General features: G+C 43.1%; 4 protein-coding genes across 9 annotated transcripts; 2 read left to right on the plus strand and 2 right to left on the minus strand.

Annotated features, from left to right (window-relative positions):
• Nucleotides 1-2,920: 2,920 nt before the first annotated feature.
• socs6a (suppressor of cytokine signaling 6a) lies at nt 2,921-8,863 on the minus strand. 2 transcript variants are annotated; one of them, XM_088363990.1, is made up of 4 exons: nt 8,696-8,863; nt 8,534-8,601; nt 7,846-7,920; nt 2,921-6,978 (listed from the first exon to the last, which is right to left on the minus strand). In XM_088363990.1, the coding sequence occupies exon 4, from the start codon at nt 6,849-6,851 to the stop codon at nt 5,241-5,243; it is 1,611 nt and encodes a 536-aa protein (XP_088220116.1). In that variant the 5' UTR covers nt 6,852-6,978; nt 7,846-7,920; nt 8,534-8,601; nt 8,696-8,863; the 3' UTR covers nt 2,921-5,240. The 2 variants fall into 2 exon arrangements, with proteins under 2 accessions (XP_088220116.1, XP_088220115.1); XM_088363989.1 differs by having other exon boundaries at nt 8,534-8,863.
• A 2,056-nt stretch (nt 8,864-10,919) lies between these two features.
• Nucleotides 10,920-30,058, plus strand: rttn (rotatin). Of its 2 annotated transcripts, none has more exons than XM_088363427.1 (48): nt 10,920-11,132; nt 11,445-11,632; nt 11,713-11,902; nt 11,985-12,075; nt 12,152-12,266; nt 12,562-12,724; nt 12,860-13,004; nt 13,090-13,271; nt 13,346-13,461; nt 14,156-14,311; nt 14,377-14,589; nt 17,049-17,161; nt 17,236-17,362; nt 17,441-17,566; nt 18,229-18,345; nt 19,071-19,201; nt 19,737-19,908; nt 19,993-20,092; nt 20,562-20,647; nt 20,758-20,875; nt 20,954-21,050; nt 21,139-21,204; nt 21,265-21,453; nt 21,636-21,878; nt 21,962-22,115; nt 22,197-22,363; nt 22,433-22,652; nt 23,015-23,143; nt 23,325-23,435; nt 23,783-23,941; nt 24,108-24,185; nt 24,567-24,768; nt 24,898-24,998; nt 25,082-25,169; nt 25,253-25,454; nt 25,518-25,608; nt 25,685-25,835; nt 25,904-26,041; nt 26,117-26,328; nt 26,414-26,519; nt 26,603-26,700; nt 26,770-26,847; nt 27,048-27,174; nt 28,710-28,894; nt 28,965-29,238; nt 29,335-29,438; nt 29,684-29,753; nt 29,838-30,058. In XM_088363427.1, exons 1-48 carry the CDS (start codon nt 11,102-11,104, stop codon nt 29,915-29,917), a joined length of 6,600 nt encoding a protein of 2,199 aa, XP_088219553.1. In that variant the 5' UTR covers nt 10,920-11,101; the 3' UTR covers nt 29,918-30,058. The 2 variants fall into 2 exon arrangements, with proteins under 2 accessions (XP_088219553.1, XP_088219554.1); XM_088363428.1 differs by having other exon boundaries at nt 26,117-26,316.
• A 95-nt stretch (nt 30,059-30,153) lies between these two features.
• Nucleotides 30,154-32,364, plus strand: cd226 (CD226 molecule). Of its 3 annotated transcripts, none has more exons than XM_088363432.1 (7): nt 30,154-30,297; nt 30,658-30,996; nt 31,079-31,453; nt 31,520-31,622; nt 31,691-31,745; nt 31,824-31,847; nt 32,082-32,364. In XM_088363432.1, exons 1-7 carry the CDS (start codon nt 30,234-30,236, stop codon nt 32,127-32,129), a joined length of 1,008 nt encoding a protein of 335 aa, XP_088219558.1. In that variant the 5' UTR covers nt 30,154-30,233; the 3' UTR covers nt 32,130-32,364. The 3 variants fall into 3 exon arrangements, with proteins under 3 accessions (XP_088219558.1, XP_088219559.1, XP_088219560.1); XM_088363434.1 differs by having other exon boundaries at nt 30,159-30,297; nt 30,714-30,996; XM_088363433.1 differs by lacking the exon at nt 31,824-31,847.
• On the minus strand, nt 32,234-54,346 carry dok6 (docking protein 6). 2 transcript variants are annotated; one of them, XM_088363430.1, is made up of 9 exons: nt 54,249-54,344; nt 54,077-54,117; nt 40,281-40,388; nt 38,740-38,854; nt 37,377-37,496; nt 35,928-36,117; nt 35,537-35,675; nt 35,353-35,458; nt 32,234-33,288 (listed from the first exon to the last, which is right to left on the minus strand). In XM_088363430.1, exons 1-9 carry the CDS (start codon nt 54,295-54,297, stop codon nt 33,110-33,112), a joined length of 1,047 nt encoding a protein of 348 aa, XP_088219556.1. In that variant the 5' UTR covers nt 54,298-54,344; the 3' UTR covers nt 32,234-33,109. The 2 variants fall into 2 exon arrangements, with proteins under 2 accessions (XP_088219556.1, XP_088219557.1); XM_088363431.1 differs by having other exon boundaries at nt 54,077-54,346.
• Nucleotides 54,347-70,275: the final 15,929 nt, after the last annotated feature.

The raw sequence follows: 70,275 nt of genomic DNA on the forward strand, positions 1-70,275 counted from the left end.
TTATAGAATAAGTTGTAACAAATGATTAGGACAGATTTAGGACAGGAATTCTTTTGATTTGTTATAGGTGGACGTTGGACAAAATACAAGAAGATCTCAAAGGCTAGGAGTGAAGGATTTCAAGAAGCGCCCATGGCTGCAGTGAACTCAAAGAAGAAGGGACAGGCTTGACAGATGGATCATGGACTCCACAAATGGCCGTCTGGAGACCATGTCAGTCAGATTAACTGATTCAAACAGTGAGGGGATCCACTTTGCCCCAAAGCACGCAGATCAGCCCTTTTATTTTGCTATTGGATTTTATGTATCGGATATTATGGATGCATGGCGAAACAGCTAAAATGTGAGTCAGGCGCTAAACACAATGATTTGTGCTTCCCTCCATATTTATTTATTTTTTAGCTGCAACACACACATTGATGCATTAGTTATCCACAGGAAACAACCAAGCTCTAAATATTTATTTGTCTTGTGATCAGTCAGCAGCATAATTAGCATACATCTCAGCCATTGGATCAAATGCCACCACCCCTCAAGCTGCAACCAAGGGGATGAGATCCACATGCCCCTGTCATATCAAGTGAACATGAAAATGGAGGCATCCCCTACTTCAGATGCGTAAAGAAAAATGACAACTCTGGATTAATTGTCTGGTAAATGTTATCTAATAAAAGGACAACTAGCAGTAAACAATAGGCAGCTGCCACTCGGTGTAAGATAAAGAGCTTGTCTCTGCAGTTTGAATGTGGCAGATGTGAGATGAAGACAACAGTGTAGAAAATAAAATTACAAAATCACTATTACATTGAAAATATGTATTATGGAGGAAGAAGAAAATAGCTTCTACTAAACCATCCAATGTATACTGTCGCTACTCACTCCTGACAGAGCGAGGAAGGAGAACGAGAGCTACTATCAGCGGGGTAGGAATCACAATTTCAAAGACTGGCTCGTCTTGTTCTGGTGTCTGATGTAAAGAGTCCATTGGTAGTTCAGCCGCAAACTGCCACCTGCTCGCTACTTCATCTCACTTCAGCCTCATGAACCCCCCGGCCCTTCCCCCTCAGTATCTACACGGAGAAAAGGAGGCTACTCTCCAAAATCAAAATAATCCCCTGTCCGTTTCCTGATGACCGCCACCTGTTCGACTGAAGTGAAGGATGGACGGACACACCACTGAAGCATGCTGCCTCATTGTCACTGTCACGTTATTATTTTTAGACCCCAGCCCCAAAGGTCCACTTACACATTTTGGTGTGTTTCTTAATCGTGACTAAGTGAAAAAAAAAAGCATATTTTCAAGGATGTAAATATGTTATAATTAAACAGAGCCTAATATCTCATAATAGCCATCAATTTATTTTCTCCCCCTAAATATTTAATATGATCAATTTTATGGGTTGGTATATTTACATCCATATTTCCCCAAGGTAATTTTTCTATCCTCGTTCAAGTATCCTTTGCCTGATTATACTTTATCATGAAAATGAAAGAGGGTTTTATTGCATTGCAGGCTTTCTAGCGCGACTTTGCAAATTTACATCCAAACAAATTATTTGAGTTTAAGATCAAAATTGGATTATGTAAACCTGATGTCCTTCTAAATTACTGACCTTGCTCGACTCAAGAACTGACTTGACAGGTTAGCAATCCATTTTGGGGTAATTACACACGTGGTAATTGCTCTTACTCACCAGTCAATTATCTGGTCTGGCGCATATTTAAAGGGGGGGATTCAGTGCCCCCTGCGGCCTCCCCACCTCTAGCTCCGCCCCTGCTTAGCTGAGCTAAAATCTAGCCAATACATTAAGTTAGTTAAAACAGAAATAAACATATGCTCATATTAAAACCAAGGTGCTACTATCATTGAAACTCCTAATGTCATTACATTTTTGGAGCTGTAAAGTGTGAACCATGTTTGAAATGAAACCATTACCTGTGTTGAGGGAAAAGCGCGTAGCCTACTATAAATTCGATGCACCCCATAGGGATACAATAATCACCAAGATTCTGGGCTGTTCCAGTAGAGAGCTGATCTAACAAGGCTAATTGGGCTTTAGAGGCTCCTAATGCATGACAAATAGAGAAGGAGAGCGTCTAAGCACTGCTTGTGTGAGCAGCTCAAGGATTAATAAAGCCACACCTTTCAAAGACATCTGTTGCCAGCAGGCAATGCTGCCTCCATCATTACGGGCCGAGCCCTCCCGTGTTTGCCTGGCATGACCATTTAAAGCAATACGTATATATGTTTCCCGGCTAATTCAAGCTGTCGACATCATCCCGGTTTGGAGGTGAAAAATGGGCGCGCCACGCGGCGCACCAGATGGCGGAGTCGGATCATTAATCTCAGCCGGCAGACATGCGATGGATGGATTCCCGAGTGTGAACTGTTTCAAAAGTGAGAAGCATCCCCAGGGATGGGAATTTGCTCACAAATTACTCATTTTGTGTCTACTAATAGTTGTGAAACCAAAGTCATGTTTGTCTTTACCAAAGACTTGGAATTGAACTTGGCTGTACCATGACACGAAGACAACTTGAGAAACCCTCGCCCGTGCTTTTGTTTTAAATTTGAAAATTAAAAACGCCAAGAAGGGTGTTTTCATAGAAGGGAGGGGCGACGGCATCTCCATATGACATACGACTACCAGTGCGCAATGAATAAATCATTGCGAGGCAGGCAGAGGGAGAGTAAACAGTTGTGTATCTTCACCTCAGATGCCTAGAGAGGCCTGTCAGACACTGCAGTTAACAAAGGCTGCCGCCTCATCGCCATGCAGATGGTATTCGCCGTCGCAGAAACCTGACATGATCTGGGGGGCGCTACCCCGTGAACCCCAGAGTTTGTTCAAGATGGCCTCCATTTTGTCTGCAGACAAAAAATGGGGTAGGAAAAAAGTACTGGAAACCAAAACAATCCTTTTTAGAATATATATATTTTTTATTTATAATTTATAATTGGCAGATACAAAAACTCTTACTGTATCCAAAATGTGCAATAAATCACTGCTGATTAACAAAAGATATTACAAAAGTCTGTCTACTCTTCAAAGTTGACAACCAATGTAAACTGGTTTGAACTAGTAATCTAGAGAGTGTTTACTAATGACTAGTGAACTACAGTTTTTAACAAATTGCAAATCGCCTATGCTCTCCCAAGTACGTTGATATCGGGCCCCCCCAACCCCCCCACCCCCGTTATTAAATACAAGAAAGGCAATCATTTTCCGTAAGCAGCACAAAATGTGTAGAACACATGACAAAGTCTTGTACCAATATATTTGAGAAACAGGGGACGGCGTTAAAAAAAAATGTAAACGATTACCTTCATCAACAATCTGTGACACTCAACATGCGTTGCCATAATCATACAAAATGTGTCATTTCTTAATCAAGTACAAGTATTTGGGAGGGGGGGGGAGCGGAGCAGCAACACTTCCCGCTAGTCAATAAATTGTAAATCAAAAACAGAAACAAACACTGTATCAAAAGCATCTGTCGTTCACATTTCAATTAAAAAAAATACATCCACAGTCATGATCAGCCTATCTGGACAGAATGTCGTTGCTTTCATGTTCCGCACATGATACCAAACTAAAAACTGAATCTAGTGAAGCAAACGCATACGGACGATTCTTGGCAGGCTGTAACAAAAAAAAAATATCCAAGTGCAAAAGAATTCTTCAATGTACTAGTTTGTTCTCTTAATTTTACTCCAAACGAGCACACATTCCTTTTCGTGTAGCATAATGCCCCCAAGATGGCAAAAATAAAACTACAAAACAACAGCCGACTCATGTTTGATAGAAAGCAAACATCCCTGGTCCGACTCCAACCTTTAACATGCAACACCATTACACCGAGGTCCTAATTTCTCCGACATTGAACGTTTCCAGCTACATAAAAACCAAGGCCGTATTATCGTCGAGCAATAACGTCAAAAGTCACATAATCAGAATTCCCTCTCTGGGAATCCGTCTCAAAGCACTTGCGTAATGAAGTCTGTGCTTTTCCCTTTTTCTGTATTTGAGCCGAGACATCACGTACAGATTCGGGGCAAGTGACGACAGGTCTGCTTTTAGGGTTCTAGAGGACAATTTATAAACCGCAGCAAGGTTTTATTGGCATCTTTTTTTCGTTGAGGTCAACCGTTGAAGCCTTTGCGACATGCAAATAACCAAAGAGCAGCAACGTTCTTCACTCGAGTTGCTGTCTACTATTTCTGACACAAAAAGAATATTTTAAAAAAGGGACCTACTATGCTCAACTCAATTTTTAACAACCAAAATGGTCAAGAAAAGTAAGAATAGAAACACAAATTTAGCATACATGTAGTGGTGTGAAAATGAATCGGTTAATCGGCAACAAACCGATAAATTGCATCGTATTTTAAGAATCTAGTCATCGTTTAAAGACATTAAGGATTGTCCAAATATTCTGATTCCTTTACTCACTAAATAATCCCAAATAAACACAAATAATTGGTAAATAAACAGTAATCGGGGGGGAAAGAAAATTAATACATTAATGCAAATAAAATTGTATCCGATTATTTGATGGAATATCGATTCTAAAAATATTCGAAGGTGATATCCCTTCATATTGTTACAAACATTGTATCTCAAATCATTAATAAGTATAATAGGTCCATCTTATTTGTAGAGCACAAGATTAACACAATGCTGCACAACAAACGGCATAACATAAAAAAAAAAAAAGATCCAGCATCATCAGTACCGTGAGATTTGCATAACATCGGATGGCTCTACATAGCCAGAGGTTCATTTAAAGCTCCATGCTCATGACCAAACTATTCCGAATGTCGCAATTTTGGGCAGCCGTAAATCGTGGCTACTTGCACGTCATGCACAAAATTTTATACATATAAAAATTATGATTTCATATTCACATGGCATTTGTTTTTGCAATTAATTGTCGAATCACTTGAGTCTAGTCTTGATTCGCTTTGTGCTTTCTCAGGTTCCACCAAACGTGTACTGCGATGAACTCAGCCTTAAGAGGATTTGCAGGGTTTTTTTGAAGGCCCAAAAATGGTCATTGTGAAGTTCATTTGATAGCAATGTACTGGTAGCCTTTCATTTAGAATTTTGGGTTTGATTGCGCAAGTGGGATAACTGCTTTGTGTGTGGTTGACCTCCAGCGCTCATCTGGATGGATTAGCGTAGACCTTGACTGAACATAAAAAGTGCAAAAGAGTCCCGTGTGTGTGTGTGTGTGTGTCAGTAGTGCTTCTCCTGTAGGTAATCTTTCATCTTGTTAGGTAAGGGCAGTTTCTGGATGAGGTCTATCCTGGTGTATTGTCGAATGACAAAGCGACAAAGGTACTGCAGGGAGCGCACTTGCATAAAGCGAGAAACGGGGTTGGTGAGTCTGACCGGGTAGGTGGCAGAGCCCGGTAAGCGGGACCTGGAATAACAAAAAGCGCCATTCTCAGAGTCTTTGATGGAGTGCTCGATGAGGTCCACGATGGACGTGTGTCCTTCCACGTCGGGCTGCTCATAAAAGCTGAAGCGCCCGTTGGAGTGTTCGATGCGGGTGTGGAGAGTTTTGCTCTGCGACCTGAAGCTCAGGCTAAGCAGGTACCTGTCATCCGAGCTGTCTCGGACCAAAAAGGAGCCGTCGGCCAGGTTGACCAGTTTCTCCTCCGCCTCCCAGCGTGTGATGGGGCCCCAGTACCAGCCCTGCCTAGCCAGCTTCTTCAGCTCCTCCGTCAGGCTGGTCACCACTATGGGCCCGCTGCTTTGGACCGAGTCGTACACCCGACCCACTCCAGGAGCCGAATTGGGATCGAAGTTAAGGTGATGCCGGACTCGATCGGCGACCTGGCTGTCTGAGGAGCCAAAGCTGGAGAACGTCCTGGGAAAGTGAGCGTTGCTGCTCATGGGAGGCAGGAGAGGAGAGAGGGGAGGTGGGCCCTCGCCTCTGGAACTTTGGAGCATGACGCCGGCGGAAGCCATCAGAAGACTATTCATGGAAGTGTCCATGAAGAGATCCGGAGGCAAGCCGCCAACCATTTGGTGCTCCTCCTGTCCCGGATCCATCAGCGGGGACCCGTTGTCCGCCTCTGCTGCCACCTCCATGGGAGACGCACTGTCCAGGCAGAAGGAGTGGGACCCTTCGGGGTACATTCCCTCATCTAAAGGCATCGTGTACTGAATGTAGTCTTGGGGCGTCAACCCCAGCACCACAGGCACGTCACTATCGTCAATATTTAAATGCAGCTCGCCGTTTTGCGGCTGCTGGAGGTTTTTGAAGGATTCAGGTTGGTCCTGAAAGAGCCCACTCATCTGAAAATCGCTGAATTCCTTTCGGATGCCATTCAAGTTGGGGCTGGGGCCGGGAGAGTGGACCATGGCTTTCACTTTGACCTCCATCTTAATGCAAGCGTCATCTGAGTTGACCGGCCGCAGGGGCCAAGGCGAGGGGCTGTAGTGGTGACTCCGGAGCGACGCGGACCTTAAAGGTCGCTGGGCCTTAACCTCGTTGAAGCCGATGGGCGCCGAAGAGGAGGAGAAGGTGTCCTCGTCGTCCGTCGAACCGATGGCGGAGGACCCCGCTTTGCTCTTCGCCTTTTGCTTGGCCGACAGCCTTCTCTTAAGTGATCCCATCAGGCCTTCGCTCTTTGACCGGCTCTTATTCTGCCCACCTTTGTCTTCCTCGCCACCCAGGTCGCACACGGAAAGGTCTTTGGTGTAGCAGCCTCCGAAAAGTGATTCGTCCTTGGAGAAGTCTGCGGCCACTGGGGCCTGCTGGAGCATGACAAAGTCGCCGTCCTCTTTGCCCTTTATGCTCAGCGACTTCCGAATGGTCTTAAGGCTGATCTTCTTCATTCTGACTGGCCCTCCGCCAAGGTGGGGGGCATGAGATGTCTCTCCTCGTATCCTGATGAAAGAACTAGCCACAGTATCCTCCCATCAGGTTGCACATCGGTCATGCATACAGCAGAGCCCACAAACTCTTCAAAAGGGGGTGGAGGGGTGGGGAGGAAACACACAATGTTCTTAGAAACAATCATATCCATCTTTATTTACCTCATACATTCATCCATGTAGACGGATTAGTTTGGGCATCTGGCGTAATATTTATTTTACAGATCATTTGCTGACTCAAGTTTTGGAAACTTCTGTGGCACTGCTGAAACGGGTTTATGACAGGGTGTGGATATTAATGACGGTTGTTTCCATTTATACTCTCTACAACAATGGCATTGAGTGCTGACATGTTTAAAGACTCAGATTGAAATATTTTGACTTGCATTAAGTAAAAGCTGCAAGTATTTAGCAATTCAACATTATCTAAATGCCCTCGCTTAACTGATGAGTCAATTAACGATGCCACTAAATCACAGGTGTCGAACTCAAGGCCCGGGGGCCAGATACGGCCCGCCACATCATTTTATGTGGCCCGCGAAGACAAATTGTGCATCAAATTGGTGTGTCATTACTCGAATTGTCTTTACTTTTAAAAATATCTCTTTTTTTATGTATTTGACCAGTTTTTACTCGTCTGATTTGAAAATGAGTTATTTGTCAGTTTGTTTTGTAGCTTTTACTGTATATAATATGAGGTGCTCATACATTTATTTGGGTTGACAGTCACAATGGCCCTCGGAAATAAGCTATGACTACAATGCGGCCCGCGAAAAAAATGGGTTTGACACCCCTGCACTAGACTCACACGGCATAAGTAAGGTTAAAAACGCAGCAAATTGACATTAAAATACATTGCTAGCATTTTTTGTGTGCATTCATGGTGGTGATAGATTAAATTAAAGCACACACATGCACCCACAAGATAAAAACAAACCCAAGATCGCTTACTCACCATTATGCGCAGAGAAAATGTGACTCGACTTGATTGAATGGGTCAAGTTCCACATCCAGCACCTTTCATTTGATGCTGTGAAAAAAAGAAAGCTTGTTATCATATTTCAAACACTTTCCATGTTCGCTAGCATGTTATTACCATCGTAATAAATAACTAGTAGTTTATTTAAGCTGCTACTTGTCAGATCTTATTAAAGAAATAGAATCAAGGTTTTGTCCTGACTTAGCCTAGCACGGCCTACACATTTAAAGGCATTCTTTAGCTTAGCCTCGAAAGTTACCATTTTATAATGTCCCAGTGTAAAATAACAATATCAAACATTAGAAAAAGCTTCAATACGCACTCGACAACAGTTGACGATTGTTTCTTGAACATCGAGTGTCAATAAAACAGCTATAAACAGCCAGATATGTTACTACGACGAGCGATAGTGTTAGTTAGCACATTCGCTCTTCACAGTGGAAATAAATCTTAACCGATCGCATTTTAAAATCATCCCCGTGTTGAATAAACCTTCATCTCGTCACTTGCGCTCAAGAGAACAACAAATAAATCCCGATTTTAAATAAAAGCTCGCTCTTCCACCTTTGTTAGCTATCTTGGCTAACGTTAGCATACGACCAACCTAAGCCAATCAGCTTGTTTCCTGAACGCTTGTTGTCGAAAACATACGAGATAACATTACCTTGCAGTTATTCTGCTTGCCAATCCGCAGCAAAAGATCAGCGTTTACATGTCCAGGGCTTGGTGCATCTAAGGAAAAAAATGTGCGATGATATAATCTGGAATACGACACAATAAAGTGACACCTTTCTTTCTGACTGACTGACTGACTAGGTTAGCTTACTTGAGGAGCTCCCGGCCTCTTCCTTTGTTGCTTGTTAAGTTGAGTTAAGGCAGCTCGGCAAGCAGACTTGGATGGATGGATGGATGGATGGATGGATGGATGGATGGATGGATGGATGGATGGATGGATGGATGGATGGATGGATGGATGGATGGATGGATGGATGGATGGATGGATGGATGGATAGAGCGAGCACACAGTTTGACAAATAATTATAACGTTCTACTTCTGAAATGAAAAAAAAAATGCAGACATTCCACTGTATTAAACATACCGAGTCTTGAGTGATAAATTTAATTGCTGTATAACTGAACCAAAACAAACTTAATAGCCTGGCTGACTCATGCACTGTATAATATTGTGCACATTTTGACAAGTTATTATTATTATTATTATCATTATTATTATCATTATTATTATTATTATTATTATTATTATTATTATTATTATTATTATTATTATTATTATTATTATTATTATTATTATTATTATTATTATTATTCCCACTGTGCAATAGAAAATGTCTGTTTTTCCTACTTTAATTATATCTATAAGTATGACGGTAGTATTGATAGGAAGATGGATGGATGATTTATATTTTATTTGTAATTTATAAAGTATGTAGAATGAGGACATATATTTATGTTATTTTTTTATGCTGCATATCCTCTGTTACATGTAATAAACACTAAAGGATCAATTATTGATCCTATAGCTACTGTTAATCTGTAATCATTTCTGTTTGGCAAAGGTTATTTATGGTAAATGTATGTCTTCTGTGTCATTTATCAACAACGTTATACTTTTCTAATTTGAGTTTCGAGCTGGAAAAGTTTGGGGAAACGTATGTACCAAAGACTGCAAGTCATTTCTTGTTCAAACAAACGTTGACCACAGTGGTTTAGCGCTGATCACATCATGACAGGACAGTGTATCAGTGTAGCAAGCTGTCTGAGCAAAATAATTGCTCTAAAATATCCAATGTCGAAATATTCACTAATGAGTAAACTTTCTTATTTGCGGTTTATGAGGCTGATCCAATGTGGTGACTTGTGGTTACAGGTCTTATTAATTTGTATTTTGAAGAAGATCAAATTGACTCTCCAAACTACAAGTTGATAGAGCAAACTAAATGTTGGTTGCCTAATTAGCGTCAGTATTGTTTTTAAAGGGGATAATATTTACCACTGCCAGACTAATTTGGTTTCTGCAGAACATCACATTGTTGTTTTTCTTTTTTCACACTGTCAAGTGTATGGCAGTCCAGCCCCACCCTGCTTGAAGCTGCTATAGGCAGACAGGCCCTCTGCGAGCACTCTAATTACTGGGCCTTATTAGGCTTCATCAGGCTACCTTTTCTTGATATGCTGGCACACGAGGGAAAGTGGTGGTGGAGCAAGGCGAGAAGAAGGATGACAGCTGATGCACCGAGGACACCATAACACGAGTCTGTTTTTACAAGCCAAATTAGACCTGACAAACAAAGTTCACTCCACTTGATATCGGAAGGCAAACAATAAAAATGAATGCAGGCACAATTTGACACATTACTGTACCTCGAAAAACAGAATTCAACGCAATGTAGCTTCTCAAGTTAAATGTTAATGTTGATTGACATCCTCGTTGCTCTTTTTCAAAACAAATTTTCAACTTGCTGTGGTTTGACTCTTTTCACCAGCTGTCACGTTTTTTTCCCCTTAGAGGCTGCTCTTACCCTTGGCAATGTAGTGGAGGACAGTAACAGAAGAAATGTCAACACTGTGGGTCCGTGACAGGACCACTGGGACTCCTTTTCCACCAGGAGGTCTGTGGAATGACAACACCTAAGCCTTATCTTATGTCAAATTCAACCATTCATTATTCATAATCAGCTGTTTTAATGTGACTGTATGCAGTTTAAAAAATGTTTGACAACACATAATCTTTAATGTTAAAAGAAAGTATCATGCATTTTGAATCCCCACTAAAAAATTCAAGTTGACCATCAAACTTAATACTGCTGAAATTGTTAATTATCACCATGCCAAATTCTAAAATACACATCTCATCATCATCAACATCATTAAAATAGGCCTAACGCGTCTGTAGCGTCTGTGGAGCAGCTTTTTTTTCTCTCGAATTGGATCTCATTTGATCCTCCAGTTGAACCTAAAACCATACATAGAAAAGGAGGTCTGAGAGGATGAAAACGTCTTTTTGTCCTACGCATATGAAGGCTTTGAACGCATCTCTGCTCGATCCCGGAAGTGGAGTGGAGCTGGCGCGGATGTTGAAAACAAATCGAGATCGTTGGCTTTTATGTGACCCTAGCAGAAGCGATCGACCCACTAAACTGACACATTTGGACCTAATCTGGTTTTGAATACCATTCGAGTGAAACAAGTAGGAAAGCAGTGTCACCGGAATATGGAATTATCTGCCATTATCAAGAAAATAGGTAAGCCAAGTGTTAGCTGGAGAAAGGGTGCACAGTGGACTGTTTTTTTTCTGCAAAACTGAATGATCATTGACTTCTATGCATTCTACCGAAATATAATAATGATATTTTCTCTTGATTCATAGCGGCTCTCATGTTAAATATTACGTCGCACTTGTCTGTGTACTTAAACGCTTTTGTTAAGCTAATCCAGCAATCAAAGTCACTAAAATTCGTCAATGCAGAACTTTTATCTGCTACTGAGATCAGAATTCTACGACGAGAGCTTGATGTTTCTTTTCAAATGGAACGTTTCCTTTCTGTGACCAACAGGCCACTCTTTGGTCGAGATACGAGTTCGAGCGTTAAAGAGCATCCTGTGTAAACTGAAGCACTCCCTGATTTCCATCCCTGACATTGTTCAAGAAAAGATGCTCTTTGTGTACCTCTTGGAATGGTTCAATCTCCCAGAGGTGCCCATGCAAGAGGAAGTTTTGGATTTACTCTTGACTTTATCTAAGGTAGATGAAATAAATTCACAACCTCTATGATGTCATTCCGTCATTATTTCTTTCATTATTTTGCCAATTATTTATTTAAGCATCCAAGTGCAGCCCAGATGCTGAGAGATGTCGAGGCGGAGGATTTCCTCTCCCAACTGTCTGCTAACGTGGAACCGAGACTTCGAGCTGTCATTGACGCAACCCTGGACCAGCTGTTTCAGCTACCTCAGCTAATCCCCTGTCGCAACGCCGTCGACACGCATGAACTCCACAATACACCTCCAACAGGTGCTGCAAGCTGAGACAAATAGTTTAGGAAATCTTAAAATGAATAAAAATTGTTTCTCATTCATCTTGTATTTTTTTACAGTGCATGAAGATGTGAAATGCTTGAAATTTTCTGTGTTTCCGTGGCTGACATTGACAAACGCTGACAGACACATTCTATCTTCCAAAGAAAGGTGAGGAGAGGCTTTAGTTAAACATTTTGGATGGATGATTTGACTTTTTTTCTTTTTTAAATCACTTCTGTAACAGTTCTTTAAGAAGCAGCAACCCCAATTTGGTGCGGACCACGTGTGAGCTATTATGTGACGTCATCATGCAGGACTTCCCTGCTGAGATCTTCCTGCAGAGGCCCAATATCACAAAGGTGTGCACTCTTAAACTATAATTTTAGATTTATTTTTAAAGCAGTACCCATACAAGTGAACTTTCATGTTCAAGTGTAATCATTGAAAGGACGGTTTATATACTAACTAACTAACTAACTAACTAACTAACTAACTAACTAACTAACTAACTAACTAACTAACTAACTAACTAACTAACTAACTAACTAACTAACTAACTAACTAACTAGCTTTATTGGACTAAATTGCATCATCAATAATGTCTCATGTCGTTATTTATTGCCTTTCTCTGACAAAGTCTTTTCCCGTCTTCAGACTCTTCTGTCCCTTCTGAGGCCAGGGTCGGGTAAAGGTGAGACATGTTACCTCCACTTGCAGGCGTTCTCCTGCCTGAGGCAGCTTTGCGTGGGGCTAAGGCAGAGGCTGCGCTTTCATCGAGATCCGGGCTTCCACTCTGCCAAGCAAAGAGGTTCTGCCTGTGAGTTCACGTCACAGCGTCTTTTGCATAAATCCACTTCAAATCTACAACTTGAAAAAATATGCTGACTCAGCGTTCACTTCATCAAATTACAAAGTGCATTCAAATGGTTTCCTCTTTGTTTTGGTGATTTAGATACAGTGTCCCTGAACTCCTCCTACTCCCAAGCTTCACAGGTTTTTTCCCCAGCAGCAGAGTGCTCTCCTCGGCCGTCTGTAGTCGGGGGAACGGCTCAGAGAGTCCGAGGTGATGGGCAAGATGGAGACGCGGGTTCCCCCAGGTATGCGTATTGATATTCAATTATGTTCTGGCTTTCATCATCTCCAAACATTGAGTGGCTCATGTTTTTCTTTCCTATCTGGTAGCAGCTCAAACAGAAGTGCAGTGGCATCCCAGACAGCCAGACAGACACCTCCAGCAGATGTGGGCCGCTTGGCGCTGCCCGACCAAGGTCTGGAAGATGAGCCAGAGATGGTGTTGGAGCAGCTCACGTTAGCCCAGTTCACCGTTGCCACCCTGGAGCATGTCATACCGCTGCTGAAGACAGGTAAGGTCATTTGAGCTTAGCATTTCATTCCCATGTTCTACAAATGCTACCCTCCATCTTTTTGTATTCCTCAGATGCTTCACATGTGTTCTGTTGTGTTCTGGAGCTGCTGTTCGACACCGTCCTCCTGCTCGGGGACAGCGTTTCCGAACGGGTCTGGGATGATGGCAGCCTGATGGGGATGGAGCTGGCAAGTCAAAACACAGCATGTGACAGCTTCCTATGCAGATGAATGAATGCGCCGTACTTGCATTGGGGAGGGGCCGAGCCGCCGCACTGAGTTTTTCCTCCGGGCGATTTGCCACAAATATGTAGGCATACGCTACGGGTATACGTACATCAGGTAAAATGGGAGTTATCCCAAGTGTCAGCAAAAAAAAAAAAAAAGCAAGAAAAGTCATATGCACGTTTTTTTTTTTTTGTACCTCAGAAGACATTTTCATACTCCATTTAACATTATACGCCTCTGCTATTGGGCTCATACTGTACACTTGTCAAGGAGGGCCCGAGGGCTCTTTGCTTTTAATACATGCTATTCAACGTCTCATGGCCTGTTTTGTCATATTTATGTGAGGAGTTTTGTGTGGGAGACTTTTTTTTTTTTTTCCTTCGATTGGAATGCGCTTGTCTGACTGCGTTAACCAGCCAAACAATAAACAAGACACTTACTGCCCTCTAGTGGTAGTAATCAATCACTATTGCTAACTGAACAAAGTGTCAGAGAATAGACTGTTCCAGTTTCTTCTTTGTGAGATGGATTCAAGTGTATTTTGTCCAAAAATAACACTCAAATCCCTTGGCCATCAGCCGCTTTCTCTCTGTGTATTCTGTGTGAAGTCAACATTGATGTGATGGAACGACATTCTTGTCTCTCTGCGTTATAGAAGGAGAAGCTGCAAACATGCATGGACCTACTCGCAGATGTTCTGAGTTACCATCAGGACTATAGCGGCAGTTCTAAAGTTCACCACACAGTTACATACACAGGCTCGGCAGTCTTTCTCATTAAATTCCTGCAGACCATACTCCCACTTGAAAAAGTATGTGTGCTCATCTTATCATGTAATTGATTTTTCGAATGATAATAAAACACTTTTTCTCACAGGCGGGCGGGAATGTTCCGGAGAATACGGTAACAGCTATTTTTCATCTGTGCCTGGACAAGTCATTTGGGATGGCGCTCCCCAGCATGCAAGAAACCGCAGTGGCCTACTTGGAGCAGTTAAACTCGGGCAGCCATGAGCTCTACGGGAGGGTGACCCAGGCCGCTTTGTGGATGGAATCCACTTGCGGCTTCCTCAAGAAGGTACAGGCCGAGGTAAGATATGCATGTCACACACCTGAAATCAGTTCCTTTTAATAGACGTTAAATACATATATAATAGTAAAATACAGTAAGAGTATGTACTCGTATGTTGATGACTGGAAGGTGTTTGAAGCATAACACTGCCACCTAGTGGCTCAACTTGGAAACACAAATAAGATTACCGTAATTTCCGGACTATAAATCGCGTTTTTTTTTCATAGTTTGGGTGGGGGGGCGATTTATACTCAGGAGCGACTTATATATATGTTTTTTTTTCACAAATTTTTACTTGATCATTAAGACATCACTTACAAGTATAGTTGACCACTTCCCATGTTATTTTTAGTATAGTTGATCACTTCACATGCTTTTATATCTTTACCTTGAACATATTCAAAACATAAAAAAATAGAGAAAACATCAAATAAAGCAATTAACACTTTAAAGCACCATATCCAAGTTCACTGTCTGCTGTATGTACTGCTGTTGCTCCATTTTTGCTTCTATTATATTTATTATTATTATTATTATTTTTTATTTATCATTTATTCAACACTCTTATTTATTCATTGTTTGTGCCTTCTTGGGTTTTTTTTGTGTTGCTTGTATGCATATGTGTACTATCTCACCAAGGGATAGTGGAAACATAATTTCAATCTCTTTGTGTGTCTTAATATATAAAAAAAAAATCAACGATAAAGCAGACTTTGACTTTGATAAAACAACCAAAAAAATATATATTTTCAGACCAAACTGGATGAGGGCGCTCTAAATTTCACCGTTGGCCGTGACTCATCAACTGGGTGGGCTTAAGAAAAATGGCACCAAAAAGAAACTCATATTTTGCAGGTTACAAACTTCAAGTTGTAAAATATGCAGCTGAAAACAGTAATCGAGCAGCAGAAAGAAAGTTTGGAGAACCGTGATGTACCAATGGATTACTATTTCAAGTGACGTCAGTAGCGCGGCGCGGCGGTTGTTTACATACAAACGTGCCCACATAAGGACTACCGGCATCATTAGCGGTGATCATTTCTAAGTGACACGGAGGACAAAGAGTTTGAAGGAATTAAGGATTTGGAGTGACATAGAAGGTTTGAAAAACAATTATGGCTTTTACGCACGCCCGGTCCTACTCTACTGAGTCGGGGGCCGGCGCTCGGCCGAGTGGTTGTCCGCGAACGGTGCGCGGGGCTCGGACATGGCCATTACGCACGCCCGGTCTGACAGGAAGTCCACGCCGCCACACGCTTGGAAGTTTGTTTTGTTAATAAAGAGCCGTTTACCAAACCCACGTCTATCCTTGTACTTTGTTAACGCTACAATATAGTTATATAGTAGATCTGTGGAATAAAGACGAGGCTGACGTCAGGGCGCACGTGCGGCGATGTTGACAAAGGACGAGGAATTTGATCGATGGATTTAATGGAATTAAAGTGCACGGATGGTTTGATAATATTATTGGCTTGTATTATAGTTATTTGAAATATAGTTTATCTATCGTTATATGAGCCTGTGAAATATTTTGAAGTGCAAGCGCCCTCAGCCGTACGCACCCATTGTTGACAAAGAACGATCGATGGATTTAATGAATTGGAGTGACACCGATGGTTTTATAAACATGTTATTCATGTAATAGTTGTCCTTAATCACTCTATATGTTACGTCAGGCCCGTTCTCATGTCTTTGTTTGTGTTTGTCACGTTAGCATACCTATCGTTTAGCCTGTTGTTGCTATTTAATGAATTGGAGTGACACCGATGGTTTTATAAACATGTCATTCATGTAATAGTTGTCCTTAATCACTCTATATGTTACGTCAGGCCCGTTCTCAGCTCTTTGTTTGAGTTTGTCACGTTAGCATACCTATCGTTTAGCCTGTTGTTGCTATTTAATGAATTGGAGTGACACCGATGGTTTTATAAACATGTTATTCATGTAATAGTTGTCCTTAATCACTCTATATGTTACGTCAGGCCCGTTCTCAGCTCTTTGTTTGAGTTTGTCACGTTAGCATACCTATCGTTTAGCCTGTTGTTGCTATTTAATGAATTGGAGTGACACTGATGGTTTTATAAACATGTTATTCATGTAATAGTTGTCCTTAATCACTCTATATGTTACGTCAGGCCCGTTCTCAGCTCTTTGTTTGGGTTTGTCACGTTAGCATACCTATCGTTTAGCCTGTTGTTGCTATCGTTTAGCCTGTTGTTGCTCGTTCATGACTGTTTTTGGTGTGGGATTTTGTCGAATAAATTGCCCCCAAAATGCGACTTATACTCCGGAGCGACTTATATATGTTTTTTTTCACTTTTTGGGGCATTTTATGGCTGGTGCGACTTATACTCCGGAGCAATTTATAGTCCGGAAAATACGGTAATAATAGATTATCCTTTTTATCCAGATTTTTTTTGGGCCATTTATAGAGTATAAGTGAAGTCACTTTGGATTCACATTGTTTCTTCATTAAGGGAGAGAAGAACTGGCCGGAGCTCCTGGAAGTGGCGGAGCAGGCGATAGAAGGCCTTCCCTTTCATCAACACGTGCCTGTCGTCAAGGAATGCGTTCAATTCTGTTCCTATTTGTGAGTTAAAGATTATTATGTTAATGATCCCATGTGTTTCATGGCTTTATTGTCTTACTGTGGTTTGCCATCAGGTGGAAGTTTGATCAGTCCAGTCCACTCCTCCAGATGGAGAGTCAGAAGCTGCTCCTTAAGTTGCTGTCGCATCCATTGCAGCCTATCAGGATAGAAACGTACACGTGCGCGTTGAGTGTCGTCAAGGTCAGAGCGTGGTACTCGGTGTTTCAATGACAGTTAATTTCTAGAGTGATTTGAAATTTTATATCTGCTTACCTACAGGAGTGCCTTGGCATCCACAATACGTCCCGACAAGAATTGGGACTCTGCAGCAGAGTCAACTTCCTCCTCCACCACAAGGTGTTGTATGAAATAAGCACCTTTGGCCTCCAGGATTCTGCAGAGAAGGTGAGAAAATATTTCTGGCTGTCTTTTAAAGGGGTTCAGTGGCTAGAGTCAGTTTTTCAAACTCATTCACAATTTCACAGAAGCACAGGAAAATGATTTACATTTCATAATTCTTTCGATTAATCGAATAATCTGCTAACAATTTATTTTGCGTTTGTTTCAAATTTCCTTTGTTTTTTCTTCTAAATTTCTGTTTAAATTACATCGCAGGCGTTTTAATTCAAGACGCTCCATGCATTTTATTCGAAGGGCATGCGAGTCAACGATAGCTGCTATTAAATTGTGGGAGTGACCTTGAAGATGACTTAACTCTGTCGAATTATCTGCCATACCACCCCACTGTGTCCTCTTAAAATGTTAATTCCATCCATTTTAAGCATCCTGGGGCAAGGTCGTCGACGCAAACGGACTCGGGCCGGCCATCGGTTTTTAGCAATGTTAGTTTAGGTCCTGGTTGTGAGCAGAGCTAGCAATTAAACAAAAGGCCCACGTCGCCGTTATATGCATCACGGGCCCACTAAAGCTCTCCAACATTTTATTAAGGCCGTTAAAGTGCCAGCGTCACGTCGCGTTAGACATTGTAAAAGTCTGTCACTTGCATTACCTGCTGTCTTTACCCACGGTGCTAAATGTCACTTGGCCACTTAACCTGTGATCTATAGGTGAATGTCGCCGCCAAGGATATCCTGCTATTCCTGCTCAAAGGACGATTGATGATGACAACATCAACCTGGGACAGATTCATAGCAGCGCTTTCCCGGGTCATCGCCATATTACAGGTTTTGTGCTCTTGGTGGAGAATTGCGTTTGTACTGCACAGCTCACAAAGCATTGTAATGCTCATGATTTATCATCTGATATTTATTAGGAGAGGGGAGGGGGCGGAGGTGTTGGATGTTAGCTCATAATCAAAATAACTGTGATCAAAAGTGCAAATGTAGCATTTGTGAACCAACAAAGGCTGTTTATTGGGCTGCCAGAGAGTAATATTTAGTTATTGTCTCATTTACATAGTCCTGTTTTATTGTTTCTTTTTTGGGTGGTGGTGGAAGGGGTCGAGCGCATGGGAGGGCGGCAAGCTTTTATTAATTGTTCCATTTCAGGCAGCAGAAAGCCTGAAAATCCCTCATAAATATGCATGCAGTTGTGACGAGGCTGTCGAGCATGATTTCATTTCAAGGGGGCCATTCACAATTGTGCCCATCCTGCCAACGAGTGACAAAATGAAAACCGCATGTAATCAAAGTGATGCATATTTTACTTACTCTTGTGCTGCTTAGCGGGAATTCCCCATCGTTCATTGTCTGCCAAGACTGTTTGGAAAAGTGTGTGTGTGTGTGTGTGTGTGTGTGTGTGTGTGTGTGTGTGTGTGTGTGTGTGTGTGTGTGTGTGTGTGTGTGTGTGTGTGTGTGTGTGTGTGTGTGTGTGTGTGTGTGCGTGCGTGCGTGCGTGCGTGTGTGCGTGCGTGCGTGCATGTGTGTGCGTGCGTGTGTGTGTGATGCAGGGTTATGCCAGCACCGAGGAGCCACTGGGAAGCTGCATCCTGCTGCTAAGTGACACGTCGGGAGGAGACGGCTTTCTGAGCACGACCAAGTTAAAAGCAGCTCTCAGACTTCTTTTCACCAGACAGCCCACGTGAGTCAACATTTCAAATCACGTCTGCCCGTGTGTGTCCTGCCCGCAATGTGTTTGTGGTTACTAATGGTACGGTTCTTCTGTTCCTCAATTTAGATAAAATGATTAGTTGGCTCTCAGCATCTTTTTTTTTTTTTTTTTTTTGCTAAGCAGACAAGCTCTTGAGACTTTTTGCGACGGATATATTATCACAGTCTGTTGCCATCGGCTCATCAAGTAATCTAAATGCTTTGCGAGGTCTGTTTAAAACAGCTACTCGGTCCCAGTCTATGAATATTGATGAAAATGGAAATTCACAGCCGGCCAGTCGATGAGCTTGGGTAGATTTTGGAGCCCCGTAACAGATTTGTCGGCGCCGTTTGACGCTTTTGTTAGTGATTACGCCAGGAGTATTTTGCCATAATGAAGATCCAAAGCCTTTTCCTTGACAACACTAAAGTTGATTTATACGCTCATGCCGAGAGAAGATGATTATTTTCTTGGGTGGGCTTTTTTAGAATAAGTGGTTTTTTTTTTGGTTTTTGTTTGTCAACAGAGTGAGAATAGCAGCGGTTCCGCACATCCTGGCCCATCTAACCGGAGCAGACAATGCGAAAATAAGCAGGCCGCAGCTGGACCGGGTGGTGACCTCCTCACTTCCCGATCTCTATTGCATCCTATACCCGCTGGATGTCACGCTTGACACCAGCCACAAGACTGTACTGAAGGTATAAATAGACATGGACATTTTAGTTTTGTACTCACAAATCCAACAGTTTCAGCATGTTTACAATGAGACGTTTGCTAATAAGGTGGAGGCGGTGGAGAAGCTCTTCCACATGCTGTCTTCCGACACTCTCGATGTGGCTCTGAGAAGATCTGCAGCTGAGCAGCTGTCCGTGGTTCTGCAGGGTGATAAAAAAAAAACTCTTCAGAAATTCTCATCAACTCTTTTAGTTTACATCGGCGTTTCCTCCCTCATGTCGGAACGCTGTCAAACCGGAGGAGTCGTTTATGTTTCTCCGGGAAAAACCGCTGACTGCTAACTTTTACTTCTCTGCTTTCTAAATTGGTTTCACAACACATTCTGTCCCGTTCTCATCACGGCGTTAAAGTTTTCGAAAGGACCGCAATACCGCTCTGACTTTCCGCAATTTCTTTGAACTGATGTTTGTTTTATTGTATGAAATCTTAAAGCCCTGACAAATGAACCATCTATTTGTAAAAAGCCGTTTTAAGTATGCGTAGCCAGTCGTGCTCTCAAATATTAGCATGGCATCGCCAACTGACTGTTATGTAAAGCCCCGCCCACAAAGGACTCAATAACCAAATTTCCAATTGTGTGGGATTGACTGTTGATTTTGTTTTTCCTTCTCCGTAGCGACAACAATGCATCCGGTCCTGAAGAAGCTCGGAATAACTGACAGAGTTATTTCTTTCCTCACTGACAGTGTCAACGGTAATAAGGTAAAGCCAAACCCGCTCTAACAAAACAATAAAGCATCACTGCAGTGATTCGAGACATGGAAATAGCCCTGGTTGCTCATTTTGTAAATATTTGTTGTCCTTCTGTGCAGAGCTTGGACTGCATACTGGAGCCTTGCATATCTATCCTGAGGAAACTGACGTACGCTGATCCAGCTTTGCGGAACAGCCTGGCGCAACGCAACCTGCTGCTCATCACTCTGCTCCGAGGTGCGTTGATTAAAAAAAAAAAAAAAAAAAAAAAACAGCACATAGAAAATTGGTTTGCATGCTCTGTGTTGTGCATAGCATCTCTAATCATGAAGGCAAACAAAAACAACGGGGGCGAGGCTGCCGTTCTAATGAGTTTGCTGCTCTTTGATGAAATAAGCAGCATGGCAATATGGTGAGTTTGATTTCTCACTATCATATGCAGAATGTTGGCTATACCTGTCACGTTTTTTTCTGTTTGTTTTTTGCTGGGGGCTTATTAGGTCGGACAAATCAGCCACCGATGGCCCTCTCCCGACATTCTCTCTCCCGGTGTCAGTAGTTCGCAGGTAAACTTTAAGATGGCTGTATTAATTTGATCGCTGTCTAACTCAACTTTCTCTTTTAAGATACAAGATGCCTTTCCAGGCCGTGATCCATCACGGCGTCAGCCCGTATCGTTGCGTCCTGATGCCCACCTCAGATATTCTGCCCTTAGCGCCTGCCTGTCAAACCTTGCAGTTAACGTGGAATGTCGCATGGCACTGCAGCGTCGACAAGCTGCTTGAGGAATTCCACGGCTTGACCGGCAACGCTGAGTAATTCGCTTTGCTGTTTCTGTCATCATACTGACTTTACTAATGTATTTAATTTAATATGTGGATCCTTTCTTGGGAAAAAAAAAAAAAAAATTTAAGCTGCTGCACCGAGAAGTTGAAGTTCTCTGGCGCCCCCTAGAGGTGGCTCTTAGTTTTACGATCACACATTGTTCATTCCTCAGATTCCATGGTGACCTGAAGCTTTCGGAGGCCCAGGTGGCGTGTCTGCGGGCAACCCACCTCCCCAGCGCCCTTCAGGACTGCATCCAGGCCGTGGTCACCGCGGCGGGACACAATTCGGTGATCGCTGCCCTCTCCAGGCTCAACATCTACTTGTTGATCGAAAGAATGGCCGTCCCTTACGCGGCCAGCTACAGGTGTAGAGAAACGCTACAGTCGCTCAGCTGGCAGGCCGCCGTCACCAGGTACAAACACACATCGCAACCAAGTCAAGACAATCTCTTAAATGTCATCAACTGTCAGCCACGTTGCTCTTTCTGCCCCGCAGGTTTCTCCAGGTGCGTCCGGCGTCTGTGGAAGACGAGAGGCTGCTGGCATATGTTGTTGCATTTCTGAACGCATACTTCAAAGATGCGCGCGTGCGCTGCACCAGTCCCGAGGACAAGGACCTGCGCTGGATGTTGGAGCTGCTTCTCAATGAGGTCGACAGCAGATTTGATTTTTTAGAAAAGCCCAGTAAAGAAGCACTATGCGCATCTCTGTTAACCTCTTCACCCCTCTAGGAAAGCGTTTCCCTCCTTAATTTGCTGCCCGGTGCGGAGCCAGGCACCCCAGATCAAGACTCAGAAGAACCAGAGGACGTGAAGAACTACGTTAGCCAGAAATTACAGCGAGAGCTCACCGGTCTCTTTAAAAACGTGCTCAGCCAGCTGACGTGCACGTCAGACAGGTAAGATAAAGTTGAGGCCATCCATCACGTTGAGGCATTTTCCATTGCCTGTCCTCTCTGCGGTTGCAGGCTATGTTTGGCACGAGCCGGTCCGTTCAAGAGCCAGCTGGCACTCGGCTTGCTTCAGAGCTTGCGGCTGTCTGATGCCCCGCACTACTATGGCCTCCCCAGCCTGGAGAGAACTCTGCAGGGTATCGTCAGCCTGACAGCCCAGTCTGGCTGGAGTTTGCACTGCCTTGACTTTTCGCCCGCCACCCTCTGCGCCAAGTTTCTCAGCGGCCTGCTCGAGGTCTGCGCCTCTAACATGATTTCATATATTTATCATCGAGCTCAGTTCACAGAGCTGAATGTCTAAGGATCAGCGTGCTTTACAAGGAATTTTATTTAATTAATCACAAGTAAAGCATGTTAATATGTCGTGTACCTTTTTGTGCATGTTCCTCGTGGCTCTGAAGGGCCCTAAAGCTCCGCCGGCTACCTGAGCTATCCGCCCTTCATCTGCTCTCCTATTCTGATGGCACATCAAAACAGCTTAATTAGTCTCGGCTGTATTAAACCTGATGAGCATATGTTAGCTTCCAACTGAGTGTGTTCTTTCTTGTATCATGTCACATTGGGGCTCACCTTAGGACCTCTCTCTTTTCTTCACAGGTGATCTCGTCTTTTTACGTGAAGTGGGGTGGCAACTCCATGTCATTCATGGGCAAAGGCGTGACCAAGAATGCCGTCGTCTGCTTGCTTCACTTGTCTCACGAGATGATCGCCGAGAGCGAGGACAAGGTGAGCTGCAACGTTTTATTTCTAATGTCTAGTTACCTTAAATATTTATGTGGAAAAGTTTTAAAAATAATCTTGAAGTTGACCTTGCGCTGTCTGTTATTGCCATTCTGCAAGCACCCGTCTGCACATTATTAAAACATTTACTTCAAGCAAGCCAATGTTTTCCTTATGTCTGGAGCAGGACATCATTTCTATGTGGTCTTTGGGGAATGAGAGCAGCGCCGAGGAACCAAACGACTCTCAAATGGGTTTGGCCTGGCTGGTTCCTCTCTGGGTGGATAGGGATCAGGAGGTACGGCTGTCCCGTGGCTCTCGTCACCTCGGAGGCATTTTATGAAAACATACAGGCAAGCCGGGGCTTTTTAGTATTCAGCTTGTTCACCATCGGTCCCAGCTCTGTCACAAAGTGATCATTTGTAGATTCTCGGCTTTCGGGGACAAGCTGAAAACCCCAAAAGAACATCACAAGAAGTTAGACTTTAAAGATAAAGGAGTGCGTGACAGCGACGTCACGTCACTCGCTACCAAAAATAAGTTCCCACACATCATGGGTTCAGTCTCGATGGGTTACCAACACATAAAGATTTTTTTCTGTGTGATTCCATCTAATTAGAATTTCTCTCGACATTTTTCCCGAAGGTGAGATTTGCCAGTTTGGGTTTAGGCGCCGCTCTGTCGTCGGTGGAGAGCGGGTGCCAGGCTCTGTGCGCCAGCTGCCAGAACATCAGCGAAGGCCTGTGGGGCACCTTGCTCAACATCCTCCTTGATCAGCATGAGAGCAGCATGGTCCGCAGAGAGGTAGATGAATAACAAAAAAAAAAACAAAAAAAAACCATTATTGTGAATGTTGGGCTGAGAAGTATAAACATGTACTAGCAGCACACGGCCGGCAGAGGACGCTGCTCTGGAGACATTCCAACTTCAAAGTAAGTTTTTTGTTTTCTCGCTGTGGTTGTGTGTCCAGGCTGCGTTTATTCTGGAGAACCTGCTAGTGATGCCCATGCCTGCCAATGCAGAAGAGGCCAAGTACTCCCACTGGCAGGTCAGCAGCTCTGCCAGCGTCCCCCCTCCCCTCTCTTCTTTGTCCCCTCAAAGCTTTTTATTCTTAACTTCCATTTGGTTTCTTGTTGAGCCCCACAGGGTTCAGAGCAAGGGGGTAGTTGCTTGAATTGAAGCACAACCGGGTTCTCAGGCCCTCCAGCACTCTCACTCAAGTTCGAAGATCTATAGGAACATCAAAAGCATCTTTTTGGGACACTTCTCTTAGAAGGAAACTAATAAATGAATAAAGCATGACCAGTGAAAACATTGAAAATTGATCTGACTCACAAATTCCAAAGTCCAGGGATCAAATCACTTTGCATATTTCTCCCCATGCCCAAATAACATCCTGTGCTTATCTTTGTGTTTGTCACTCCGCCAGCATCCTTGCGTCCCCAATGAGGTGTCTGGTGTGTCTTTGGTGGGTCTTCCCGCGCTCCAGGCTCTGCTTTACCACTCTCAGTATTTCCAGCACGTCGCGCTGTCTGCCTCTGCCTGTTACAAAGGCAGGTACACTTTTCACCTCCAAAAACCTGTCGCTGGGCCTGCAAGTCAACTCGGACCACGGGACAGTGCTTCATTTGGTAGGTTTCATGATGTGACATGTTAGACTTGGCACTTTTTCCACGCAGCTCCTTAAGAAAAAAAAAGAACTGAACAACTGCGCATTTAAAAGTTTAAAATATGCATATGACTCTTTTGCGCACGTCCAGTTTCGGACGATTCTCTGCTGTTTTGGAAAAGTGCCGCGGCAGCAGCACAGGCTGCCAACTCCAGCAGACCTCCCAGCTCCTTGTCCACGTCCAGTACCTCGGTTGGCTTAATTATTTTTTATAACCCACTGCCCACTGACACACAAATGAACATTGAAATTTAAATGTGTGTCTTTTATTCCAGGTAAGGGGTTCAGAGTCTGAGACCTCCGGTGCTGCGTCCCCCACCAGCTTCACGGCAGATGTTCCTGCTAACAGGCTAATGGCGCGAGGTAACCCACTCTTGAAATTCCTTAAAATGCTTTTACCAATTTTAACTCTTTCCCAATTTTTGCGGATTTATGACATCTCTTAGGCCAAAGTGACATCGACACAAGGGACTCAGTTGCTTTGCAAGACCTCCAACGGCGCCAGTCCTCGTCTATGCAGCCGGTCATCATGGTTACCCCTGACCTCCTGGCGGCCCACTGTGGCCTGCTGACAAATTTACTGGCCATCATGCCAGATTATACCCTGATGGCGATTCGACAGAAGCGACTCCTGCGCGTTTTGGCGGGGTAAGACGCTAAATTAATAATAAATTCAATTCTTTGAGCACATTTTAATGTATTTTCTCTTAGCTTGGTGGCCGTGGAGCCAATTGAGAAATGTCTGAGTGAAATGAAGGCACCCAACGTTCTTCCTGGAGAAAGAGAAGACATCAAGAGTCAGGTGACAGTCAAGAAATGTTTTCTTTAGCTCAAACTGTTTGGGGATTTAATTGTCTCTTATTCTTGTCTATGATCAGCTTGTTACGCTTCTTCACTTCCTGTCTGGCTTTTCCAAGCTGCTGCAATCGTGCGTCTCGCTCAGCCAAGACTTGATCAGCCAGTGGGACTTTGTGAAACCATTGTTGTCCAACCTCGCGGCAGCGCTCACGCTCAGTGCGGAAGGATTAGGTATGACCTTTTGGATCATCGCAAACGTTATTATCAGTCCTTTTATTGGCGACATGTTTAAAACCCAGATGCGGACGCGCGGGACGCCGTCCTGGCGTGCTGGGCGGATGTGTTTACGCTCATGGCTACTCTGGTGAAGAGGGACAGTTTTACCGTGTATCCATCTGTTTCCGCCGCGTTGGGGAGACACTGGCGGATGTTCACAGGTATTGTTTGTGATATTGATGAATGAGGAATAGCAGGAATCATCAATCACGACCTCTACTTTTTATTCATCTCAGGAACGCTCTCAGTGTGTGTGCACCAGAAGTTTGTGGACTCTCACCTGCACGGAGCGGCTTTGCATTTTCTTTGCACGATTTTGGCGCAGGAGACCAAAAGGCGAGGAGTCGTCAGGCCTTTGAGTTCAGACCAAGGCGTCACTTTGGTTGACGTGCTTGGCGGTCCGTCAGCGGGCCAGCTTTGTGATGTGCTGCTGCAGGTGAGGACAGAGGTGTGTGGTCATCCTTGAAAAAAAATATATATATATCCACCTATCTTTGTGGGTTTTTTTTTTTTTTATTTATTTATTTTTTTAGAGCTTTGAAAGGAGGTGCCTTCATGATCCACTTAAAAAGTTGACGGCCAAAGCCCTGATGGCTCTACTGGCCAGCAGCGTCGCTGCCCAGAACCACGCCGCTACAGGTAGCTTAACATTTTCACAAAAGCACACTATTTTATTAGTGCTATGTGAAATTCCTTCGTATGCGGCTGTGCTTGTGCTCCAGCTGGAATAATTGACAGCTGCGTGGATCAGATGAAGCAGACTCACTTTCAGCTCAATCTGGAGTCATACCGAGGCGACAAGACTTCTCACCGCAAAAAGGTGAGGGGGGCGGAGAATGTGACCACTGCAAATGCTTGCGTAATTTGACTTGTCTTTTTTTCTCATCAGGAAGAAGGCTACTTGAAGGAGGTTAAGCTGACTGTGGAGATCCTGCGGAGTGCTCTCTACTGCAACCGGGAATGCAAAGTGAGCCTCTGTGTCTTGCCTTTTAATTCCATGCTGCTAATTGGTTTGAAATGGGTCATCTGAGTACCCAACGCTGTGCTTGTAAATGAGGCTCTCCCCCTCCTAAAATGTGGATGGAATGCCTTAACATCGATCTCAACTTCATGCTGGTTGTGGCTTTAACATCATTTTGTGAACATTTGTCTTTTCCATTTGTGTAGGAGTTAGCCAGAGATACAAGCCTCACAGCAGTGTTGCATGCCCTTTGGCCTTGGCTCCTATTGGACAACTCCATCATGGAGGCGGTGCTGGAGCTCCTCTGTGTTTACACGGCCGATTGCACCGCAGGTTTTTATACATCTCACTTGTTTTCTGTGCCTCGCTCCATGTTTATCCATTGTCCGCCGCTGTCACCGCCGAGCATTGTGTGTCCCGGCGCTCCACAATGGCCGCAGTGTGACGAGGAAAAGGCCGTCTAGCGACAGCAGCTTTCACGACACAGGGAGATGATTTTCAGAGCCTTGCCGTTTCTACCTTCAGTAATTAGTATTCTAGTTTAATTGGAAGTCTGAACGCCGAGAGGCTCGTAGCAAATAAAAGGAGTTTTTCAAGGCGAGATTCACAGGGAAGAAACTGGGAAGTGTTACTTTGATAAATAGCTGGTGGTGGCTTTGATGCGCACGCGCCAAGCACACGGCTTTTCTGGCAGTGTTTGGTGTCTGGATTTCCATTTGATTGGCATGTGCTTTCTCAGCGGGGCCCGGCACTGTATAAGCACAGAGCTCAGAGGTGTCACGAAGCAATGAAGTCAGCCACTGGTATTTCCCTACGGGAAAAGCCAACAGCAGGTCGTGTTGAGGCTGCGCACGCTTCGGCTTAATGTTACACCAGCCGCCCTCCGGCTATCATTTTGTCTCCAGAGACAAAAAGTGAATGTTTCATCTCAAGCCTTTCATCTAAGGCCCTTGTTTGCAGTCAGTTGGTTTTAATCTGTGCATACTTTGACACATTATTTTAGGCAAGTAATTTCAAAGATGAGAATCCATACCAAAATGTGTGAAGGGAAAAAAAAATCATCCTTGTTGTGTGGCTGCAAATTATTTATCTGACCACGGGAAATAGATTCATAATAAGGAAGATCTTCCTCGACTAGTGTTCAGAGTGCCCGAGGCTAACATTAGCATACATATGTTACTCTGCCAGAATTAACATCAAGACACCAATCAGCAGCATCATTCAACAAGTGTTTAAAAATTATTTTAAGTTGCGCTATTTTTTTTTCTCATGTTACTTTTGCAAAAAAAAAAAAAACTGTTGGAATTACAAGCACTATTACAAGCTCTCTAACGACAACAATCAACTAACATGTATGACCTACATAATTGCCTCCAAACTCCCTGGCGTTATGTTTTTAATGAGCTTCACTCAGGGTCTTTGACTTCCCCGAAAAGGCTGAATAAATGTTTTGTCTTCTCTTCTTTTTTATTTATGACACACGTTCAGACGCCGTGCAGCCATGCAAAGATGTTTTGTTGTGGCGGGTAGACAATCGTGCAGCCTTCGACATTATTCGGCCACTCCGGTGCTGCTGGATAGCGCTAAGATAAATAGCACGCAAATGCTAGCAAAGAGAGTAATACTTCCAAGCCCTGTTCTTCACTTTGGTTGTAATGACAACAAAGTAGCTTTTCAATGAGACAGGGCCTTGCACAAGCACAAAAAAAAATGGAAAAAAAATGTTCATCAAAATTTATTTTAGCATTGAGAGAGATTATCCTACCACTTTCAAAAGAGATGTAAAAAAATGGATGAATTAATTTCTCCCTTTATTTGAACTCCCTTCCTGAAAAGACTTCTTTTTTTTTTTTTTTTTAATGTCCCAGCATGCAGTTCTGTGTGTAGCGGGGGGCCGCCAGGCCCAAAAAGCACAACGAGTGGCTCGCTAATGCACTCCATCATGAGGTTGGCCTCGGGCATCGCCCCCGACAACAGCGTTACCCAGAAGCTTGCCTTTTCCTTGCTGGCTAACTTGGTTATGTCCCGTGACTGCCGTGGCGTCTTGCAAAAGGTGAGCTTCGGTACCAGTAGTGACAAAAATTCTCATCTCTCTGTGCTTCTAATTGAGTTTTCTCGCCCAGAACAACTTCCTGCAAGCCTTCACCTCAATGGTGAAGCCCAAGGTTGGCGGCTCCCGGGCCGCTGCCGTCGGTAGCGGCTCGGCTCGCCTGATTGGTCTGTGGCTCAGGCTGCTGGTCAACCTGTCCTTCTCAGACGACGGCCAACAGAGTATCCTCAGGGTGACTCGAGCGCTGGAAGTGCTGGTGGATTTGGCGCCGCATCGGCGCGCCGCGTTGCTCACCCTTCACAACCTTTGCTTTTGTCCCGCCAACAAGCCTCAGGTCATCGCCAACGGTATTGAAAGGAGTCTAAAATCCTACTTGCTTGCTTCTGGTTCTTTGTCCATTTTGTATCTTTTTACCCCTTTTGCTATTTTGTCCCTCCGTCCAGACAAAGCTATAACAGTCCTCTTCTGCTGTCTGGAAAGTAAAGAGATGGAGATGTGCTGCATGGGAGCGTCTGCGCTTTGGGCATTGCTTCATAATAACCAACGGGTACACACACACACTCCTACACACAAATTTGTGCGTGCACTGGATGAGTTTGGGCTTTATCTGCAAGTGTAAATAAAAGCCGGAGCTGCATCTGTTGACCTCTGTCCCTGTAAGTCAGATACATTTGGGTAAGGCTTTATAATTCAGCTGACCAGCTTTTTTTAGTATATCTGCGTTATCAAGCCTTCATTATAGAAACTCTTCGCGTCTTGGACTTAGCACAAAATGTCTTAATCCCCTCCAAGGCCAAGATTACCCTGAAGTGCCCTGCGGTTCGATTGAGGATCGAGGAAGCCCACCGCATGTCCAAGAAAGGTATGCGTTGGCTTTGAATATTTTTATGAATCATTTAACCCCCTTTTTTTTAAATATATATTTTATTTTATTTGTGCAACACAGATGCTGCGAACAAAGAGGAGCCTTTACGTGCCTACTTGTTGAAGTGCCTCGAAAGTCTCTCCCAGCTGCTGAACACATGATTTCCATTTTGTTTATTAATTCTTAGAAAATATTTTCTTACTGAAATGCCAATGGGCAATGATTTCGTCTTAAATATGATGAGGAATTTTTTGTTCATAGTGCAAATTTGAATTCCTAATAAAGTTTTAATTTAAAAAGAAGTTGCAATCACCCAGCAGGCCTCATTGTGCCCACCGCTTCTTTCTACCCTGCAAGATAAGTTTGTGTGTGTGCGCAGTGTGTCTCCGCCACCCCGAGGGAGCAGGAAGTTGCAGCTCGGGTGCCGTTGCCTTTCGTCTCATCAATGCAGCTTTCATTCTCTTCAGCCGGGCCAAGATGGAAGTTGTACAAAAGGAGCGCTGGTACTTCATGGCACTTGTCTTATTCCCTTTTCTTCAAGGTATGGAGCAAAAATATTCAGATTTTTTATTTTATTACAACAATACTTTATTGATTTGAACATAATTTAATTCTGGTGGTTTTCATCCCATTATTGCAAGTCAATAGAAATGGTCGAAATTAATTCTGACAGTTGTCATTGGGCTTCGATCAAACTGTTTCCAACTGCGATTTGTCACTTTTGTTAATTGGGCCACTTGTTTGCGTTCATCCAGGTTTGTCCTTTTCGTTCTTTTTGAGGCGAAAAAAATACACAAAAATCACCATACCATTTATTCACATTATGAACGTATTTGTGGATTTTTAGGCAACCAAGTTTTGACCCTAACTAACTAAAATTGTCATGTTAAACCAAATCAAGGCGCGTGTGCAGATACCGCCCCTCCGGAGATCGAGACGGTCACGATCCATTTGCAGGAGGGGATGATCCTCGACTGCTTGTGCCCCTGGGACGGGAACCTCACCATGGTGTCATGGACCAAAGACCCGGACACCAATTCCATCGCCGTTTTCCACCCGGACTACGGAGTAGCCACGACTTACCATTACCGTGAGCGGATTGAGTTCTTGAGGAGCACGCCTATGGACGGAAGTATCACCATGAAGAACGTCACCCACCAGGACATTGGGCTTTATCACTGTTCTGTCCAGACATTCCCTCAAGGCCCCTGGATCAGAAACATCCAGGTGGAGGATTTAGGTAACTGCAGAAAACATTCCTGACTTGCCCTCACGGAGATAAATTTGAATTTCCCTTCATAAGATTCTTGTTGTGAATGCAGATGGGCCTCTGGTAGAGGATAACGAAAACAACGCCGAGGTCATGGAGGCGGGCCTGCACATGACGGCAGAAACCAGCGGCAACCTGTCGGTGGAGTGCAACCAGCAGCGCAACGGCACCATCGTCCACCAGGCCATGGTGGAGCACATGGCGTTCGGGCAACCCTGGGTCATCATCGGCATATGCAAGCGGGTGGAGGGCGGCGTGCTGAGCGAAGACTACAGCGAGCGCGGTCAGGTCACCTGCCAGCAGAATCTGGATGTCAGTCTGCAACTGACCGCCGTCGCCCAGGAAGATGGTGGATTGTACCGCTGCAGCTTCAGCACCGACACCGGCTTGCAGACCAACACTGTCATGGTTACGGTGTTGCCGTCAGGTAGAAGGTCACACTCCGACTCTTGTTGCCGGGTCGATTTCATGGGGCTCTGTTAACCGTCATTAGATTTCTTCACCCTGTCCGTCTTCATGATGTATCTGTACTTGGCCATTGCAACCGCCGGATTGATTTTACTGACCGTCCTCCTCATCGTCTTGTTGAGGCGTAGGTAAGCGAAAGCATTTCTCGCAAAATGTATTGCATCATACGCTTATCTGAGTCCAATGACCACGACAGGAAGAAGAGCAGACGAGAAGAAAGCAGAGATAAGCTGCACCCGGCTGACCCACATGTAAGACCTCCAAAGCGGACATTTCAACCAGATTGGCTAATTTAATTCAAATCCAAAGATGTATTTATGTCATTTCAGACTCCAGACAGTCAAACCAGTCAGGTACTTATTCATATATACATATATATATTTTTCAAGCGTTAGGGGAAAGGAAAATGAGTGAAGTGGGTAATCAAAGTGCTACCCCTTAAAACTTGTATTTTTATATTAAATAGAATAAAAGAGTAACACCTGCGATAGGTGACAATTCTAGATATGGAGAGGCTATATCAAATTAAATTTAATTGTATACCTTCCAGATAATACACTTAAACTGTATTATTTGTATCTTCCTAGTTTTGGCGGCGGTGGTGGGCGAGGGAGCTTTGCGGACAAGTCTACTAAGATGTGGACCACGTGGAATGACAGAGCCATCTTTCCCCACCCTTCCATCATCAACTCTGTCATTATTAAACTGCACCACGGCACATTCAGTGACTATAAAAAAAGACGAGCGAGACTACTGCTTTATTACCTCTGTCATAAAAAAACCATATTTACATTGAGTGAAAACTGCAACATAATTAAAGTGCTATTGATGTAATCTGACAACACATTTAATAAACAAACATGGTGTCTATAGATTTTCTTAAATAGAACGCACAAAAATAAAGTGACACGTGGAACTTTGAAGTGCTTGTACATTTCTATCCAGTCCTACGGGCTTTGTTTCAACACAAACTAAATAATAACATTCAAATAAATTACCACCAAAGGATATTCAAAATGCTGATATAATGTCATATTTTTCTGGATTTTGCACAAAAGATAAAAATGTGCCAGTGTGTTACAAGCAAGACAGTGCTAACAAGAAGCTTAAAGGAGGTCTCAGTGGGTCTGAAGGCACTTCTTACATGAGGCCAGAAAATGGAAAGATAAACTAAACAATAATACCGTTCATGTGAACTGGGTTGGAACATTTTATCATATATTTTGATTTTACTAGGTTTCACAGCGGAATAACTTTTCATTATTGTGTTGCATTTCTACTTACTATTTGCAATGAGTCTTTCCTGAAGAAAAATACAATCACAATAATAAACAAATACCTAGCAAACAGTGTCAATTAAAATGATCCAGTCGTCTATTATGTATCTTAAATACAGTGTAACGAGACCGCGATGTCAGCTTTAATAAGGTGTTCGATTGGACATTTCAGTGACGTCACACGTTCTTTAACATAAAAAGGTCACATTTATTTAAACAAGTCTGGTGCCATTGAGGCTACGTCTGCTGTCACATTACAAAACAAGGTGGAGCAACTCTTGAAATGACGTCATATACTACATATAGGTTGACATTGCGTTTTACAGTGTCCACTGTTGTCATTGCAGCGGCCTCAAGCTGCAAGTGGCCTCTCGGCCGCTAGAGGACGACAGCGCCTTTTCCTGGCGCCTCCTCCCCTCTTCAACTTTTCCGTCTTCTGCTTTCCTTTCGGGCTCGTTGGACAGAAAGTTTGGGAAAGTTTGAGCTCGAGGGATGAACGTCATCGACATGCTGCTTGCTGCAAGAAAAAGATGAGGCTCCTTAGAAACAGCACAGCAAATGATGGAAACATTTCAAGCACGGATTGATGCAACCACACCTGTGTCATCAGACAGGTGACGATACCAGTGATTATCCATCCATCCATTTTCTGAACCGCTTAGTCCCCACGGGGGTTGCGGGTGTGCTGGAGCCTATCCCAGCCGTCATCGGGCAGTAGGCAAGGGACACCCTGAACTGGTTGCCAGCCAATCGCAGGGCAAACAGAGACGAACAACCATTCACACTCGCACTCACACCTAGGGACAATTTGGAGTGCCCAATAGGCCTACCAAGTATGTTTTTGGGATGTGGGAGGAAACCGGAATGCCCGGAGAAAACCCACGCGGACATGGGGAGAACATGCAAACTCCACACAGGGAGGGCCGGAGGTGGAATCGAACCCGCACCCTCCTAACTGTGAGGCGGACGTGCCACCCAGTGCCACCCAGTGCCCCACCGAGCCGCCCACCAGTGATTATTTCCATGACAAATGTTTATAAATGCCCTGGTCTTCCATTGCATTGCGTACAATTATTTATTTTAAAATTAATTAACTTTACATTTAAAAAAAATATATAAAATAATAAAAATACATTATAGTATAATTAACTGCACAATTTTGCAACAAATACTGCACTAATTGTACTAAGTTCATCTTGTTTTTCCTTTTTTTAATCACTTCACTGGTTTCTTTTATATCAAACAAATTGTTTTAGGTTCATTACCTGACATGTTTCGGCGGTTTCTTCCGCCTTCATCAGCGGAAGAAACCGCCGAAACATGTCAGGTAATGAACCCAAAACAATTTGTTTGATATAAAAGAAACCAGTGAAGTAAATACTGCACTAAAATGCATGACACATTCACTCGTTTTAATTCTTAACCTCATCCATGATACCCATTTGACAATTTGCATAATCAAGCACAACTGTTTGCCCAGCCTGCCCCTTGGAATATATTCAATGACCAACAGAGCAAACAGGAAGTAGTAATCTATATGATCTATTTCTCAATAAAACATTGTTGTTACTGTTCAATGCAAAGCACGTACAGTGCATCCTAATATTGATTGTATATATTTACATACATTGTGTCCTAAAAGTCGCAAAAAACGTTTTCCTTTTAATTGCAGGAGCATTCAGTCAGACATGACGCCATTTCTATTTGACAGCTTTGCAATTTGGAGCAACCTAAAGTCATTACAGGTAAGTCTTTATCATTTTCTGAAGCATTTGCTCAATCAATCAAAAATTCAAACTGCGAAGCATGATGCCAAACCTTTTAAACTATTTTTTAGTGTAGACTTGACATTTTCTCTTTACATTTTTGCAAGATAAATATATTTTAAAAAGTCACATTTTCCTTTCAATGGTTCAGTGAATATCGATTTAAATACAAAACAAGCAATGTGTTGGTAATTGAAATACTAACTTGATGAATACAAATGATGTGAATATAGAAAATTAATTTTCAATGTCTTTAGTTAAAATAATGAAAACATCAACACATATCACAAGTGGATCAAACCTTTTTAGTTATTTCGTTCTGTTTGCTGGTCTCTTTATGACCAGCATCCCTTTCAATTACAAAAAAAAAAATGGGAATAAAATCCCCAGATATTTTCCTTTCGCTATGATCCATGTCGCCGGTGGCAGGCAAGTCTTATCATGCTCCTTTGAGATCGACTTCCTCGCTGTGAAAATCTCCGTTATTAGTCCCGTGTGATCAAACTAAGTGCTCCATTTCAATGCCAAGCACAAGCTAAGAGAAAGCAGGAAATATTTGTATAATGTACTATAATAGACATGTCTTTTTCTTTTTTTTTTCCATTTACTGCATCTCTAACAATGGTGTGTAGTGGTGGGCAGCGTAATTCATTTTTATGCCACTAGATGGCAGAAAGCACCTAACAAGTAGTTCATATGCATTCTTTTACTTATTTTTTTGCTGTGAAATATTTTGGGGAACGTATCTTGTATCTACCTTGGCTAAAAAAATAGCTTACGATGCCAATGCAAGAACTCGATTCAAGCGCGCTCACCTTGGTAACTGAAGAAATCTCCCACGCTGTTCTGCCGCGTGATGTGTTGCCAATAGGCGCTGCGGGGCAGGGAAATGGACTTACTGAGCGTCTCCGACGAGCGCACCTGCAAAGAGACGACGGGCCTCAGATGCTTTTGTACAACTGGGTGAAATATAAAATATGCACCACCGTATGAAATTACCTGGGAGCTTTTCTCCATCTCCTCCATCATTCTCTCATGCTGCTGGGCAATGGCCAGAGTAGCCGAATGAACGCGCTGGTAGATCATTTCCCCCTCTCGTGTCTGGAACGTGAACAAGCCCTCGCCTGTGTCGCACATCCTGCGCGCCGGATCAAACAACGCGCGCAGACACAAAATGGGGAAGTAAAGTAAACACACTTTGACGGCGCTCGCTGTTGGGAGCACACGCTTGACTGCGTGCTGATGTAAGAGCACGCACGCACACGCATGAGTCGACCCAGCGCCCCGAGGCCACTGGGCATATCTGGGAACTTTAGTTTCTGACACTTTCAAAGAACTTTTTGGACTATATTTAAAATACTTAAATGTTCTCAAGAAAATCGTCACGCACCTTCCGGACTCAAACGTGAACCAGGTGGAGTCTCGACCGTATCTGCGGAGCGAACTGAGAGGCCACATGACGAGTTTGAGGCGGGCGTTGTGGATGTCCCACAGGTAGATGTTCTCATGGGTGATCTGCATAGTGCACTCCCCGTAGATGTCCAAGTTTGGGGTGGGCATTAGGTACACATTGAAACGCTCTAAAATTCAATTAGAGGATAAATGCAATTGGTAAAAAAAAAAAAAAAAAAAAAAAAACTCCCTCAAAACATACACAGCTCCCCTCATAGACATCCCACAGCAGCTGAAGAATTTCAATTTTCAGGGCAAATTTACTCTCGCCAAACACCCAGATATTCTCTTCTTCAAAGATTTACTATCAGACGTAAATAATTCAAGTCACAAGAGCTGCATCAAAATGCCTCTGCAGAAACCACAATGGTAAACAGATCACATTTTCATTCATTCCTGAAAAGAAAACAGACGCGTATTTGTAAATATCAAATCCGGCATTAAAGCTAAAAGCTCTTTGGGATGAGGCTTTGTTCCACCCGTGCAAAATGTTAGCATGAGAGCCAGAAGGATTAAGACAGAGTGATGGATTATTTGTCAGAGTGAGTTGTGTGGCACCCCGTGCTCCAATTTAGCTACGAATTTTGGATTACGTCGACACCGAGGACCCCAAATATTTGTATCTAATAGAAAGTACAGCCAAAAAATTTGACTGTCACTATGCTTGCAAATTCAACATTATCCGATTATGAGAAAAATCTTTTTGCAGATTTGGGAGCAAGTTGAGCATGTCCCTGCTCCCTCTTCCACTCCATTTAACCGCCAGAGGCAGCGGGCAGGGGGGTGGGGGAGCTAAATGGGTTCTCACTAATTATACTCAATGACTCCAAAATAAGCCATGTCTCTGCAGTGGATAGAAAATAGCCATGTCATAGCTCGCTGTCTCTTTAGGCTACTCGGATCTAATGATGGCCTTAGCTTGTTAGGGTTTGGGGGGAAGTTAGGGTTTGGGTGCTTACTGCCCTTGCTCACTCCCGGCTATAACTAGAAAGCAGTCAAAAATGCAACCATGTTGGTATTTAGTACACTTCTCATGATTGCCTGTTGCCTTTACTCTCTTTCAAACTGCATTGGCAAGTAAGCTCCATTTCCTGCAAGTGGAATATGTGGGGAGAGCAGCACATTTATTTCACACAGCTTTGGGAGCGTAATGTCATCCATCTCTGTGACAAGCCTCATTACGAGAGAGGCCAGTGATGCACAGCACTTCGAATCAGGGCCTGGAACGGAGCCCTGACCGCCGCCGCCGCCACTGCCTGTGACCTATGCATCCACAGGCGCTCATGTTTCCCATAGTATAACTTTGGAAGTTAAACTAACAGGGCAGGCATTGACAATTGCAGAGTGGCGGCAGCTCCCCTATTCTCTAAGGTAATTGGGCACTCACCGTTCTGCTCTCGCTGCACCCCTGCCGCTAGCAAGTCTGGTTCGCCCAGGCTAATGTCGTTGAGACGGCTACCCAGGCACTCGGCGCTCAGCAGCTTGCACCATTCCTCCGCATCCAGCTCTGCGTTTGACCACACAATAGCAGCATCAAATGAATCATCACTGGACCAATCAATAAGTTATTTCCCAAATTCGATTTGATACAAAATCATCTCCATTCAAAAAGAAGAATATCTGTGAGTGTTTTGGTCGGGAACATCAATTTTCCTTCCTGATGAGTCAGAACAGATCATGTTCTCCTCGGGGAAGAAAAGTAGGAGTTGTTTCGCTTTGCCAGTTCCTTTCTGGGATGCGTAATTGTCGTTGGTGACACACGAAAGCGCAGTGGCGTCATGTTTCCGTGTCTCTTTATTTGTGCGTATTAGTGGCAATAGCTTCCGTTTCATTCACCCCGCAGTCCCTTGCGTTCCGCCTTAGCTTAGCGAGGTGAGCCGATCGTCTGTTGGTGCCTGAAGCGCTTCGTTCACAGACATCAGAGAGCAAAACTACATTTACACACGAGGCTGCTACTTAATGCCTCCCCTGATTCATACTCTCTCTTACCCAGATACTGTGGCCTGTAAATGCCTCATACACTTTTAAGGCCCGAGCGGAATGGAGCTAAACAAACAGAAGCGGTGCTCAGGCTTATGCATGAGAAAAGTACGTTTGGTGTGGCCAAGCTCATAACTCAGATTTGAAAATTGTGAAAAATCAAAACCCTCTCAAATGCTGGCACCGGCAGAGCTACTAGCTGCTAGAGGGACCGCCGCAGGGGCACTGGCCCCCCTCATCTGGAATATGCTTGGACAGCACCACTAGGTGCTTCGGCAAATAATTTGACTATAGGGTATTTTCCTATTGTTCTGGAAATTATTTCCCACATTTTCACAATAGGGAACATATCCTAGGCCCTGCCCCCTCATGGGCCCTTTTAGCAAATAAATGTCTGTCAGTGTTTGTTAAATGTGTAACACCAAGTCTGAAAATCAATGCTACCTCGTCTAGCTTCTTTGCCTCCAAACTATATCCGCTTAAAGCCTCCAATTGCTTGAATATACCCAACGAGGGAATTCCAGGCCTCATGGAGAGACGCTAGCCGCCAGCTAATTAGCAAGCTAACAGGCTTCTGGGGCCCCCCTCTCAGCTGGCGTCCATGTTGTATCATCACTTACTCGCTTGAGAATTTAAATAATCACAGGGTAGATAAATTTTGGGGCTTTTGCATATGAGTCGTAGAAATGGACTCTGTTTACATATACAAGTTAGGGAAATGAATAATCACAATTGTTTCAGTATTCTTGTAACAAAAAAATTCCCCTGACCTGATTCGCAGGCAAACGTTTTGGAAGTGTCGTCACAGAAGATAATGGCCACAGCGTGTCTCTTGGTCTCTCTGGGCATCCTGCTAATGTTCTTGATATTATGGAGCTCAGTGATCTGAAGAGGACAAAATTGGCAGCGGCACATTAACTCGGTTGAACGCTGTTGACGGCGGCGGTGACGCTTCATTGAACCTCTTGTGCCACTGTTGAAAGTGCAATTGTGGTTTCGAGGCTTTTTGCACACAAACAAAGTCTCTCTTTCCAATCCAAGACAAGCTCGTTGCATAGTGGTGAAAGGCCCCATTTGACTACCTGCATCCATTTCAAAGAGTAATAAAATACAGCCCAATCCCTTAAATCAGAAATCAATGCAGAATGGCAAAATTTTATTGAATTGAATATCAGGCTATTTTGTTGGACTTGACTCAGCCTACCCTACATGAGTGTTAACTACCTACGGTGTGTTAACTGCAGGCCTTTTGCTAAGAAGGCTGGGAATGAATTAGCCGGGCTCCAATGTAAAAAGCGGCGAGATTAAAAGCCTGGACTTCAGACAAGATATGCAGACCACACATTCCTACTGATCCCATAAAATCTGAAAAGATACGCTACGATTGTAATTTATTGGAGATTACGAGGGAATAATAAAAATGTGAAAAGATGCAATTTGGGTGTTTTTATCTCCCTACGAGATGGTATCAAAATATTTTATGTGCGTGTAGATACAATGTCGTGTCCTCAGATAAGCAAGCACAAACTCGTGTCAACTGAGGGAATTTCGGAGCTGTGAAATGAATTCCGGCATGCATACACTCTTGTGTTGTGTGCCGCCGTATATGAAAGGAAAATATTTGGTTGCCTTCCCAGCCTCGGGCAAAAATAGGGATGAGTCCTATTTCACATCCCAGCCGCCTTTTTCTTTTATTTACACCGAAAAATATTGACTTTAATCTTATATTAGCACCAATATGTTTTCCCTCCGCCGCTTCGATTACAACACATAATTGTCAGAAAGACTAGAGAGGCACAAAAACTCCCAAATGTCCTTTTGGCTAAATATATCCTGGATTTCTGTTTTTTGTGTGTCGCGACTCAGGCAAAAAAAAAGAGACGGCGAATCCTCTTTGTGTTGAGTGTGTAACGGGCGGGTGCAGCCTATTCTCTCCCAAATCACAGCGGCGTCCAATGAAGCCCTCAGACGGGACCTTTCTTGATCTTCGCAGCGACGCATTACCAAGTGCACTGGTGCATGTGTGTGCCCATCGCTCACTTCGGCATCGCTTGTATGAGAAGCCCCGTGGAGCGGCGGCGTCTGGTTTGTGTGTAAGCGCACGGGACGGCCCATGTGACAATATGATGCGGTGGACGGCGAACGCGCATCGTTATCGCTACTAAATCATGCTTTGTGGGGGACCAAAGACACCAGCAGTCAGTTTGAGATGTCTTACTGATTCCGGTTCTTATAAATCAAATTTAACTGATGATTATTTTGATATATATTGGGGCTCCCGGTCCAATATGGCGGACTCGTTTTTTTTTACCTTGTTGAAACTCCTAAAATAAGCGGCCTTCTCATCTGGATACTTCTCCAAGCGTCGTGGTCCTTTACTGGACGCCTTTTTCAATACCAGCCAACATCTTCGGAAGATCTGCCAACAGAGAGAGGTTGGAGTTAACTTCCTGAAATCAAGCCAAATGCTTTTATCATATGGATACTTGGATGAAATTGTGTGCAATTGTGTGTGGTCTAACACAAGGAATGGAACTTGGTGATGTATACTTACCTCAGTATGTTACCTCAGTTTCCTTTGTTTGTTTTGTTTAAATTATTTTTTTAAATCTATATTTATGAATAAAATTGGCCACAAGATTGATTCATTCATTTGAAAATAATACGACTCATTGAGTTTACTCGCTTAAATTCCACTTTTAATAAGGAATTCATGAATGGATCTAATGTGTTTCGCTGCGTCAAGATCTTCTGAACTAGAGACTTATGGAAGTTATGCTTCATTTCATAACGCAGTGGTCTAAGTATCGCGCAAAGCACATTACGTGTGCACAGTCACAGTAGGCCTGCAGATTATCGTACAGCGTATCGATTACCGATCAGTCTGCCCACTCGCCGAAGTTGAGACAAATACCGAGCACAGAGTTTCTTGGGCTTCAAGGTCGAACATACAGCTAAGCACGAGCAGATATGTTTCTCTCCATCTTCCACTTGAATTTTTTTAAACTCATTCGCTACCACTGATGGCTAATGACGTCAAAATTGCATTTTTTTAACCGGGATGGTAGCGAACGCATATAGAGATCCAACAGTGGAGTAGAGTGAGCGATGGAAAATGGAGTCCATGGTAGTTTTCAACGTTGAAGAACATGATCCTTGTATATCCTGCTGGAGACAGCTGCTGTCACTCTACCAGATGTATGATTGCCTTGGGCCATGCGGTTGAGTTGGGAAACCGTTGACGCACAATTAATTTGTTTACTCTGCCGCAGTACTTCATAAAAGGCCTGCCGAGTTCAAATCGGTACTTTAATAGTAATTGACTGGAGTGGATCCCTGGGTCCTTATCGGTCTGTCTTGATGGGCCTCCATTCTAGTTAAGTGTTGCCCAAGCCCATTATCAACAGCGGACAACAGAAAAACACTCTGTAATGCACTCAGTCCCTGCGTAGCCTATAAAATTCTTTCAATCGGCGAGGAAACAAAAAAACATTTCAAATCTTCATCCCTGACTCCTACCACCAAAAAAAACAAACTTTTTAGAGAAATCCGAGAAGAATATTGGCACTGACAATGAACAATAACTCGTGTGTGCTTTTTATAAGCAGTAAACGCAATCCCACGCGGCTCCTCGGAGCTGGAATCAGAGGAGCCCAGTGTGCCTCGCAAAGTAATTCGCCCTAGGAGCACCGAGATTAAGTAATTATGCCGGCACAAAAGGAAGCTCAATAAAATAGCTTGTGCATAATAGGAACCGGGGGGTATGAATGGTGTGTCTTGAATTTTCTCTGTTCTACAGTTGTCAATGCTTTGTCAAGGCAGAGCTACTCTCAGACTGCCGCCGCCGCCAATTCAGACACTCTTACACTGATTGTAATTACAGAGATGTGAATGAGGCTCTGCCACTTTGATGTGACTCATTTAATGCCAGAACATTGTTGGGCATACTGAAAAAACAATTCACACACACAAAAAAAACAAAGTCATGATAGAAGAACAGGAATGCTCAAAATAAAACGCTCCCGACTCACAAAAATTCGTCTTGACAAATAGGCGCAAAAATTGAGATGATAATTTCAGTGAACGGCAAAAATCAGGAGGATCATCATCAGAGAGTCAAAACCATCAACAATAATGAGCAGATTTACATTGTGAGCAATGGGATGTACCCACACAACAGTGGAATACAAATTGAGTCATTAAAATTTAACACTTCATTATCACAATATTGGAATGATTTATTAAAGAAATATTTTTTCAACATTCCAGTTTAATGACTTTCGTTGTATGGAAGAAGCCAGATTAAAAACCCTTTTTTTTTGTGGAGGGGGGTTAAAAAAAACAACTTTTTTTATTCATATCAGGCAGAAAAATATAAATCCACGTCAGGTGACTTCACAAAAAAACACCATTTAAATCGAAGAAAGTTGGCGTTTTGAAAGATTGGATACATTATGATGAAAAGCATGTGTTGTATAAATAGTAAGAGAGTCATTTTGCAGCTCCGAGCCGCATCTGCGGATCATTTTTCACTGTTGGAAAAACAACAACATCAGCACGCTGAGTTTGCCAGCGTGTAAAATGGGCATCAGTGAAAGTAGCCAGCTGCACAGAACCTTTCAAGGGCAATCTTTTTACTTTCAGGGCAGCTCCATCTTGAAGTAAACACCTTGGGAAAGTACGACAGGTTCACAAAAACCAGGTCGACCATTGTGCTTCAGTTCTTTCAACAATCAATTTTGCGGGATCCATACGATTCTTGCTTCTCCTACGTTTGGAACAACGTTGCCTATCGCTGATGGTAATTGCAGCGGTAGATCATGGAAATCTTAATTTAGCCCCCCCTATAGACTAAATCGTATTATCGGAATCTAGCACATGGAAGAGGGCGTGGCTTGTCTAATTTAAAAGCCGTTTGGTGCCTTTAATTATCTTTTAAGTAGTCTCAAAAGCGCAAAGTCTCATTCACTTGTGCAATTATTGGGAAACCGTCTCTTTATGGTCGGTATTCATCCCAAACAGACAAATCACTCATCATTTGGACCATGTGAGGAGCTGTCGAAAGAGATGAAAATGATTTCCAATGACAGCCCTCTTCAAGTGAATGACTAATCACACCGCAGAATAAATATAGCGCTCTATCGGACTCTCCAGTGTACGAGTGAATATTGAAACGCAAATGGGCCTGCCGCCTCTTCTTTGGCTCGTTCAAAGAAAATCGGACAAATGTGGGAAGGGCTTTTACCCTCCTGATGATTTTCCTGCGCCCCGCAAAGTATAATTTCAAGATGATTGCCACCGCACTCAGTGAAAATACCTTACACAAGAGCACTTTAATCATAGTCTGTAAGTCTTAGGCATGATGGAGACCAACTCATTAGCATGTTGACTACGGAGATTTTTTTTTTTTTAACTTCAGTCGTTTCGATAGAATTGGAAAATCGTAAATAAGTGAAGGTTTGTGTCCCTCGATATAATGAATGCTGCATGTCAAATGTTTGGACATCCCGTAATTTTGTAATTCGTCCTCGACTACAGCTGTTGGCAGCATGGCGAGCCAGCCGTGCTCCAGTCAATCATAGATTAGTTTATCTGGGCCATTCCAAATCCTCGTGTGTGTGTGCGTGTGTGTGTCTGTGTGTGTGTGTGTTTGTAATGCGGTGCTACCTCAGCAGCAAGTAATCATTGCCCCCCCCCCCCTCCCCCATTCCTTCCTGAAGACACATACAACCCCACCCCTCTTTCCAGCCAAATATAATTTCAAAATCCTTATTTCATTTGTTAAGGCCTTGGTGTGACTATGGGACACAAGTCAAAGGCAAACTAAGGTTCCCTGTCATAATATGGTGACAGAATAATGAAGGAAAAAGGTCTAGTATGACAAGGACTACAAGGGCAGACTTCTTTTTTTTTTTTTCCAACCACGAGACAGGTCATCAATTCAGCAAAAAAAAATTTAAAAAAAAGGCTAGAAGAGGACATGAAAGAAATATGACCAAGAGGAAACAAAGATTGGTTGAAAGATAATTGCCAACCAGTGAATCTCCAAATCGTTGTCCTACGTTAATGTGACCTAGAGAGCCACAATGAGGATATTATTGAAAAATGGGCCAGGTTCAAATGAAGCGAAATTATTCATTCAAAAGAAAACGGTGCACAAGTGCAGAGTGCAGCTTTTTAGTGTCGGAATTCCAATTGACCGTATCTCCATATGTCAATTCATAATGGATGAATGAATAGCCGGAGCATTTCGGACAAGGCTGGATTCAACGTTTTTGTCGACTACTTCTCGTGGTACATTTAAAAAAAATAAAATAAATGATATCCTCAAATGACAACTCACTTACTAATATAGATTTATATCAAATACAAGTTGACTTCTCCATGGCAGTTCTAGATATTCTCGTGAACAAGATATAATTTATTGGATTCATTTATTGGATTATTATGTTGGTGTTGACACAAGTTATTCATTATTGATTACAGCCCAGCTACCATCGACATTTTTTTTTTTTTTTTTGCTTACATTTACAAGAGGCCACTGTGTGCTCGCATGCATGTATAAAACATTATTACAGAGGAATAATTTCCCTTTAAGTCATCGCCATGACAACCGGCTGCTCTTTCGCCATCCCTCATCCAAACCTTTTTATGCAGTACTGCTTTCGCTGCAATCCTCCCCACACACAAACAAGCAAACACGCAGCAATTTCCATTTAATCCGTGCACAAGTCTGACAATGACACGCAGACGAAGACGGATTTGAGAGAGCAACAATTCGGTGTGATTTTCTTAAAAGGGACTCGGATGAGCAGTCCGACGAAACATTTGACTGAACCCAATGCATAAAAGATGGAATCGTTGCTAAAAAGCGCAAAACATCTTTTTACGTTTGGAAGCGGCAAGGGCAAAGGCTTATTCATTAGGGTGTTACTCCCATCGGCAGGCCAGATTTGTATTTCAAGCAACAAGTGAGCAAATCCAGTGCAGCCATCACAAAACATGGTGCAAATCACATTAGTGGGCATTTTAGCATATCACGTCGTAGCCTTTCTTGCTAACCATGAGGTGACGTGTAGCGTGATTAGCATTAGCCGACCACTTGATTATCATATAAATCAAGTTTTTGACGCTCCACAAAATATGTAGCGGGACATGACGAAGCCCCTTTTTTTTACCGAGCCGTTTAGTACTGAACATTTGCAGCGCAATCTCTTTCGCTGTGAAGGGTACGAAAAAAGTCCATCTGTGAGAGATGATCAGAAAGCTTCAGATTAGCATAAACTCCCAATTTACAAATAAGCATATTATGACCTTTTCATATCGCCCACCAACTTTTCCCACTGACCTTCTGTTTTCAATTGTTTACGACTCTCACGAGCCATTTTTTCCCCCTCCTTCATGACCTTTGAATGATCCGCTGGCAGCGCCACAGCCAACGCCACAATTGTGCGCTCCATTTCCCCTGGCAAGACCTTGCTCAAAATTCCCCCCCCCGAACCATCATCCCTTTGCAGAAATATCAAAAAGCTGTCACCTCGGCTGACACTACACTCAAGGTCATTTCTGCTCATTAAGACGCCGCCGTAGGAACAAACCGAGAAGGCGGTCAGCTGCAAAGTTAATACCATACGCCCGAGCAGACGGAGAAACTGTCACCTCCTTACTATTAAAAGATCTCCCATGAGAAAGAAAGAGGGAGGAAGGGAAGCAGCTGTGAACTAAACTCCAAACAAAACAAAACAAAACAAAACAAAACAAAACAAAACAAAACAAAACAAAACAAAACAAAACAAAACAAAACAAAACAAAACAAAACAAAACAAAGCTCCCACGTGGACAGGTGACTTTCACCGACACAAACTCGAGCTCCGGGTATTGCCAGCACAACCTAACATAAAAATAAACACTTTGGATAAATTTATCTGACACAACAAGAATATTTACTTTCATGTAAAGCAGCTCAGCTTTTCTATTTACAGTATTTGCCTGCGACTTGTTTCGTGGATTGAAGGCAGGGAGACAGAGGTAAACTGAGGTTATATTTGGCTACGCATGAATATGCTTGGGAAGCAGGTTGATGAAAGGTAACACCAGGAGTGGATCTCAATATATAGTCCAAAGGTGATTTAAAAATAAGGGGAAGGCGGGTATTTTGGTTCTTATGCACCATCAACAAATGTCATGCAGTTCATTAGATGATGGACTCCAATAGTGTACAAAAGGAAAAGAAAGCAAACATGCAAACATGCACTGACACACAAACGCCAACATGAGCTAAACCGCAAAGTAAATCTCGGGGGACTGGCGTGTTGATTGAGTGGCGGATGGCCAGCAAAGGAGGAAGTGTTAATAGAAGCGTGTTAGATTCTTCTCTGCCCTGGTCGTTTATAGTTTAGCTGCTCGATGCTCGAAAGAGAACGGTGAAAATATGTAAAAGTCGTAATCACTCAGCTTATATGATTCATCATTCATTAAACTCCTGAGTGACTGTTACTGAGCCAAGAACTATTAAGAAGACGTAGAGGGAGGAAATGTAATCAAAAAGAAATGCACTCTCCTTTCGGATGACATGCTCATCAAGTGTGTTCACAGATGAAATGCTCCTTGGATATTTTATGGCAAACCATTTGAAGCATCCATCTTTAATCATATGGAGTCCCCCAGGGCTCCGTTCTAGGTCCACTGTTATTTCATTTCTTCCACTAAATTTGTCCAAACCTACTTTCAAATGAACACTTTAGGGCTCGGGGATATGATTAGATTTGTCAGCCTACGCCCTGCCAACAGCGTGAAAACAATGCCAGACACACAATGGCTGTAATATCATTTAATATCACAACTTTTTCCCACTGCAATCTGCAGCCGAGAAATTCCTAGATCGAGGTAGGGAGTGTTAAGTTTTAAAATACAGTGGAGCCTTGGTTTTCGAACGTCCTATTTCTCGAACAAATCGGTATTCGAACAAAAAATCCGAGATTTTTTTGGTTTGGATGTCGGACGAAATTCGGTTGTCGAACCTCGCGAGATGAGCCGAGAGGACCCGCATGCCAACTGACTCCGTTCGTTATTACATTCTCGTTACTCTGAGGATTGCATCAAGTCTAATCATGCCTCCTGTCACGTGCTGGTGCCACCTGCGACGGGACCACGCCCCCCCCTGTCAGTGGAATCACAGTCACCTGTCACGGGTTCATGGACAGCGCTATATCAGCGCCGCCAGCGCAGAACTGAGTGCCAGTCTGTCCCTTGATGCTGCTTCGCTCATCAGTCCCGGAGAAACTTGACTCGCTTGACTATTCGAAACCCCCGCAGAACCGTTTGTCCTCTCCAGCCCGATCGCCGCTCCAGCGCCGGCTGCTCCCATCATCCCCTTCCAATAAAGTCCGTCGTCACGCACTTGGCTGTACTGTCCGATCCTTAACACCTCCAAAGGAAGCACGTGGGAGCAGTAAAGCCATCCTAAAACACAAAGACGCTCCTAAAGCAATGCCCGGCGCGCTGCGGTTACGCGATTGGTCCAAATTAAGCTCCCCGCGCACTGAGGTCCATTTAAATTTTGGAAAGTACATTAGGACTTTAAAAATATTTTCTAAATTTTAGCGACCGCTCTATCACAATAATGCGACCAGCGCGGTGCAGTTGCGCGGTCGGCGCCGCGCAGCGGTTGCGCGTTCGGCGGTGCGCTGCAGTTGCGCGATCGGACAAAATTAAGCTCCCTACGCACTGATGTCCACTTAAATTTTGGAAAGTACAGCAGGACTTTAAACATATTTTCTAAATTTCAGCGATGGCTCTGTCACAGTAATGCGACCTGCGCGGTGCAGTTGCACGGTCGGCGACGCGCTACGGTTACGCGTTCGGCGGTGCGCTGCAGTTGCGCAATTGGACAAAAATGCACAAATGAAAAAATGCTTTAAAAAGGTGTTGTTTTTGGGGGGCTTGAAAACGGATGATTGTTTTTCCATTATTTGTAATGGGAAAATATTATTCGGAATTCGAACGATTCACTTCTCGAACACCCTTCTGGAACGGATTGTGTTCGAGAACCGAGGCTCCACTGTACAGTTTTCCGTGTGAAAGATTAGTTTTGAGGCGTCCCTGTGGCACTTCTCCAATAGGATTAACGCACATATCACTTCACAGAGCAGCTCATTGAAAAACATTACAACAAAACTGTTATGGATGGCAGTGACGAGCTGGTGCGATGCGCTTGCGAGGGGATTCAAACCTGGGAGATAGAAAAAGCATGATAGAGGAGACGGCAAAAGCATGCCTGAAAGCTAAATCCAGTCCAGTTATTTCCAGAACATGACAAATGCTGGCAAACAAACACCATTTGTTCCAATCAACCGAGGTTTTCAATTACAAAAGCAACACCGCAGCTGGATGGATTTATTCTCTGTGAAGAATAACAAAAAAATCCTTGTTAATGGTGGAGTGCTCTGTGCTGGCAAGAAACGTCTCTGCCATGTCCCACGTTAGACGCATTATCCTCTATTTCTTTGCCCTTTGTGTTTGGCGTGCCAACAAAGGGGGCTGGGGGGGCATACACACACGGTGGTGACACTATGCACTGTCCATGTCCAGGCCACAGTTCGTTGAGCACGAATGGCCACTTGTTAGGCCAAAACAGTTGAGTGCAACAAAAGAGTGATAAAAGAGCTGATAGCTACTAATACAGAGAGCGCGATAGTAATGAAGCAACAAGGGGAACGGACGCACAGGAAAAAAAAAAGCACTTCAAAAATAATAACAGCCATGTTTTTATCAGCCACACAGTCGTATAAGCTCTGATGTGAGTCATAAAAAATAATAATGTGGTTTTGTTTGCACACAAAAAATGAATATCTGCAAGTGACAAGCACGCCCGGACTGACTTTTTTTCCCTCTCTCTCTCTCTCTCTCTCTCTCTCTCTCTCTCTCTCTCTCTCTCTCTCTCTCTCTCTCTCTCTCTCTCTCTCTCTCTCTCGCTCTCGCTCTCGCTCTCTCTCTCTCGCTCTCTCTCTCTCTCTCTCTCTCTCTCTCTCTCTCTCTCTCTCTCTCTCTCTCTCTCTCTCTCTCTCTCTTTAAGTCTGATCAGAGGGATAGGCCAGGCCACTCAGGCCAGGAGCATGTGACGAGGGAGAGACGATTGGTTTATATCAATTAACACCCGCCTCCACAGTCCATATCAACCACACAGAGCGCGTGTGGAGGACGGGGTGTGTTACTATGTCAGGTGCCGTCTGCCTTAGCTAGCGAGCGGTGAGGATAATGGACTTCGAACGTGGTAAAATAAAGAGGAAAGGCGGTGCGGAGGGGGACAAAAAAAGAAAGGCGCTGGAGGAGGACGCGGCCAAATGCAGAAAAGTTACGGATTTGTTCAGCCCCCCCCCCCCCCCCACACACACACACACACTCAAAAATTGTGTGTGCCCGTGCGTGCATGCATGCCAGTTTGCATGTGTTGTGTGCATACGTGCCGCAGCAATAAGGCTGTCCCTCTGCTGATTTATTTTTGATTTAATTCTAGTTGATTTTGTAAGTTGAAAAGTCATTTGTTATTCTTTCTTACTTGCACATTCCTCTAAACTTTGTAACTGGCCCTGGCTAAATTAATATTAAAATATATGTATATGTTTCCTATGCAAAGGTGGAAATATTGCCAGTTTTGGTGCCTCAGACAGGCCCAGAACTAGATCAGAGCAGCTGACAGGTAAAGAACAGACAGTCATCTATCAATGCATGGGATTGAATAGACTATCACTATGCATGAAACATTTTGGAAAAAAAGCATATATTTACCCATATCATTCTTTTGATATTGATTAAATGTGTTCTTGTCGATAATATAATTATTATGCTGGTTGATTCTCACACTCCCAGCAGATGCAGAGTATACTAGCAAGACAAGTCCAGGGAGCAGTGCAAGGGAAAGGCCAACTCAGGACAGAGACAGACAGTCAGACTCAGAGAGACCTTTTGATTATTTTGCTTGCCCTCATTCTAGAGATTTTGATTTGTTTTTCCGGTACCACCTACAACCAAACCCAAAGAATGATTGTATGCGCACAAATGCGTTTTGCTTGTGCCCATGAATTAAGTGTGGGTGTGAACATGCACGTATGGGCAAGGGTAGGGTGGGTGGCTTGGTTACATAACTGACTCCTGGCCTGAAAAAATCTCCCAGTCCGGCCCTGATGACTAGGTATACTATAAAATGTATAGTGGCCCAAAAGGGACAAAATTTGCCTTATTTGTGCTTATTAATGATGAGATGTCATGAATTTGCATTTCTTGGTATGCTCAGTGGGAGTGAGGAATTGTGTGGGAGAAATAAGTGCAATGTGATGCAGATGTAAACGATGATAAATCCATTAATAATCAATTCAATTTTAATTTTCAAACCTATCTTCCTTTAGTTGTCTTTGTGAAATATGAAAACTGTCTTATGGGCTAATCATCTGTAATGTTGAAACGTGATTAAAAAAAAAAAAACCGTGTTGCCACTGTAAACCAGATTGGACCAAATTGCGAGGAGATATTCAACAGATGACCTTTTTGCATTCCAGCCCGATGAAGCTAAACTCAGCAAACGAGTACCTGGACTGCAAGTCAAACGACTCAAAGGTCATCGGCGCGTTTGCAACGCTGATAGCATCACCTGTTTGCGAGTTCTGTTGTGTCATTGCCAAATTAAATGTTTAGTGGGGTGGGTGGGTGAGTGTTTTGGGGGGGGTCCCATTTACTTGTTTTTGTATCTGGTGGCCAAGATATGTAGCAAAGGAAAAAGTACACACTACAGAGCCAGGCGATTAAGATTAATTGAGAATCTATACACTGTCTTCTAGCAGTAGGTTGTTTTCTTGTTTGCTGGATGCATGCGTGTGCCAATTCTTCACTGTTGAGCCGTGCCAAATTGCCTCTGTGTGTGTGTGTGTATGTGGGTGGGTGTGCAGTGTATCAGGGGAGGAGGGAGACCGTCGGGGTTATGGAAGGTGCAGTGTGAGGTGATGAATAGGATGCTTTTGTGCTGTCTGTAAAGCAGTGAAGGACAGAAAGGTGAGGAGGGAGATAAAGGGGAAGAAAAGAGCAGGACAGATAAAATAGCAGAGATCAGAGGCTGTGAAAAGTGGGGTGTACGGCGGGTGAGATGGGGAGGGAGGGGGAGGAAGAACCAGCATGTGTGAGACCGACTGTGCGTTGGAGAACACTGCACTATTGTCTGCTCCGCTCGCTAAGAGACAAAGAATGTCGCCAATCAAGTTGGTGAAAAGAAATGGCGGGCGGAATACGGCGCTGACCTCGTGACCTCCACCTTCACACGTGAGCCAATCAATAAGCTCAGCCAAAACTGCTGCTGTGGCAACTTCCCTGCCCGCGCAAATTTGTAGCGTGAAACTCGAGCAAAGTCATGGAACTCAAGTGGAATTTGTAAAAAATTCATTCTCATCCTTTTATTCAAAACTGGACATTAATTTATTATTTTCATCATTTCAGTCTGTCCAAATGCAAAGTTTGTCTCATTCACGAAAATTTTGTAAAAAAAAATGGTTACAATTTTCCTTAAAAATGCAAAGCATGAAAATCGTCTTTTTTCTAAGGCTGCAAATCTCATTTGCGTTCCAAATTGCAGCCTTAACAAGCTAGCGCCGCCGCAGAGCCTTAATCACTGCTCGTAGGCCGTAGATGGATGGATGCAACTGCATCATGCAACAAAACAGCTGCCTGGATAAATAAAAGAATAAATACAGGGCGGGAAAAACGACTCGTCATCAGGAGAGAATTCCCAAGTTGGCGGAAAAAGTAGCAGAAAGTCGAGCGTTGCAATCTCAGCAGCAGCGGTGGGGACTGATTAAGAATCAAGTGCATTTTTATGCTCATGCTAATTAAAGATTTATCAAGATTAATTAAGCCATCATGGCAACGGTGATGGAGATGTCGGCATGCCTGACACATTTTCATTTCACGTGGCCGTGCACGACTTTGCTCTGCAAATAGCTGACGTGAATGCAATGTCGCAACTTTGAAAGGCGATATGCTAATGATCCCATGTATTTTCATTCATCGTCGTGACACCTCATGGGTTGTTTCTGATGAGAGAATAAATAAATAAATAAAATTTGAACACATTTTGAATGGCACAGCATTACATTAGAGAGCAGGTGGGAGGATAAGATGGTCAACTGCCTTGAAATGTGATATTTAAGAGACCTTTAAAACGAAAACACCCGGGACCTTTCTGGGATTTTATTCTCATTTTCTCCAAACGTGGTGAGGAATATTTACAATTTGCCCAAAATAGGAAATCAAATTTTTTTGCAATGTTTCAATAATAAATGTATAAATACGTAAATAATATACAAATACATGACTCATTATTGTTCAACAATCTAGGAAGAAATATTCATTTTTATTTTGTTTATTAATTTAGCTGTCTGCTTTCAATCCACATGTGTATTATTGTCACAGACAAACATATTCAGAAAATAATCAATTAATTGAAAACGATCAAAATTAATCGATTAATATTTGATTAGTAAATTAATCAATTTTTAACTATTTTAGAGCCATTTTTTTAAGCTTAAAATTGTCCAAACCCTCTGTTAACCCCTCAACAAAATGATTTTGCAGGATCTCCGTCAACAAAATAATTTTGCAGGATCTCTGTGTAAAATAGCATTCCCATGTAAATATGCCAGGGGTCCTCCGAGGCCATCTCAACAAAGCTTCATCTCCATCGTGCTACACGCTAAGCAGCCAAGAGAGTGGGAAGCATGGTGGCGTCCTCACCTGCTCCCTCCGAATGCATTCAGCATCGCCCATGCAAAAAAAAAAAATCCCCCAAAACTTTATACGCACCAATTTGCATGTTAACAGCCAATGCCGTCTGCTCCTAAACAGCTCTGCATTCACTCCATGCAGAAAAAGGTTCAAACTATCCCCGTGGCATCAAAGCCTGAGAAGGAGGGATGAAGCTGTGTGCTTCCATCATCACACCTCAACAGAGGGAAGGTGCACCTCTTTGTTATCATAATGAGCAAAAGCAGATGGCTCCACGCAAGGCCCACAATATGGCCGCTCTAATCCAATAGCTTGTCATTCATTTTCATTGATGTAATCAAACCATTGGAGTCCATCATATCTACTTTGCTAATCCATGGATGGATGGAGCTTTATGGTGACAATGAAGACGGGTGATTACGACCTTAGACCTCGCTAATGAGACCTGTAGCCCATGGTGCAAAATGGAACATGAGCAGACTTTAAATGTTACGCTTATTAGCAAGCGCAGGAGGTTGTCTGGCCATGCGGGGAAATACTGTAGCTGCCTTCACAAAGACAATATTGAGGGACTAATAAACAAGATGCAGAATTTGTAATATTTTATACTGTAGTGTTAATTCTCCCATTCACACCTCGAAGCAATTTATTTAATATGGATTAAAAAAAAAAAAAAAAAGGATGGAGCTGGAGTTTTTGTGAAAAACAACAGATTCGAACCTTATACACGAGAACGTTGAGACGGACGTATTAAACACGAGACCACCGTGCTGCCATTCAAACACATTGAGACTTCTGGACTTGATTTTAATTGCCCTTTACTTGTACGAGCTGAATATACAAAACTTCCACTTTAAAATGCAACAGCGATAATATCATATTTTATGGCTGAAAATTTAGTCAGGCTCGCCATTTATATCTACAAACAAATAAAACCTCAGAGGAAGTGTGGAGGAAAAAAAGAATCCTAAAAACATCAACATGCTCTTAATTGTTGGCAAGATCATTTTTTAATGCAGTGTGGCCCGTCGAAGACTCAAACTGAAATGGCCCCTGACAGGGAAAACTGATATATACTTTATAAGATCTTCTAAAATATCCTCATACCTGACACATGCAATCGGTAAACTTCCTGAATTGTAAAATTTCCGCTGTCGACATTCTACAGTTAATCATCCTAAATAAGGGATATTTGCTCCAATCTCCTCTAGAAGACCTCACAGCAGGAAGCCCTCCAGAGGAGCAATTAGAGCCCAATTTCCAATCCAGATGCCCCTGATGCTTGAGCACATCTTCATCCTCCTCCTCCTCCTCCTGTTCAGCAAGTGCAACAGTACTCACCCCCAGTTTCTTACTCCGTATCCTCACGTATCCCTGTTTGACTATGTCGTTGAAGTTGGAAGCCATGGTGGAGGGATTCCCAGCGCATGTGAGTAGGAAGGGTGGGAAAAAAAATGAAAGAAAGAAACCTTTGTCTTTTTGTCGCTTGCTTGCGTGATGCCAAATGTCTCACTCGAGGTTCGGTCCGTGAAACATCCGGTAGGAGGAGAAGCGAGCAGCATGCAACCTGCTCCCGTGTCAGCGCTTTCACGCTGTCCGGCTTCAGCGGTGCTGTCCATTTGGGGAGGGGAGGGAGGAGAGAGAGATGGGGAGAGGTTGAGAAGGAGGGAGGGAGGGAGTGAGTGAGGCAGGGAGATACCATTTGTCAGCTGATTCATTCGAGCAGGGGCGCCCGTGTGAACACTGGACTGCACCATCTGGGACACAGAAGTGGATGGGGGGAGGGGGGCAACAGTTTAATTGTGTAATTAATTTATTTCTATTCTATCTAATCATTCTAATGTTTACGAAGTATACGAAAAAACATTATATATTGTTATATATTAATACATTGTATGTTGCATATATTGTACATTATATTTTGTATTCCATTTATATATCTATCTATCTATCCATCTATCCATCTCTCTCTCTCTCTCCATATATATATATATATCCATCCATCCATCCATTTTCTGAACCACTTAGTCCCCACGGGGGTCGCGGGCGTGCTGGAGCCTATCCCAGCCGTCATCGGGCAGTAGGCGGGGGACACCCTGAACTGGTTGCCAGACAATCGCAGGGCACACAGAGACAGACAACCAATCGCACTCACACCTAGGGACAATTTGGAGTCTTCAATCGGCCTACCAAGCATGTTTTTGGAATGTGGGAGGAAACCGGAGTGCCCGGAGAAAGCCCACGCGGGCCCGGGGAGAACATGCAAACTCCACACAGGGAGGGCCGGAGGTGGAATCGAACCCGCACCCTCCTAACTGTGAGGCGGACGTGCTACCCAGTGCGACACCGAGCCGCCGTATATATATATATATATGTATATATGTATATATGTATATATATATATATATATATATATATATATATATATATATATATATATATATATATATATATATATATATATATATATATATATATATCGTAATTTCCGGACTATAAACTGCGACTTTTTTCCAAAATTTTTAACGCTGCGGCTTATAGTCAGGTGCGGCTTATATAAGATTTTTTTTTGTGATTTTTGTGATGACTTGATCACTTTTATACACTCATAAAAAGGCTGTGGACCACTGTTGTGCAGTATCTTGAAGAAAAAAACAACAACAAAAATACTATTTTGAAACACTACTATGACTGCTGCTTATTCTGGCTGTCTTGCTTGTGACTATTATGAGCTTTAGTAGGAATGCACGCTAGGTGACCTGCGTCAAAGGTCTCTAAACCAGGGGTGTCAAACTCATTTCTTTCGCGGGCTACATTGTAGTCATAGCTTCTTTCGGAGGGCCATTATGACTGTCAACCCAAATAAATGTATGAGCACCTCATATTATATACAGCAAAAGCTACAAAACAAACTGACAAATAACTCGTTTTCAAATCAGACAAGTAAAAACTGGTCAAATATTTAAAAAAAAAGATATTATTAAAAGTGAAGACAATTTGCAATTCTAGTAATGACACCTGAATTTAATGCACAATATGTCTTTGCCAGCCACATAAAATGATGCAGGCCGTATCTGGCCCCCAACCAGTTCAATTCAAACCTTGTCTGTGGTCATTTATTTTACTTATTCTAGTGAAAGAATGGGGTCGTAATACAAAAAGTCCTGCCTAGCTACAAAAACAGACATGCTCAAACCTCATTGAATAAAGTACAAAAGCAGACAAGTATATTCACATATTAAATAAATAAAAGAAACATTTTAAGCATATAATTATACCTACACACCAAATCAATAAAGAAAACATAACTAGACATTTTTGATAAGTGGTAATGAGAGGTTTTTATAATTTTATGATCTGATATATATTTCTGAGCACTTTGAAATAACAAATGTTTTTTTATATATTGCCTGAATAGCTTAACGACCCTTAAGGAACTGTTTAATGCATGCCTGATGATTTTCTAAATCACGGACACTGCCAAAGTCGTCTAAAAATGTTCAGTACTTGATTGTATCTTATGTTTTGACTAATGCTAGACGCCGGTTTTCGATTACTACTGAACGTTCTGGACAGAGGGAAATATTTTGTCTAACAAAGAAAATATATGGTTGAAAGCATGATTAAACTAAGAATAAGCAAAGACATGAAGTATCAAAAGAACAGCAATAGATTAATGATGTCACAGCCAAAAGCTAACATAATTTCGTACAAAATGACAAAATTGAAAGAATGAGGTACGACAGTGTATGTCCAAGATTGGAGAAGAATGTTCACAGGAAGGTCACGTGGAGATAAAACCAGCAGGTGCCAGAGGGAGCCAGCCAAGGACTCGGCCAAAGATGATCGCCAAGGCCGAAAGACGGGATGGAAGACAACAGCCCCCACACACACCGAATCGCCCATAACCAGCACCCACTCCCATGGCGAACTTGCCCCACCCCAAAGACTCATCACCCATCAAACTCCGCCCACACTGGCATGTGCAACTGATATAAGCTAACCAAAGAACCTTGAACGTTGCCTTTTCTGAATGGAGACTTTCCGCTCTTGAAGGGCCCAGCGCTGTATTGTACTTTCCTGAAAACAGAGCTGTCTGAACAAGAATTGTGATTGAACTCAACCAACCTGTGTAAGTCTAATTTGTGCTTCAGTGTCTTTGCATTTTCCTAAATCTGAAGAAATCAAACGAGCACGCAGTGAGTAAATTGTATAACAGGTGATTGGCAATGGCTTTTGCCGTGAGGCGCAGATAGCGCGCTCCCTAAATTGTGGACAAAATCCAACACTATCATCACTACAAATATAGTCAAACTTAGAACTGGTCCATTATCTAAATTACTGTAAGCACTGTCAAAAACAAAAAGGTGTTACATACGCACTTCTTCGATGAACGAAAAAGAAGCTCTGCTTTCTTAGCCTGTTTCTTCCCCTGGGACTTAAACCCAAGCTATATCTCGTGCACCTCTACCTTTTACGCGTTTCACAACAACACAATCACACAATTTTAGGGCTTTAACTTACCGTATTTGCCGGTGTATTGGTCGACCTTTTTCGATCCAAAATCGACCGAAAAAAATCGACCTCGACTTATACACCGAGTCATAAAATTTAACTTCGTATTCATCGCTTCAAATGTGATGGTAACCAAGGCCGTTTCTCATGCATCTCATTGTGCGTTGCACTTAGAAAATTTGAACCGGGCGGCGTGCGCGAGTGCGCGGCCCGCTGGAAGTCGAATGAGGTGCCGCGACCACCTCCGCGGTGCTTATAAACAGCCGATCCGCTCGGCGGGGGCTATTTTCGGCCACTTGGCTCGTGTGCACGGCCTCCCGGATGTGCCGGGCGGGTGCGCGAGCTCGCCGGCCGCTGGAAGTCGAATGAGGCGCCGCGACCACCTCCGCGGTGCTTATAAACAGCAGATCCGCTCGGCGGGGGCTATTTTCGGCCACTTGGCTCGTGCGCACGGCCTCCCGGATGTGCCGGGCGGGTGCGCGAGCTCGCCGGCCGCTGGAAGTCGAATGAGGCGCCGCGACCACCTCCGCGGTGCTTATAAACAGCCGATCCGCTCGGCGGGGGCTATTTTCGGCCACTTGGCTCGTGCGCACGGCCTCCCGGATGTGCCGGGCGGGTGCGCGAGCTCGCCGGCTGCTGGAAGTCCAATGAGGCGCCGCGATCTCCTCCGCGGTGCTTATAAAGTGCCGATCCGCTCGGCTTGGAGCTATTTCCGGCCTCCCGTTGGTGCCGGGCGGCGTGCGCGAGGTCGCCGGCCGCGATCTCCTCCGCGGTGCTTATAAACAGCCGCATGCGCACGGCCTCCCGGAATTTGAACACATTTCGTCAATAAATTTTGCATATTGAATTTTGAAGTTTAATATAATGCAACAATTGAGCTCGACTTATACAAAGGATATATCATAAAATCGTAAATTTCCGTCGAATTTTAGGGGGTCGACTTATACACCGAGTCGACCTGTACACCGGCAAATACGGTACTTGTCCCCTGGTTCGTTGCACTGCCGGATCCCGTCAATCCACCTCTGTCAGACGAAGGCAGACTTAAGATGCTGGCCCAGCGAAGAATTTTCTTCCCAGGTCTTTCTTTTCCAGGTCCTCCTCATGGACGCTGGCTTGTCGACAATGCAGCACGTCGTTCTCCGTCGGCCAGATGGCGGGTATGAGAAAATCCGGGTCATGGCACCAAAATGTTAGAGTGGTGCTCACTCTAACTTATTTTTGCAAGAACCACACAGGAGACAGTATGCCCTTTTAAACACCTGCAAGTGGAGAGTCATTCGTCGCTGTGCATACAGCGATGATCGAATGAGGTCTGACTCAGGCCTCTTGCAAGAGCATTTTTATTGAGAGAAACAGGGTGGGAGTGAGAGTGGACAGGATGGGGTTGAAGCCCCTGACCTCTGAAAACAGGACAAGCAAGGTTATTTATTACAGGTTACATTCCAACATTAGCATAGGATCAAACTAATCTAGCTAGGTTATTTATTACAGGTTACATTCCAACATAAGCATAGGATCAAACTAATCTATCAACCCTAACATAATATGTAAATATAGTATTAGTTTTCAATGTTACGCGGATGACACCCAATTATATATGCCGTTATCGATGACAGAACCGCGGGACTGTTGTAATCTTGAGGCGTGCCTTGCGGAGATCAAGCAATGGATGTCTCTCAACTTCCTTCGTCTTAACCCAGATAAAACTGAGATGTTGATAATTGCTCCAGCTCGTTATCAACACTTATTTAAGGAAACCACTATAACTATAGATAACCGTCCTATCACTCAAAGCGATACTGTAACTAATCTCGGGGTAATATTTGACCAAACGCTCTCCTTTCAAAAGCACATTAAGAATATAACCAGAATTGCGTTTTTTCACCTTTGTAATATTGCTAAGATTCGTCCAATCCTCTCGACCGGTGATGCGGAAACTATTATGCATGCGTTCATGACGTCGCGCCTGGACTACTGTAATGCATTATTCTCTGGTCTTCCTAAGTCCAGCATCAAAAGTCTACAGTTAGTACAAAATGCTGCTGCAAGGCTGCTCTCACGGACAAGAAAATTTGATCACTTTACCCCAATATTAGCCAATTTACATTGGCTCCCGGTCCATTTACGATGTGACTTCAAGGTTCTTCTATTAACCTATAAATCATTGCAAGGCTTAGCGCCTTCATATCTCGTCGACCTAGTTCAGGGGTGTCAAACTCATTTTTTTCACGGGCCGCATTGTAGTCATAGCTGCTTTCGGAGGGCCATTATGTCAACCCAAATAAATGTATGAGCACCTCAGATTATATACAGTAAAAGGTACAAAACAAACTGACAAATAACTCGTTTTCAAATCAGACGAGTAAAAACTGGTGAAATATTCCTAAAAAAAGATATTAAAAGTGAAGACAATTTGCAATTCTAGTAATGACACACGAATTTGATGCACAATTTGTCTTCGCGGGCCACATAGAATGATATGGCGGGCCGTATCTGGCCCCCGGGCCTTGAGTTTGACACCTGTGCTCTAAACCCTTTCTCTTAGTCTGCCATGTGACTCAGAGATTACACAAAGCAGTGGCACTGTTTGGACCATCTACATTGTATTAAAACTCAATCAATCAGCATTTAAATTAAATTCTTCTGACATTTTGTTCACCAAAACCAAGTTGTAATGAATGTGAACTTTTAATGCATATTATTCAGAAGGTTACTTTGAACCCTGAGGCTTAAATGGCGGCGCGGTGTATTTATGGATTTTTACGGCCTTCAGGGGGCGCTCTAGCAAAAAGCAAGAGCGAGACAGACGAAGAAGAGATAATGCGCCGAAGAAGACGTGCTAGTTTGTGTTTTGAACATTTCGCGAATCACGCAGAACGCGATCAAGACGGACATTACTGAAAGGAAGCTTTTATACACAAACCCTCATCATGGGGGACAAAAGAAATGCATATGATGCCGCTTTTAAGCTAAAGGCAGTCGATGTTGATGACATTGTGTTGCGGCACCCTTTTCTTTATTTCGTGGTCCCGTCTACTCTGGAGCTATATGTGTCGCTCGCTAGTTCAATGTAATTTAGCGCTTCGTGCATGAATAAGATTAGCATGAACAGACCCTCATCACACTCGAAGAAATGCATAAAAGCGACGACGAAAGAGAGACTGAGAAAGTGTGAGGCGAAGGATATCTAACGCTATTCCAATCGGACACTGAGGAAGACTTCGATGGTTTCAGTGCACAGGAGGAAGATGAAGACGATGAAGCTCTTTATTTTACTTTTACTAGTATGTTTTTTTAATCAGCCCTGTTAGTGCTGTGCTACCGTGTTGCTGCTGTGTTACCGCCGCGTCTCAGTGACTTTTACCGGTATGTTTTATTTAATCAAACCCTATTAGTGCTGTGTTACTTCCGTGTTGCTGCGATATTACTGCCGCGTCACAGGCAGTGTTTGGAAAGAAATGTTAAGGTATGTTATTGAAACTTTAAAAAAGCTTTCTGTGTCCAGTCTTTCTTTGTTAATAACTCGCGTGCACACTTCCGTGTTGCTGCGGTACTACTGCTGCGTCACAGGCAATGTTTAGAAAGACATGTATGTATGTAAAGTATGTTATTCAAACTTTAGAAATGCTTTCTGTGTACTGTCTTTCTTTGTAAAAAAAAAAACGTGTGCACGTGCGGCTTATAGTCTGGTGCGGCTTATGTAAGAAAAAAACTAAAATATCCCCGAATTTTAGCTGGTGCGGCTTATAGTCCGGTGCGGTTTATAGTACGGAAATTACGGTGTATATATATATACATATATATATATATGTATATATATACACATTTTTAATCTTCAGTCAAATCCATAATGAAAGGAATTATGCAAATGTACAAAAGAGCTTTGAGTTGCAGCTAATTTGTAACACGCTGCTTTGTGCTGTTCTTGCCTGCATGCATCTGAATATCATTTCCATATTTTTTGCCAGACAGGTCGCTAATAGGCAAATGCAATTTTCGACCGCCTGTGTGTGTGTGTGTGCGCACGAGCAGTGTTTTTTGTTTCATTATTAGGTTGCCTTGAACTGATGTTGTTTGATTTGCCCAATAATAGAAGCAGATAGTCCAGCACCCTATTAAATGATCACATAAATTGTGCACGAAGCAAGATGGCAAAGCGCTCGCCCGTGTGGCTTCTACAGACACAATGCTGCGGACAAGCAATCAAAAAGCACTTAAAATAAATGCGCGGAAGACAAATTTGATGTCAGTAGAGTGAGAGCCTCAGTTTGTTGAATTATGGTTTGGGAATTTTCTTGGCATTAGTCAGCAGATGGCTGGGCGACTGTGTATTGATATGACAGGCTGCCATTACTTATATAGATTAAAACCCAAAAGAAGATAAATGGCTCAGAATGGAGTGAGATAAGAAGCCGCCAGCTGGGATCAAACATCCTTTATTTACGCGCTCACATATTGCAAGGAAAGCTCGCTACAGTTTTGCTTCTCATGAAAGAGCGTCGGCTATCCTGGAGCGTGCACGCTTTCATTTATTGACGATAGGGGGCCCCACTTTTCATCAAAAAATGTGTTATCCTCACACGGACGCACTATTCCGTCAAGTATCCCACGGTGGAACTCGGCATCTTTGTATCATTTTCACAAGGGCGGAGTAATCTGCCAGCCGCTAAACAGCTCATCACCGATAGTCGGCAGATCTCTCTGGAAGTGTCCTCAAACTTCAGATTTGTCAAGGCTGTTTTGACTCGGTAATCCTCTTTGTGCCACGCAGCCGTCTTCCGCTGAGCACCTCATCGTCTTCTCTGTCTCCAAAAAAAAAAAAAAAAAACGTCGACACTCAGTGTTGCTTTTCCAATATGGCCGCCAAAATATGACCTCTATTATAATTCAAAAACGATTTCCACCAAAACTTAACAAAATTCCACTCTAGTTCTGAGGATGCAATTTTGTCTGCTTGGTCAGGTGAAGAACATGCACACACGGACCGCCCTGGCATATGGCCCTGACATACATGAATGGCTGCCAACAAGGTCGGTCGGATGTGTGAGACTCCCTCAAAAGAACAGAGACCTTCATCAAGGTCATGCACGGAGCAGGCTAATGTGCATCATCTTGCATAAAAACTCTCAGAAGAGTGGAAACTGCAACATAATGGAACCCTTGTCCGTTTTTTGCACGTCGTGCGATTAACTGCTGTGATTTTACGTTGTTTGTACGCTCTGTAATTTAAAACTAATTAAATATATATTGAAAGTGAGAACAAACTTAAGATAGGCAGAATGATGAGCTCTCTATTTGGCAAATATTCAAGCACAAGCGGCTAAATAATGAACAAAGCGGGGTGTAACTGAGTGGGAGAGGGCATCTCGATGCCGGGTCAGCATGTTTTTTATTTTTTTTATGTTGGCAGGAGGGGCGAAAGAGACATGGCTAGTGATAGTAATGTTGAATTTTTTTTTTTTTTTAATAGCAACCACCACCGGCCAGATATGCTAATAGGCACATTGGGAATTTGCTTTGATTAGATGTCAGCCTAGAGGGGTAAAGGAAAAAAAAAGCTGGATATGCCCATTTTGTAGAAAAGCGGGTCCTTGGTCACGCATGCTCAAAGGACGTCGGCTGGTCACACCATGTGGAACAGCTATGGTCGACTGAACTCTCCCAGGATCCACTCGTGACATGTTTGTGATTTACTTCATACAGAAAATTTAAAGAAAAAGGTTGTAGGGCCTCTCTGTCCTTCAAGTTGAGGAGGGCACTGCAGTGAAACCTTCCCCCCCCCCCCAAAAAGTATTATCAGTGAGAGGATACACTTCCTGGTGGTCTTTTGTGTCCTAAATTGAGGTCTGCTCAATGTCACAGTGGCTGTGAACTCTGGGCTGTTTTTCTTGAGATTTGTTCTGCTGCTTTCGCATTTCTCGCCGAAAGAGCAGAGCTCATCACACTTGTCTCCCCATTTGGACGGAGCATGAATAGCTTCCCCGCTCCCCAGAGAGAGGCACGGGGTGTATTTTTTAACCACCATTTTGTGCTTCCCCTCAGTGTTAAATATCATATGCTGCCAAATGAGAGTCTGACTGCGCTTGAGTCTATTCTCACCTTTGAGGGGAAAAAAAAACCCCCAAAAAAACAGGAGAAGCCGAGCATGACTAACATGTGCGCCCTGTAGAGGGCAACATTGTCTTCAGTGATAGATGGAGTCTGTTTAATAACTATAAAGCTCCAGTGTGGTCATGTGACCAGGATGCCAACGTGCTTCTTTGACTGCACACATTATTATTATCAATAATATGATGACACAAATTGCATCATCTAGTATAGAGAGCAAAGTGCCAGGTCATCAATACATTATTTATTTATGTATTTTAATTTTATATTTATTCATTGATATGTTTTATTTTTTATTTATATTTATTGGATTTATATGTCTTTAATTTATTCAATGCATTGTTAGATAAACTATATTAGATTATAAAATAAACTCAAGTCGAATCGGCCACTACAGGTTAATTAAAGGCCATATCATAGAAATGTGTCTTTAAACGTGACTTAAATGTTTCTACTGAGGTAGCAGTTCTAATATCCATTGGTAGGGCATTCTAAAGCTCTGGAGCCCGAAAAGAAAATGTTCTATACCAGGGGTCACCAACCTTTCTTAAACCGAGAGCTACTTCCTGGGTACTGATTAAGGAAAAGGGCTACCAGTATGACACACACTTCTGAAATAGCCAATTTCCTCAATTTAGCTTTCACTATGTGTTGTTATTTTCATTTCCAGTTCACATGTGTGATTTTAACAAGAATAGTAAAAATACAGTCAAACCTCGGTTTTCGACCACAATCCGTTCCAGAAGGCGGTTCGAGAACCGAATCGGTCGAATTCCGAAACTATTTTCCCCATTACAAATAATAGAAAACATTTTAGTCCATTCCAAGACAAAAAAAAAACAAAAAAACCCCGCCTTTTTTTTAAAGCATTTTTCATTTGCGCATTTTTGTGCGATCGCGTAACTGCAGCGCACCGCTGAACACGCAACCGTAGCGCGTCGCCCACCACGCAACTGCACCGCGCTGGTCGCATTACTGTGACAGAGCCGTCGCTGAAATTTAGAAAATATTTTTAAAGTCCTGATGTACTTTCCTAAATTTAAGCGGACCTAAGTGCGCAGGGAGCTTAATTTTGTCCGACCGCGCAACTGCAGCGCACCGCCGACCGCGCAACTGCACCACGCTGGTCGCATTATTGACAGAGCCGTCGCTGAAATTTAGAAAATACTTTTAAAGTCCTGATGTATTTTCCAAAATTTAAGTGGACCTCAGTGCGCAGGGAGCTTAATTTGGTCCGATCGCGCAACCGCAGCGCGCCCGGCGCTCACTGTCACATTGCTTTAAGAGCGTCTTTGTGTTTTAGGATGGCTTTACTACTCCCACTTGCTTTCTTTAGAGGCATGATTAGAGGTTAATACAATCCTCAAAGTAACGAAAATAGAATAACTACGGAGTCAGTCGGCATCTGGGCCGCGCGGTCGGGTTTTCTTGGGTCCTCTCGGTTCATCTCGCGAGGTTCGACCTCCGAATTTTGTTCAACAACCGACGTAAACAAATCTCGAATTTTTGGCTCAAATTCCGATTTGTTTGAGAACCGGGACGTTCGGAAACCGAGGTTTGACTGTAAAATAAATAGACGCAGCTCACTGACAAGTGCCGCTATTTGAGCTCATTTTAGAACAGTCCTGCGGGCGACTCATGCGGTCCTCACGGGTGACCCGGTGCCGGCAGGCACCATGTTGGTGACCCCTGCTCTAGACCCTGCAGACATTTTCTTGACCCTAAAAGACTAGCGTTTTGCGAACAAAGGTTACGAGACGGAACATAAGGAACAAGTAGGTCACAGGTGTCAAACTCAAGGCCCGGTTGGGGGCCAGATACGGCCTGCCGCATCATTTTATGTGGCTGGCAAAGACATATTGTGCATTAAATTCAGGTGTCATTACTAGAATTGCAAATTGTCTTCACTTTTAATATCTTTTTTTTTTTAATATTTGACCAGTTTTTACTCGTCTGATTTGAAAATGAGTTATTTGTCAGTTTGTTTTGTACCTTTTACTGTATATAATCTGAGGTGCTCATACATTTATTTGGGTTGACATAATGGCCCTCCGAAAGCAGCTATGACTACAATGCGGCCCGTGAAAAAAATGAGTTTGACACCCCTGAACTAGGTCGACGAGATATGAAGGCGCTAAGCCTTGCAATGATTTATAGGTTAATAGAAGAACCTTGAAGTCACATCGTAAATGGACCGGGAGCCAATGTAAGTTGGCTAATATTGGGGTAAAGTGATCAAATTTTCTTGTCCGTGAGAGCAGCCTTGCAGCAGCATTTTGTACTAACTGTAGACTTTTGATGCTGGACTTAGGAAGACCAGAGAGTAATGCATTACAGTAGTCCAGGCGCGACGTCATGAACGCATGCATAATAGTTTCCGCATCACCGGTCGAGAGGATTGGACGAATCTTAGCAATATTACAAAGGTGAAAAAACGCAATTCTGGTTATATTCTTAATGTGCTTTTGAAAGGAGAGCGTTTGGTCAAATATTACCCCGAGATTAGTTACAGTATCGCTCTGAGTGATAGGACGGTTATCTATAGTTATAGTGGTTTCCTTAAATAAGTGTTGATAACGAGCTGGACTAATTATCAACATCTCAGTTTTATCTGGGTTAAGACGAAAGAAGTTGAGAGACATCCATTGCTTGATCTCCGCAAGGCACGCCTCAAGATTACAACAGTCCCGCGGTTCTGTCATCGATAACGGCATATATAATTGGGTGTCATCCGCGTAACATTGAAAACTAATATTATATTTACATATTATGTTAGGGTTGATAGATTAGTTTGATCCTATGCTTATGTTGGAATGTAACCTGTAATAAATAACCTAGCTAGATTAGTTTGATCCTATGCTTATGTTGGAATGTAACTTGTAATAAATAACCTTGCTTGTCCTGTTTTCAGGGGTCAGGGGCTTCAACCCCATCCTGTCCACTCTCACTCCCACCCTGTTTCTCTCAATAAAAATGCTCTTGCAAGAGGCCTGAGTCAGACCTCATTCGATCATCGCTGTATGCACAGCGACGAATGACTCTCCACTTGCAGGTGTTTAAAAGGGCATACTGTCTCCTGTGTGGTTCTTGCAAAAATAAGTTAGAGTGAGCACCACTCTAACATTTTGGTGCCATGACCCGGATTTTCTCATACCCGCCATCTGGCCGACGGAGAACGACGTGCTGCATTGTCGACAAGCCAGCGTCCATGAGGAGGACCTGGAAAAGAAAGACCTGGGAAGAAAATTCTTCGCTGGGCCAGCATCTTAAGTCTGCCTTCGTCTGACAGAGGTGGATTGACGGGATCCGGCAGTGCAACGAACCAGGGGACAAGTAAGTTAAAGCCCTAAAATTGTGTGATTGTGTTGTTGTGAAACGCGTAAAAGGTAGAGGTGCACGAGATATAGCTTGGGTTTAAGTCCCAGGGGAAGAAACAGGCTAAGAAAAGCAGAGCTTCTTTTTCGTTCATCGAAGAAGTGCGTATGTAACACCTTTTTGTTTTTGACAGTGCTTACAGTAATTTAGATAATGGACCAGTTCTAAGTTTGACTATATTTGTAGTGATGATAGTGTTGGATTTTGTCCACAATTTAGGGAGCGCGCTATCTGCGCCTCACGGCAAAAGCCATTGCCAATCACCTGTTATACAATTTACTCACTGCGTGCTCGTTTGATTTCTTCAGATTTAGGAAAATGCTAAGACACTGAAGCACAAATTAGACTTACACAGGTTGGTTGAGTTCAATCACAATTCTTGTTCAGACAGCTCTGTTTTCAGGAAAGTACAATACAGCGCTGGGCCCTTCAAGAGCGGAAAGTCTCCATTCAGGAAAGGCAACGTTCAAGGTTCTTTGGTTAGCTTATATCAGATGCACATGCCAGTGTGGGCCGAGTTTGAAGGGTGATGAGTCTTTGGGGTGGGGCAAGTTCGCCATGGGAGTGGGTGCTGGTTATGGGCGATTCGGTGTGTGTGGGGGCTGTTGTCTTCCATCCCGTCTTTCGGCCTTGGCGATCATCTTTGGCCGAGTCCTTGGCTGGCTCCCTCTGGCACCTGCTGGTTTTATCTCCACGTGACCTTCCTGTGAACATTCTTCTCCAATCTTGGACATACACTGTCGTACCTCATTCTTTCAATTTTGTCATTTTGTACGAAATTATGTTAGCTTTTGGCTGTGACATCATTAATCTATTGCTGTTCTTTTGATACTTCATGTCTTTGCTTATTCTTAGTTTAATCATGCTTTCAACCATATATTTTCTTTGTTAGACAAACTATTTCCCTCTGTCCAGAACGTTCAGTAGTAATCGAAAACCGGCGTCTAGCATTAGTCAAAACATAAGATACAATCAAGTACTGAACATTTTTAGACGACTTTGGCAGTGTCCGTGATTTAGAAAATCATCAGGCATGCACTAAACAGTTCCTTAAGGTTCATTAAGCTATTCAGGCAATATATAAAAAAACATTTGTTATTTCAAAGTGCTCAGAAATATATATCAGATCATAAAATTATAAAAACCTTTCTCATTACCACTTATCAAAAATGTCTAGTTATGTCTTCTTTATTGATTTGGTGTGTAGGTATAATTATATGCTTAAAATGTTTCTTTTATTTATTTAATATGTGAATATACTTGTCTGCTTCTGTACTTTATTCAATGAGGTTTGAGCATGTCTGTTTTTGTAGCTAGGCAGGACTTTTTGTATTACGACCCCATTCTTTCACTAGAATAAGTAAAATAAATGACCACAGACAAGGTTTGAATTGAACTGCTGGCTTATTTTAGTAGAGAAAATAGTTGACATACAATTTACAAACAATAGACATACAATTTACATTTAAACTCAACATTCGTTGAAGAAAATAATTTCCCTTTCAGTTAAACTTTTCAGTTTAAGGAATTTTAGTTTCAACCCGGGTTGTTTTATTAATTCTAAGGTTCAATCAACCTGTACTGAATGTTGTTTGAATAACATTCAGTACAGGTAAGTAATTCGAAAGTAATAGTAAATCTAATTTGAAGTCACTTAAAGCCACTTTTAAATCCCCACCATTTCACTGATTTTGTTCAAACCAATCAATATTTCAATAACACCCTTACAGCATCATCACATATATAGTTCACAAAAATAAAAGTGACAAAATGTACAAAACTCCAAACAATTCAGCAAAAGACTGAACAACTTTCCATATCCAAATGTCTCTATATCCCTTAAAGGGAAATGTGCTTTCGGGAGTTTGCAAACATGTTTTTTAAGGTTGTGTTAAACTTATAATCATATTAATATCTAGTATTGGAGTGCTCGTGTGGATTGGTGGGTGGCGAAGAATGCAGGCAAACTGCAAGTTGTATTTCTTTACCACTTGATTTGCAAATATTAACTTTAGTGTACACACACAATTTGATCTCTGGTCATTTGTCATTGGCCATACAAACAGCATTGTCATACTTCTTGTATGGACAGGAGCTGTAATAATCTAAAAAATGTTCTAATAATCTGACAATGACATGTTTTGCTGTATGGACATCTATTATTTCTTTCTCTGTATGAGCATGAGCGGTCAAAGGGGAGGAAGCTTGTCATGCTGAAAATTTGACTTTCCCTCTGCCTCTTCCTCCGCCCTTTGATGGGTTTTGTTTTTTATGACGACACTCTCTTGACCAGTGTCCATGTTTCCCACAGTTCCAACAGTTGTCTGAATCTGATGGGGTTTTTGATTTGAATGGTGGCTTGCGACCTTGTTGGCCTGTAACTCTTCCTCCAAAATGTCTACCACTACGTTCCACATTTCAACTTTCAACTTTCCTTGTACCCCATACTTTTTCTACCACTTTGGCATGTATTGCATACAATTAGAAAATCTACTCGCCATGTGCTTCTCATCTCCTTCAAGAGCTAGAGATTTACCGTTTTTATTTCTGTTGGATTTTGTCCACAATTTAGGGAGCGCGCTATCTGCGCCTCATGGCAAAAGCCATTGCCAATCACCTGTTATCCAATTTACTCACTGCATGCTCATTTGAATTCTTCAGATTTAGGAAAATGCTAAGACACTAAAGGAAAATGTGCTTTTGGGAGTTTGCAAACATATTTTTTAAGGTTGTGTTAAACTTATAATCATATTCATATCTAGTATTGGAGTGCTCGTGTGGATTGGTGGGGGCCGAGGAATGTGCAGGCAAACTGCATGAACTTGTTTTCTTCGAAGTGTTGTGGAATAGGCCCAGATAGGGAGTACCGGACGAGAACACCTCAAGGTCGGTGAGAAACGAGAACAACAGCACGTCTATGTGGCCGGGCTTCGTGGGGAAAACCCAACCGCCTGACCTCAGCAACACCTGGATGGGGAGGAGATGGCCATCGACCAATCATCTCACAATATTTTGCATGCTTTAATATTCATATTATGTTTCTTCAAAACTGGCCAACCCGGAAGAATGTGTCGTCTTTTGGTGGTCACAAAACCGCATGAGCTTTAGTGTGAGGGACCAGGGACCCAGGCCTGTATTAGTGCGCTTTGTCAGGAATAAACAATTGGTAAATTTGGTCTGATTGATCTACTGGTCTTCTCTTTGACAGAACGAACTCGCAAAATTGTTAGGTGCGCCAGTGTGTGGATTAGGACATAGCAATTTATGTGTTAAGTGTTGATCGCAATTCGGAGTCAGATCAATAACTAAAATCCATAACCTAACAATTTCTTGGTGACCGCGGACGTGATGTCAAGAGAAGGGTAATTGACAACTCGTGGTCTTTAGCCAAGACACCGGACAGTGTCAGGGACACTGTCTCCCGGTCGGCGAACCGTTTGGAATAAGCGCACAACGTTGAGCTGGTACGACGTCTCCTCAACTCTGAGCTCATCACCAATAAGGTAAGCAGAATACCTGTTACTATAAGTCGAAATGCT

Source organism: Syngnathus floridae, chromosome 20, assembly GCF_059516105.1.
Source record: "Syngnathus floridae isolate MCC-2025c chromosome 20, RoL_Sflo_1.0, whole genome shotgun sequence".
Classification (NCBI taxonomy): Eukaryota; Metazoa; Chordata; class Actinopteri; order Syngnathiformes; family Syngnathidae; genus Syngnathus; species Syngnathus floridae.

Bases quoted from the DNA above. Each gene is read 5' to 3' on its own strand.
- cd226 (XM_088363432.1), top strand. From the start codon at position 30,234: ATGGAAGTTGTACAAAAGGAGCGCTGGTACTTCATGGCACTTGTCTTA. The intron at 31,623-31,690 runs GTAAGCGAAAGC...TGACCACGACAG, and splicing joins ATCGTCTTGTTGAGGCGTAG to GAAGAAGAGCAGACGAGAAG. The intron at 31,848-32,081 runs GTACTTATTCAT...GTATCTTCCTAG, and splicing joins CAGACAGTCAAACCAGTCAG to TTTTGGCGGCGGTGGTGGGC.
- socs6a (XM_088363990.1), bottom strand. From the start codon at position 6,851: ATGAAGAAGATCAGCCTTAAGACCATTCGGAAGTCGCTGAGCATAAAG.
- rttn (XM_088363427.1), top strand. From the start codon at position 11,102: ATGGAATTATCTGCCATTATCAAGAAAATAG. The intron at 19,909-19,992 runs GTATAAATAGAC...TTTGCTAATAAG, and splicing joins GCCACAAGACTGTACTGAAG to GTGGAGGCGGTGGAGAAGCT. The intron at 26,848-27,047 runs GTGAGCCTCTGT...CCATTTGTGTAG, and splicing joins ACTGCAACCGGGAATGCAAA to GAGTTAGCCAGAGATACAAG.
- dok6 (XM_088363430.1), bottom strand. From the start codon at position 54,297: ATGCTGCTCGCTTCTCCTCCTACCGGATGTTTCACGGACCGAACCTCG. The intron at 37,497-38,739 runs GTCAGGGGAATT...GGTCAAACGCAG, and splicing joins AACGTTTGCCTGCGAATCAG to AGCTGGATGCGGAGGAATGG. The intron at 35,676-35,927 runs GTGCGTGACGAT...TCCGGCGCGCAG, and splicing joins TTCACGTTTGAGTCCGGAAG to GATGTGCGACACAGGCGAGG.